Genomic DNA, 72,089 nt, shown 5'->3' with positions numbered 1-72,089 from the left:
GCCACTTTCTGCATTCAGCCACCGCGTGCCGAAGACTGGAGCACCACCAAACATTCCTGAACCTGCCCTGCCATCCTCTGAAGCAAGAGGTGGTAACGAGGTGGAATTCAACCCTCTATATGCTTCAGAGGATGGAGGAGCAGCAAAAGGCCATTCAAGCCTATACATCTACCCACGATATAGGCAAAGGAGGGGGAATGCACCTGACTCAAGCGCAGTGGAGAATGATTTCAACGTTGTGCAAGGTTCTGCAGTCCTTTGAACTTGCCACACGTGAAGTCAGTTCAGACACTGCCAGCCTGAGTCAGGTCATTCCCCTCATCAGGCTTTTGCAGAAGAAGCTGGAGACATTGAAGGAGGAGCTAAAACAGAGCGATTCCGCTAGGCATGTGGGACTTGTGGATGGAGCCCTTAATTCGCTTAACCAGGATTCAATCTGTTGAAATCAGAGCAATAAATTTTGGCCACCGTGCTCGATCCTAGATTTAAAACCTACATTGTATCTCTCTTTCCTGCAGACACAAGTCTGCAGAGGTTCAAAGACCTGCTGGTGAGAAAATTGTCAAGTCAAGCGGAACGTGACCCGTCAACAGCTCCTCCTTCACATTCTCCCGCAACTGGGGGTGCGAGGAAAAGGCTAAGAATTCCGAGCCCACCCGCTGGCGGTGATGCAGGGCAGTCTGGAGTGAGTGCTGACATCTGGTCCGGACTGAAGGACCTGGCAACGATTACTGACATGTCGTCTACTGTCACTGCATATGATTCTGTCACCTTTGAAAGAATGGTGGAGGATTATATGAGTGACCGCATCCAGGTAGGCACGTCAGACAGTCCGTATGTATACTGGCAGGAAAAAGAGGCAATTTGGAGGCCCTTGCACAAACTGGCTTTATTCTACCTAAGTTGCCCTCCCTCCAGTGTGTACTCCAAAAGAGTGTTTAGTGCAGCCGCTCACCTTGTCAGCAATCGGCGTACAAGGTTACTTCCAGAAAATGTGGAGAAGATGATGATCATCAAAATTAATTATAATCAATTCCTCCGTGGAGACATTCACCAGCAATTGCCTCCAGAAAGTACACAGGGATCTGAGATGGTGGATTCCAGTGGGGACGAATTAATAATCTGTGAGGAGGGCGATGTACACAGTGAAAGGGGTGAGGAATCGGAGGATGATGAGGTGGACATCTTGCCTCTGTAGAGCCAGTTTGTGCAAGGAGAGATTGATTGCTTCTTTTTTGGTGGGGGTCCAAACCAACCAGTCATTTCAGTCAGCCGTGTGGCAGACCCTTTTGCTGAAATGATGGGTTCGTCAATGTTTTTCTTTTCAATCTAAGCCCCTGCAGTTTTCTGTAAGAATCTGCTTCGCTATGATGATCAACAAGTCACAAGGGCAAACACTCAGGGCTGGAGGCGTAGATCTTAGGACCAGCTGCTACAAGCATGGCAAAGGTGTCACTATCATTGGTGACACCCAGAGAGGCAGCGAGGGAGATTGTAAAGCAGTGCGCGCAGATAAGCAGCGCAATGGTAAAATGGAGGCATGGTCTCATAGGTAGGGGTGTGGCCTGTTGGCCTGAATCTCCATTTTGTTGCTCCGGGTATCCCGGGGGTTGAGTGCTGCACCCGGGGACTAGTGTGTGAGTGGTGCTGGCTCCTGCACAGTGACAGAAACTGGGTGTTGCACGTAATGTCACAGTGAAACACCCATATTCTGTCACTGAAGAGGAGCCGGCACTTTGGTGTCACCCCCCTTGGCGGGTGACACTCGGGTGTGGGCCGCAACCCCGTTGTGATGCCACTGACCCATGGGAAGCTTTACGTGGCTTACCCATGTGTTAGTAGCCCCAAGCATCTTTTGTGTAAGTCCCTGAAGAAAAACTTAAAATATTTACAAATAAATTTTGTAATCAATGGGCCTAATTCAGTAAGGATTGCAAATTCTGCTAAGTAACAGAATTTGCAATCCTTTGGTTCGCATGCTGGGGCCACCCAGCATGCCGCCTCCCTTCTTGACCACGCTGAAATTGCAGTCGCAGTGCAGTTCAGCGTGATCATAAAAAATGGGTTAGCCTCCTGTTGGGTGCAGACTGTATGTGTGCGCAGGAAGCCGCCACCATTTTTGTGATCGCAGCTGCTGCATGTGATGTCATGCAACCGCTCTGACCACGCCTCCTGTTTCTCCGTTGCCGACCCCATTTTGAAGCCCTGCCCACGCACCGCTCCATCTCCGACTTGGAAATGGAGTGTTGCTGACCCCCCCCCAGCACCGATTGACAGTCAGAGGCGATCGCATTAACTGCGGGGTGCCGCAGAAAATGCAGGCGCATGCGTATGCTCTTAGCAATTTTTGCAGTTGGACTGCTTATTGCGATTGCAATCCAACCTGAATCAGGCTCTATTACCTATCACAATGCACTGCGGGTAGTACAAAATGGGGTTAATATAAGAGAAAACCCCCCAGAGCTGTGCTCCTTAACTGTCCCTGGTGGCTAGTGGAGCAGCTGCCCAGTAATCAGTGTCCACGCCAGTGCGCACATGGCCCGCCCCCTACAGCCACGCTGGATCACGGTATAGAGTGGGCACAGAAGTCCCTTACCTCCCTTTCATCAGCGGCCTCGTGATCCCGGAGGGCGGTGTGTGTGTGACTGACCTTAGGAAGAAACCGGAGCCTCCGCTGCAGTGACCCAGCAACCAGGGCGCGGGAGTATACTGCGCCGCTGGGAGTGATGGAGCTGCAGTAAAGATGTCTATTAGACCTAGCCTGCTGCAGCCCTTGTAGATTCTTATAAAAAAAAGTTCTTCTTTTCTTGTCAAAATTAATAGCTAAGAATAGGCTGCCTGAGGCAGCCCCCTCTTAAGTGGCCTGCTACTGAAGGCACCAACTACAAACTGAGCTCCCTGTTCATGGAAGCGAGGTTATAGAGGAGGGGGCGCTGAGCAGAGGCGTCACTAGGGTTGGTGTCACCCGGTGTGGTAACTCACGGTGTCACCCCCCATGCCACCCTCCCGTATCACAATACACGGAACCCTTAGTTATGTTTTTGTACTAGTTTTCACATTATAACACACAGAATGAGTCAAAAATCACATTATAGCACACTGCATGAGCCAAAATTCACATTTTAGCACACGGCATAAGCCGAAATTCACATTATAGCACACTGAATGAGCCGAAATTCACATTATAGCACACGGTATGAGCCGAAATTCACATTATAGCATACTGTATGAGCCGAAATTCACATTACAGTACACTGAATGAGCCGAAATTCACATTACAGCACACGGTTTAAGCCGAAATTCACATTATAGCACACTGTATGACACAAAATTCAGGGAGAGTGACAGCAGGGACAGGGACAGAGAGACAAGGAAAGTGACAGCAGGAGCAGGGAGAGTGACAGCAGGGACATAGGAACAGGGAGAGTGACAGATTGACTGGGAAAGTGACAACAGGGACAGGGAGAGTGACAGATGGACAGGGAAAGTGACAGCAGGGACATAGGGACAGAGAGAGGGACAGCAAGGGCACATAGTAGGGACTAGGGCGAGAGAAAGGCAGCAGGGTAAGATTACCTATTTAGCAGCGGCGGTGCTGAGGATGCTGTGGTCTGCGGGGCGGTGGATGAGATGGCTGTGATTGGCATGGTGCAGAGGAGGCGGAGGTGCAGAGAAGGACTGAGGGCAACGGTGGGGTGGCTGAGGGCAGCGCCGGTGTAGTGGAGGAGGAGGCAGAGGGCGGCGGCGGTGCAAGGAGGAGGAGGCTGTGGTCGGCAGCACTGCAGCTCCTATGACCGCGGCGCTACTATTTTGCGGACCGGCAGCCAATCAGGAGCGGCCGCGTGGCAAGAGCTCAATGTGGTGGCGGAGGTATTCAGACTCATACATACATATATATATATATATATATATATATACACACATATGTATATATATATATATATATATATATACACACACACACTCAAAACATTTTTTTTTATTCAAAACATTTTTTTTTACTCAAGTAATAATGGTTTATAATGTAATTGTAAACTGTAAAACATTGAATCAAACATACACACCCTCTCTCAGCTGAAACAGCTCACAGCCAGCCAGAGAAGAAGGCAATGAGGTGCGCACTTTAGTCCCTGCAGTACAGCTCCCTCTGGTAACGGCCGTCCTCCCTGCCCAGCAAAGTCTCCTCCCATTCTCCCTCCCAGCAAGGCATGCGGTGCAGGCGTGCGTATGACGTCACTCGTGACGTACAGCACCCGGCAACAGTTTATAGCTCATCACCATGGTGATAGTAGTACGGACCCGGTCACCGTGGCGCCGCGGCGGTGTACAGGCGGGCCGGTGTGTATATCACCGCTGTCCGGTGATGAAGTCGGCGGGGGTGCGGTGCTGGGGAGGAATAAGTGTGGGTGCAGCCGCAGACGTATCTGTGGATGGGTGTGCAGCTCTTTTTGGTGTCACCCCATTGAAGGGTGACACCTGGGTGCGGGCCGCACCCCCCGCACCCCCCTCATGACGCCTCTGGCGCTGAGCATCTTGGGAACAGTCAAAAGCTTTGAGCCTGTTGGTGCCTCAGATCAAGATCCTACTCTACACCCCAATGTGAATCCTTGTGGAGTCCAGTGTACCCCACAGAAGAAATGAATGTGTCACACCCATTGGCAGCAACATTAGAATAGCTGCTGATGGGCACAATTGAGAAAGGAAGGGGGGAAAACATTTGAATCCAGCACATATATGTAATTTGAATATGTAATTTGTACCTTCCTACTTTAAAATGTAATGGATGAACCTCACCCTGTGAGAACTATCTTCATGATCAAGAGATCTCATACGCAAGAAAAGCATGTGCTGGGATAGGGCTGTGGAGGGCGGCTGCTCGGGCACACACCCGTCAAGTTAAGGAGATTCAACTGAGGAAGCACAAGGGAACTGCAGGGAGACCACATATTTTCAGATGAACATGAGAGGGCGGAAGGCTGCCTAATACTGAAGCACCCTCAAACATCAAACCATATGCAACAACTAGTACAAGCATTCCTGGGGAAAGGTCTGCAGCAGACGGATTTGCATACGGTGATGTCATCCAAGCAATGGGCATAGTTGGCTGCAACCCTCGTCTGCATATGAAAAGAGAAAATGGTCACGCAGGGCATGGCGGCCTTTGTGGGGTTGCGCTTGGATGACCCCTAGATCGCTTTATACACCCCCATCAGTGTGGGGCTCATGTTGGCCATGCCCAAGCCCCTGAAGCATTCAAGCTGATTTCTTGCAGCAGCTGGACCCAGTAACAGCTCCAGAGTTGCTCTACAAGACAAGTAAAAGGGTGTGAGCCCTGCAGCACCACCTGTAGTTTGCATACACACATATATAGGACAGCATCTCTTATATGCCCCAGGGGCAATAAAATAGTAGCCTTATCTAGGGTATCCGTCCATGCCGCTACAGCACTACACACCCAGGCCGACGCAATTGCCGGTCTGAGTAAGGTACCTGAATGTGTATAAATGGACTTCAGGGTAATCTCCTGTTTGCGGTCAGCAGACTCTTTGAGGGTAGCCGTATCCTGGGACGGGAGGGCTACCTTCTTGGATAAGCGTGTTAATGCTTTGTCCACCCAAGGGGAGGATTCCCATCGTAACCTATCCGTTGATGGGAAAGGGGAATCCTTTTGGAAATCTGCAGGAGATTCCCAAGCTTTTTCACATAACTCGTTCAGCTCATGTGAGGGGGGAAAGGTTACCTCAGGCTTCTTTCCCTTGTACATATGTACCCTCTTGTCAGGGATAGGGGGCTCCTCTGTGATGTGCAAAACATCTTTTATTGCCATAATCATATATCAAATGTATTTTGCCAATTTTGGCTGTAACTTTGCATCATCGTAATCGACACTGGAGTCAGAATCCGTGTCGGTATCTGTGTCAACAATCTGGATAGTGGGCGCTTATGAGACCCTGACAGTCCCTGCGACATAGGATTAGGCATTGGTTGAGACCCTGACTGTCCCAAAGCTTCTGCCTTGTCTAATCTTTTGTGCAATGAGTTTACACTAGCATTTAAAACATTCCACATATCCATCCAATCAGGTGTCGGCGGAGACACCACGTTCATTTGCTCCCGCTCCTCTCTAATATAGCCTTCTTCCTCAGACATGTCGACACACGCGTACCGACACACCACACACACAGGGAATACTTTTACTGAAGACATTTCCCCCACAAGGCCCTTTGGAGAGACAGAGAGAGAGTATGCCAGCACATACCCCAGCGCTATATAACCCAGGAATAGCACAGTAACTTAATGTTTGAACAATCGGTGAGGGGGAACATCTTGAAACCCCAGTTTGTACCCTTGGGACACTATTTGTAAAACACACGAGTCCATGTCCGAATGAATCCAGAACTGACTGAAGAGTTTTAGACGTGCCCCCACTGGTGCGGGCTCCTGCAAGAGAGCCCCAGCGTCATGCAGTGGATTTGGCAGAAGCAGAGGATGATCTCTGCTCCTGCGATCTTGAAGAGGATGCAGACCTCTTCTCTCTTCTCCTTCCTCTACCTGCAAAGAAAGGGGAATCTTAACTTCTTGCATATCTATTGGGCCGAAATGACTGCATCAGATAATGATGCGTCTTCATCCGTTGGGAGGGAACATAGGGCAAGAAGGTTGACTTACCTGCGGGAGCTGCCGAGATCAAATTAACTAGGCAGTCACCAAACAAGGCTTCACCTTCATAGGGAAGAGACTCCCTTTCTTCTTGGAGTCAGCATCAGCATTATCTTGGTGAATCCACAATGCCCTCCTATCCGACACTGCCATGAAATTGGCCCGTGAACTCGAGTCCTATATCCCTTGCAGTCTCACGTAAGTATGCTGCAGTGTCCTTGATATGATACAACGTAAGGAGTATCCCATCTCTCCAGGGTATCTATATCGGATGACAAGGTATTCGACCAATTCTTGAATACTACTACTCACCCATGCACATGTAATGGCAGGTCTAAGTAATGTACCCATGGTTACATAACTAGAAATAATGTAGCATCCTGCATACGATCCGCTGGATTTGTGACAGGGCCCCGTGCAGAACAGGGGGTGACTCCCACTTTATTCTGTCCGCGGCGGGAAATGAATAAACAACCAGAATCCTTTTGGGGATTTGAAACCATCTTGTCGAGCTGGCCCAGACTTTCTCAAACAGAGATGGAGGAACGTTACATCAGCTTTCATTATATATCTATATATACATACTGTGACACTGTAGGGGTGCAAGGTGCCTTTTCCTGGGGAATATGGCAGCACGCAGCAGCTGAGGAACAACACAAGTCCAGTTTCTGGTACAACTGACCCCGGCCAGTTTTATTGAAACAGAAAATAAAACAAACCCCAAAATAAAAATACCTTGCCTGTCCGGCACTAACTAAACATAAGATGTTCCTAACTGTCACTAAACAAAACACAGAGTTCTTCAGTACATACTGTATAGCTTACTTGCATCAGAAAGCGTGTCTCTCACACACAGATCCTGCAGCCTTCCCAGGCAGTCTGCCCATACTAATCAGGTTAGAAGCACTATATCACTCTTACACAGCTGAAACCCTGATTAGCCCTCTGTGAGGCCAAAGACCCGAACTGGGCCCAATGTCTAGAACTCGCCTTATCTCTCTCTCAGAGCCTTTACCCAGCTTTTACAGCAAACTGAAAAGGTTCAGACAAAACAAAAAGCATTTTTCCTAGAAGTTAACATTTTCTAAAACATGTAAGACAAGAACCTGGGACAAATATACCTGCCCTCAAACACTATCCCAGTGTTCTTGTCACATATCCCCCTCCCCTGTTTCGACCTAGGGGCCGGAACAATTGTAGCCCCCAAACAGAAGATGCGAGACAATGCATCTGCGTTGGCCAATTGTGTTCCCGGTCTATGTTCGACAGTAAACTTAAAGTCCTGCAACGCTAGAAACCATCTAGTTACACGAGCATTCTTGCCTCTATTTACATACATCCATTTTAAAGGGGCATGGTCTGTCACTAGTCTGAATTGTCTACCCAAGAGGTAATATCTCAAGGTATCTAGTGCCCACTTAATGGCCAAAGCCTCCTTTTCCACAATGGCATACCTTTTTTCATGCTCATTGAGTTTCCTACTCAAATAAATGATAGGGTGTTCGTCCCCATCTCTGGTTTGGGACAGCACAGCACCTATCCCAACCTCTGAGGCATCTGTCTGTACCACAAATTCTTTTGAAAAATCTGGTGTTATCAACACCGGTTGTGAACACAAAGCCACTTTTAACGCTTGGAACGCCTTTTCTGCATCAGGGTTCCATTTCACCACATTTGACTGCTTCCCTTTGGTAAGGTCTGACAACGGCACCGCTGTTGTCGCAAAATTAGGAATAAACCGTCTATAGTACCCAGTAGTTCCCAAAAAAGCCCTTACCTGTTTTTTATTCACTGGACGAGGCCAGTTTTGAATAGCATCAACTTTATTCAATTGGGGCCTAATCAGACCTCTGCCTATGGTGAAGCCCAAGTATTTGACCTCCTCCATTGCGAGGCAGCACTTCTTTGGGTTAGCAGTTAACCCTGCCTCTCTGATTGAGTCCAGTACTGCTTGTACTTTAACCAAATGTGACCCCCAGTCTGTACTGTGAATTACCACATCATCCAAATAGGCAGCTGCATATTTTCTATGGGGCCTCAAAATTTTATCCATCGCCCGTTGAAAGGTTGCTGGAGCCCCATGCAACCCAAAGGGTAACATCTTATACTGGTACAGCCCCTCCGGAACCGAAAAGGCTGTTTTTTCTTTGGCGCTATCAGATAAAGGTATTTGCCAGTAACCTTTGGTCAGGTCCAATGTGGTGAGAAACCTGGCTGTTCCCAGCCTTTCTACAAGCTCATCCACACGGGGCATGGGGTATGCGTCAAACTTGGACACCTCATTTAACTTACGAAAGTCATTACAGAAGCGTATGCTACCGTCGGGCTTCGGGATGAGCACTATGGGACTGGACCACTCACTGTTAGACTCCTCTATGACTCCAAGTTCTAACATGGTTTTAACTTCCTTAGAAATAGCTTCTCGCTGAGCTTCAGGAATCCTATATGGCTTTAAATGAACCCTGACCCCTGGTTCTGTGACAATGTCATGTTTTATTATGGTCGTTCGGCCAGGCAGCTCTGAAAATACCTCCCTATTTTGGATGAGAAATTCTTTAACCTGATTGTTCTGATCAGCTGATAATGTCTCTGACACCTTCACTGCGGGAAGCAACTGGGGTGAAGACACCGAAGGGCAAGGCTCCGCTGACAGAGACAACCTATCTTTCCAGGGTTTGATTAAGTTAACATGGTAGATCTGTTCGGGTTTTCTCTTTCCCGGCTGGTATACTTTGTAATTAACCTCATTCACTTTTTCCCTAATCTCAAATGGACCCTGCCATTTAGCTAGGAATTTGCTTTCCACAGTGGGTACCAAAACAAGAACTCTATCTCCAGGAGCAAATTCCCGTATCTTGGCACTCCGGTTATAGACCCTCTGTTGAGCACTTTGGGCCTGTTCCATGTGCTCTCTGACAACAGGTACCACGGCTGCAATCCTATCCTGCATTTGTGTTACATGCTCAATAACGCTTCTATAAGGAGTGGGCTGTCCTTCCCATGTCTCTTTGGCAACATCCAACAGCCCTCTGGGGTGTCTACCATACAACAAATCAAATGGAGAAAACCCCGTAGAGGACTGAGGAACTTCTCTGATGGCCATTAACAAGTAGGGCAACAAACAATCCCAGTTTTTCCCATCTCTCTCAACAACCTTTTTTAACATACTTTTTAATGTTTTATTAAACCTTTCCACCAACCCGTCAGTTTGGGGATGGTAGATGGACGTCCTGAGGTGAGTGACCTTAAATAACTTGCACAATTCTTTCATGATCCTTGACATAAATGGAGTACCTTGGTCAGTCAAAATTTCTTTTGGTATTCCCACTCTACTAAATACCTGCACCAGCTCCCTAGCTATCGCCTTGGTTGTGATAGTGCGTAAAGGGACAGCCTCAGGATATCGAGTGGCATAGTCCATAATTACCAGGATATACTGATGGCCCCGAGCAGACTTTAACAAGGGCCCCACGAGATCCATGGCTATTCTGTCAAACGGGACCTCTATAATAGGCATGGGAACTAGTGGGCTCCTGAAATGGGGTCTAGGGGCATGATACTGGCATTCAGGACAGGAAGAACAATATTCAGACACTTCTTTATAAACCCCTGGCCAAAAGAACCTTTGTAAAACTCTTTCAGTGGTTTTTTCTGCCCCTAAATGTCCTGCGGTAACGTGACTATGAGCTAAATCTAGTACCGTTCTCCGATAAGGCTGGGGAACTACCAGCTGTTCCACCACATCCTCACCCCTTTTGACAATGTGGTACAAGAGCTCATTACAGATGGCCATGTGGGGATACGTAACCCTGTCACCTGGTACCACAGGTTCCCCATTAACAATCTTAACATTCTCTCTAGCCTTTATTAAGGTAGGATCCTTTAACTGTTCAGACGCAAACAGATCCTTCTTTACCTCCAGGTCAGGCACGCTTTCAGTTCTAACTACTATGTCTCTGTTCCCGGCAAGAGGGTCCTCACTGGACTCCCCATCTGTCACTTCCCCAGCCAAACTAGCAAAAGGCAAAGGGCCAGAAAGTTCCGAAGACCCACGTACATCCATAAAATCACCGGTATTATCAACTGGCTTTTTACTTCTCACATCTGTTGATAACCGTGATTCCCACAGTTTCCAAAAATGAGGAAAATCCCTCCCTATTATGGCCTCATGCACCAAGGTAGGGACCAGTCCCACTTTAACCATTGCTGACCCACAACAAGTTTCTATATTCACCTCAGCAGTGGCATAATATTGGGTATCCCCATGTATGCAAGTTACCCCAATAGGTATTTGCTGGACCTTTAAGGGGTTCACTAACCCAGCTTTCACGAGGGTAACTAAACTTCCTGAATCTAGCAAGGCCTCTACCCGGTTACCTTCTAAGAACACATCACACATTTGTTTTTCCAGCTCAGGTGAAGGTACCACAGTACAGGCTAACCTAGCAAAGAAAGACATTCTGCGACATTCAAAGGCAGCATCACATTGCATGGGTTCTTGCGTGACTGGGCAATTGGCAATAACATGACCTGGCATACCACACCTAAAACATTTAACCACACGATTATCAACCCATTTGGGCAGCATAGACCGTTCTAGCCCCATTGGCCTGTTTCCAGGGCCAGTGTTTACAGTCTCTCCAGCCTTGCGTTCTCTTAACCGCCCAGCAACGTTTTCCCACGGAACAGTCTTACCAGTCTTTACTGAAGGGCGCTGTCGAGGATCTATGGGTTGCTGGGTGGTCATCAGTAGTTCCTCTGCTGCCAAATACCTCTCTACCATGTCCACTAATTGGTCAGCAGTACCCGGGTTTCCATGGCTCACCCACTTGCGCAGGACCATGGGCAAAGATCTCAAGTAGCGGTCCATGACGACTCTTTCCACCATCTGGGGACCAGTTAATGTCTCTGGCTGCAGCCATTTTTTTGTTAGCTGAATAAGGTCGTGCATCTGGGAGCGCGGAGGCTTCTCCATGGCGTACAGCCAACGATGCACCCGTTGTGCTCGTACTGACAGCGTGACTCCCAGGCGGGTCAGGATCTCAGTCTTTAGTTTATCATAGTCCCGAGCCTCAGCAGGGCTTAAATCAAAGTAAGCTTTTTGGGGCTCACCTGACAGGAAAGGTGCCAGCAGACTGGCCCACTGTGCTTTCGGCCAGTTCTCACGTTCGGCAGTCCTTTCAAACGTGGTCAGATAGGCCTCCACATCATCAGCCTCTGTCATTTTCTGCAGGAAGTGACTGGCTCGTATAGAACTAGAGCTGGTTGGAGCACTGACGGCCACATCTCCAACCCGAGCTGCAAGTCTCTGCACCACTTCTGCTAAGGCCTCTCTATCCTGACGCTGTTGCCTGTAAAGTTCATCAACAACTGCCTGCTGTTGTCTCTTATTTTCCTCCATTGCCACCTGCTGCTGTCTGTTGGCCTCCTGCTGTAGTCTCCAATTTTCCTCCATTGCCACCTGCTGTTGTCTCCTATTTTCCTCCATTGCCACCTGCTGCTGTCGGTTGGCCTCCTGCTGAGCCGCTGTAGCTTGCAGCAAGGCTTTAAGCAGATCCTCCATGTCAACAGATTTTTCAGGCGGCTTTGCAGCTGCTTTCACCCAGGACATGTATCAAACCCTCAGGGGTGAGTCTCAGTAACTTCACACTGGGCTGTATCTGCATAAACCACCGTTTTCTGCAGGCCTCACAAAGCTGCTGCTTTCACTTATGCGCAGAACGGCCTGCCCGCATTCTCCACCAAGTTGTGACACTGTAGGGGTGCAAGGTGCCTTTTCCTGGGGAATATGGCAGCACGCAGCAGCTGAGGAACAACACAAGTCCAGTTTCTGGTACAACTGACCCCGGCCAGTTTTATTGAAACAGAAAATAAAACAAACCCCAAAATAAAAATACCTTGCCTGTCCGGCACTAACTAAACATAAGATGTTCCTAACTGTCACTAAACAAAACACAGAGTTCTTCAGTACATACTGTATAGCTTACTTGCATCAGAAAGCGTGTCTCTCACACACAGATCCTGCAGCCTTCCCAGGCAGTCTGCCCATACTAATCAGGTTAGAAGCACTATATCACTCTTACACAGCTGAAACCCTGATTAGCCCTCTGTGAGGCCAAAGACCCGAACTGGGCCCAATGTCTAGAACTCGCCTTATCTCTCTCTCAGAGCCTTTACCCAGCTTTTACAGCAAACTGAAAAGGTTCAGACAAAACAAAAAGCATTTTTCCTAGAAGTTAACATTTTCTAAAACATGTAAGACAAGAACCTGGGACAAATATACCTGCCCTCAAACACTATCCCAGTGTTCTTGTCACAATACATATAGACCCCTTTGTCAGGAACAGCAGGGTCTTCAGTGATTTTAATATGTCCTTAATATCCACAATCATGTACTGAATGCTCCTTGCCAATATTGGATCTAATCAGGAAACATTATGGTCGACATAAGTATCAGTATCCGTGTCAGTATCAGTGTGTAGTAACTGGGCAAAATAACATTTTTGCGACCCAGCGGGGCCTGAGGGAAAAGAAACATAGCCATGAATATCACATCTATTCTCTACGTCTGTGTCTGGGACACAGATTTATCCAACCTTACTCTGATATTACTGAAACATTTACCCAGTCAGTTATTGGTGGTGCCAACAGGGCCACCATCATATGTCTGCATTCCTAATATAGTTTCCTCTTGGGAAAAACATTCAGCCACCGACATGTTGACACACATATACCAAGTACCCACAGACACACCGGCTTATGGGGGACAGACCGTCAGTAAATCTGTCAGAGGGACACAGAGGATTTTTCAGCTCACAATCCAGCGCCAAAAGTACACAGTCTGGGAAATAATAAACTCTATAGTGATAGACTTGTAATGCTCTAAAGATGTTCTGGTGAGGTGAGGAAGAAGCCCCGCCGCTGTAATGGCGCGTATCTGTCCCGCTCAGAAATAATTAATTACGCTAGCGGGGTAAGGACAGTGCCCAGGCACTAATGTCCACTTTTTCCAGCCTTTTGTGAGGAATTTATGCTGCCCAGGGTGCCCCCCCCCCCCCGTGCCCTGCACCCTGCAGTGCCTGTGTTTGTGTGGGAGCATGGTGCGCAGCGTTCCGCTCGCTGCTCGGTACCTCAGAATGCCGTCACTGAAGAAGAAGTCTTCTGTTCTTCTGCTACTCACCTGTCTTCTGGCTCTGTAAGGGGGTGACGGCAGGCTGCGGGAGTGTGCATCTAGGCGTACCCAGCGATCAGCACCCTCAGGAGCTAATGGTGTCCTGTCAGCCTGAAGCAGAGCCATTGAACTCACTAGAAGTTGGTCATACTTCTCTCCCCTAAGTCCCACGAAGCAGGGAAACTGTTGCCAGCAGCCTCCCTGAAAATAAAAAAAACTAACAAGTCTTTTCAGAGAAACTCAGTAGAGCTCCCCTGTAGTGCATCCAGTATCACTGCGCACAATACTAAAACTGGAGTCTGGAGGAGGGGCATAGAGGGAGGAGACAGTTCACACCCTTTGAAAGTCTTAAAGTGCCCATGTCTCCTGCGGATCCCGTCTATACCCCATGGTTCTTAATGTGACCCCAGCATCCTCTAGGACGTATGAGAAAACAAATAACGCACACACGAGGAGGAGAGAACTAAGGAAGCTATAAGGAGAAGAGGGGAGGGAGGGGGGGTTGAAAGGTAAGGTAGTAAAGGCATATTGGATAAACTACAACCTTATACATATTCATTAATGTACCAGTAGTTAGAAGTAGAAGAGCTCTAACAGAAACCACAAAGCTTATCTAAAGCCACACCACACTGGATATGCCCAATCTCATTTGATTTTTGAAGCAAAGCAGTATTGGACTTTGTTAATACATGGATGGGAGACTGCTTGGTAGTATCAGATTCTTTAGGTGTTTTTAAACTACCAACACCATTTTCTTGGTACATTTAATTTTTACATGTATTCTTTTATGTACCAGAAGTTAGAAGTAGAAGAGCTGTAACAGAAACCACCAGCTCATCTACAGCCACAGCACACTGGATTTGCCCAATCTCTCCTGATCATGGAAGCTGAGCAGTGTTGGTCCTGGTTTTAGTACTTGGATGGGAGACCACAAGGAAATACCAGGAGCTGTGTGTATTTTTACAATACTAACACCGTTCTCTTGATGCATTCCATTTTGAAACATTGGGGCAGATCTATTAAGCCTGGTGAACTGATAAAGTGCAAGGTGATAAAGTACCAGCCAGTCAGCTCCTAACTGTCATTTTTCAAACCCAGCCTGTGACATGGCAATTAGGAGCTGATTGGCTGGTACTTTATCACCATGCAAATTATAATTTCACCAGGTTTAATAAATCGGCTGCTTACTCATTTATGTACGAGTAGTTAGAAGTAGAAGAACTCTAACAGAAACCACTAAGCTCATCTACAGCCACACCACACTGTATATGCCCAATATCACCTGATTTTTTAGGCCTGGTTTGTTCTTGGATGTGAGACCACCTGGGAATACCAGGTGCTGTAGGTAGTTTTATACTACCAACACCGTTCTCTTGATGCATTCCATTTTGAAACATTGGGGCAGATCTATTAAGCCTGGTGAACTGATAAAGTGCAAGGTGATAAAGTACCAGCCAGTCAGCTCCTAACTGTCATTTTTCAAACCCAGCCTGTGACATGGCAATTAGGAGCTGATTGGCTGGTACTTTATCACCATGCAAATTATCATTTCACCAGGTTTAATAAATCGGCTGCTTACTCATTTATGTACGAGTAGTTAGAAGTAGAAGAACTCTAACAGAAACCACTAAGCTCATCTACAGCCACACCACACTGTATATGCCCAATATCACCTGATTTTAGGCCTGGTTTGTTCTTGGATGTGAGACCACCTGGGAATACCAGGTGCTGTAGGTAGTTTTATACTACCAACACCGTTCTCTTGATGCATTATATTTTGAAACTTATTCATTGATGTACCAGTAGTTAGAAGTAGAAGTTAGAAACAGCAAAAATCATCTACAGCCGCATCACACTGGATATGTCCAATCTCATCTGATGTTGCAAGCTAAGCAGTGTTGTGCCTGGTTAGTTTTTGGATTTCAGGTCCTGCCTTCTGGTTTGGCCACGGCACCTCGGAAATTCACCAAGGTCATGGCCGTGATGACGACCCTTCACCATCGGTGGACCAGGGAGGAATCTCTCCTCCCGTTAAACATTCTGGAATTGCGGGCAGTGTTCAATTCATTGACACTGGCCCTGCCTCTAGTACAGAACAGACCTGTTCAAGTACAATCGGACAACGACACCACGGTAGTGTACACAAATCATCAAGGCGGCACTCGAAATTGCATGGCAAAGCTGGAAGTATCAAAAATCCTCAGTTGGGTAGAACGTCATCTGCCAGCAATATCGGCAGTGTTCATTCCCGGAGTCCTCAACTGGGAAGCGGATTTCCTCAGTCGTCAGTACGTTCACGCTGGAGAGTGGAGAGGCCGCAGCAGAAATGTCTGCACTGGTGTCAGTAGGTGACTGAGGCAGGGATGACTGGGAGATAGTGGGTGACTGAAGCATGTATGACTGGGAGATAGTGGGTGACTGAGGCCGGGGTGACTGGGAGATAGTCAGTGACTAAGGCAGGGGTGATAGGGATATAGTGGATGACTGTGGCAGGGGTGACAGGGACAGTAGGAGACTGAGGCAGGGGTGACAGGGATAGTGGGTGACTGAGGCAGGGGTGATAGGGTGACAGTGGGTGACTGAGGCAGAGGTGACAGGGATAGTGGGTGACTGAGGTAGGGATGATATGGAGATAGTGGTTGACTGAGGCAGGGGTGACAGAGATAGTGGGTGACTAAAGCAGGGGTGACTGGTATAGTGGGTGACTGAGGCAGGGGTCGCAGGTATAGTGGTTAACTGAGGCAGCGGTGACTGGGAGATAGTGGGTAACTGAGGCAGGGGTGACAGGGAAAGTGTGTGACTCAGGCAGGGGTGATAGGGAGATAGTGGGCAGCAGATCACTGCCTCGCTGACAGCAGCACATCCCTGCTTCACTGACAGCAGCACATCCCTGCCTCATTGACAGCAGCACATACCTGCCTCACTTATAGCAGCACATCCCTGCCTCACTGGCAGCAGCAGATCACTGCTTCACTGACAGCAGCACATCCCTGCCTCACTGGCAGCAGCAGATCCCTGCCTTACTGACAGCTGTATATAGGGCCTAATTCAGACCTGATCTCTGCTGTGCATATTCACACAACAGGAGATCAGGTCTGAAGTGTGTGTGTGTGTGCTGGTGCCGCAGTGCACCGGCACATGCCAGAGATGCGATCAGCATCTCTGCCCAGTGAGCGCCTCTGCCAACACATACTTATCTTGCATATGAGATCTCTTGATCATGAAGATAGTTCTCACAGGGTGAGGTTCATCCATTACATTTTAAAGTAGGAAGGTACAAATTACATATTCAAATTACATATATGTGCTGGATTCAAATGTTTTCCCCCCTTCCTTTCTCAATTGTGCCCATCAGCAGCTATTCTAATGTTGCTGCCAATGGGTGTGACACATTCATTTCTTCTGTGGGGTACACTGGACTCCACAAGGATTCACATTGGGGTGTAGAGTAGGATCTTGATCTGAGGCACCAACAGGCTCAAAGCTTTTGACTGTTCCCAAGATGCTCAGCGCCCCCTGCTCTATAACCTCGCTTCCATGAACAGGGAGCTCAGTTTGTAGTTGGTGCCTTCAGTAGCAGGACACTTAACAGGGGGCTGCCTCAGGCAGCCTATACTTAGCTATTAATTTTGACAAGAAAAGAAGAACTTTTTTTATAAGAATGTACAAGGGCTGCAGCAGGCTAGGTCTAATAGACATCTTTACTGCAGCTCCATCACTCCCAGCGGCGCAGTATACTCCTGTGCCCTGGTTGCTGGGTCACTGCAGCGGAGGCTCCGGTTTCTTCCTAAGGTCAGTCACACACACACCGCCCTCCGGGATCACGAGGCCGCTGATGAAAGGGAGGTAGGGGGCTTCTGTGCCCACACTATACCGTGATCCAGCGTGGCAGTAGGGGGCGGGCCGTGTGCGCACTGGCGTGGACACTGATTACTGGGCAGCCGCTCCACTAGCCACCAGGGACAGTTAAGGAGCACAGCTCTGGGGGTTTTTCTCCTATATTAACCCCATTTTGTACTACCTGCAGTGCATTGTGATAGGTAATAGAGCCTGATTCAGGTTGGATTGCAATCACAATAAGCAATCCAACTGCTAAAATTGCTAAGAGCATACGCATGCGCCTGCATTTTCTGTGACTGTCAATCGGTGCGGGGGGGGTCAGCAACACTCCATTTCAAAGTCGGAGATGGAGCGGTGTGGGGGCAGGGCTTCAACGGAGAAACAGGAGGCGTGGTCAGAGCGGCTGCATGACATCACATGCAGCCGTTGCGATCACAAAAATGGTGGCGGCTTCCTGCGCACACGTACAGTCTGCACCAACAGGAGGCTAACCCATTTTTTATGATCACGCTGAACTGCACTGAGACTGCAATTTCAGCGTGGTCAAGAAGGGAGGCGGCATGCTGGGTGGCCATGCCCTGTGATGGGTGGCCCCAGCATGCGAACCAAAGGATTGCAAATTCTGTTACTTAGCAGAATTTGCAATCCTTACTGAATTAGGCCATTGATTACAAAATTGTAAACAATATTTGAAGTTTTTCTTCAGGGACTAACACAAAAGATGCTTGGGGCTACTAACACATGGGTAAGCCACGTAAAGCTTCCCATGGGTCAGTGGCATCACAACGGGGTTGCGGCACACACCCGAGTGTCACCCGCCAAGTGGGGTGACACCAAAGTGCCGGCTCTTCTTCAGTGACAGAATATGGGTGTTTCACTGTGACATTACGTGCAACACCCAGTTTCTGTCACTGTGTAGGAGCCAGCACCACTCACACACTAGTCCCCGGGTACAGCCCCCAACCCCCGGGATACCCGCAGCAACAAAATGGTGATTCAGGAAACGCCCCTACCTATGAGACCATGCCTCCTTTTTACCATTGCGCTGCTTATCTGCGCGCACTGCATTACAATCTCCTTCGCCGCCTCTCTGGGTGTCATCAGTGATAGTGACACCTCTGCCATGCTTGTAGCAGCTGGTTCTAAGATCTACGCCTCCAGCCCTGAGTGTTTTCCCTTGTGACTTGTTGATCATCATAGCGAAGCAGATGCTTACAGAAAACTGCAGGGGCTTAGATTGAAAAGAAAAACATTGACGAACCCATCATTTCAGCGACAGGGTCTGCCACACGACTGACTGAAATGACTGGTTGGTTTGGGCCCCCACCAAAAAAAAATCAATCAATCTCTCCTTGCACAAACTGGCTCTACAGAGGCAAGATGTCCACCTCATCATCCTCCGATTCCTCACCCCTTTCACTGTGTACATCCCCCTCCTCACAGATTATTAATTCGTCCCCACTGGAATCCACCATCTCAGATCCCTGTTTACTTTCTGGAGGCAATTGCTGGTGAATGTCTCCACGGAGGAATTGATTATAATTAATTTTGATGATCATCATCTTCTCCACATTTTCTGGAAGTAACCTTGTACGCCGATTGCTGACAAGGTGAGCGGCCGCACTAAACACTCTTTCGGAGTACACACTGGAGGGAGGGCAATTTAGGTAGAATAAAGCCAGTTTGTGCAAGGGCCTCCAAATTGCCTCTTTTTCTCCACCATTCTTTCAAAGGTGACAGAATCATATGCAGTGACAGTAGACGACATGTCAGTAATCGTTGCCAGGTCCTTCAGTCTGGACCAGATGTCAGCACTCACTCCAGACTGCCCTGCATCACCGCCAGCGGGTGGGCTCGGAATTCTTAGCCTTTTCCTCGCACCCCCAGTTGCGGGAGAATGTGAAGGAGGAGCTGTTGACGGGTCACGTTCCGCTTGACTTGACAATTTTCTCACCAGCAGGTCTTTGAACCTCTGCAGACTTGTGTCTGCCGGAAAGAGAGATACAATGTAGGTTTTAAATCTAGGATCGAGCACGGCGGCCAAAATGTAGTGCTCTGATTTCAACAGATTGAATCCTGGTTAAGCAAATTAAGTGCTCCATCCACAAGTCCCACATGCCTAGTTGAATCGCTCTGTTTTAGCTCCTCCTTCAATGTCTCCAGCTTCTTCTGCAAAAGCCTGATGAGGGGAATGACCTGACTCAGGCTTGCAGTGTCTGAACTGACTTCACGTGTGGAAAGTTCAAAGGGTTGCAGAACCTTGCACAATGTTGAAATCATTCTCCACTGCGCTTGAGTCAGGTGCATTCCCCCTCCTTTGCCTATATCGTGGGCAGATGTATAGGCTTGAATGGCCTTTTGCTGCTCCTCCATCCTCTGAAGCATATAGAGGGTTGAATTCAACCTCGTTACCACCTCTTGCTTCAGATGATGGCAGGGCAGGTTCAGGAATGTTTGGTGGTGCTCCAGTCTTCGGCATGCGGTGGCTGAAGGCAGAAAGTGGCCCGCAATTCTTCGGGCCACCGACAGCATCTCTTGCACGCCCCTGTCGTTTTTTAAATAATTCTGCACCACCAAGTTCAATGTATGTGCAAAACATGGGACGTGCTGGAATTTGCCCAGATGTAATGCACGCACAATATTGGTGGCGTTGTCCGATGTCACAAATCCCCAGGAGAGTTCAATTGGGGTAAGCCATTCTGCGATGATGTTCCTCAGTTTCCGTAAGAGGTTGTCAGCTGTGTGCCTCTTATGGAAAGCGGTGATACAAAGCGTAGCCTGCCTAGGAACGAGTTGGCAATTGCGAGATGCTGCTACTGGTGCCGCCGCTGCTGTTCTTGCTGCGGGAGGCAATACATCTACCCAGTGGGCTGTCACAGTCATATAGTCCTGAGTCTGCCCTGCTCCACTTAACCACAGACAAGTGGACATTGGGTACAACTGCATTTTTTAGGACACTGGTGACTCTTTTTCTGAGGTCTGTGTACATTTTCGGTATCGCCTGCCTAGAGAAATGGAACCTAGAGGGTATTTGGTACCGGGGACACAGTACCTCAATCAAGTCTCTAGTTGCCTATAAATTAACGATGGATACCGGAACCACGTTTCTCACCACCCAGACCTGAGTTATCCGCTTTGCAGCAGGATGACTGCTGTGATATTTCATCTTCCTCGCAAAGGACTGTTGGACAGTCAATTGCTTACTGGAAGAAGTACAAGTGGTCTTCCGACTTCCCCTCTGGGATGACGATCGACTCCCAGCAGCAACAACAGCAGCGCCAGCAGCAGTAGGCGTTACACTCAAGGATGCATCGGAGGAATCCCAGGCAGGAGAGGACTCGTCAGACTTGCCAGTGACATGGCCTGCAGGACTATTGGCTCTCCTGTCTAAGGAGGAAATTGACACTGAGGGAGTTGGTGGTGTGGTTTGCAGGAGCTTGGTTACAAGAGGAAGGGATTTAGTGGTTAGTGGACTGCTTCCGCTGTCATCCAAAGTTTTTGAACTTGTCACTGACTTATGATGAATGCGCTGCAGGTGACGTATAAGGGAGGATGTTCCGAGGTGGTTAACATCCTTATCCCTACTTATTACAGCTTGACAAAGGCAACACACGGCTTGACACCTGTTGTCCGCATTTGTGTACAGGATGCATACCTTCATGTCCCCATTTATCCACCTCATCAGGCGTAACTCAGATTTGCGGTACAGGACTGTCATTGCCAATTTCAGACGTTGCTGTTTGGTCTCTCCATGGCACTGAGAATTTTCACCAAGGTAATGGCGGAAATGATGGTGCTCCTGTGCAAGCAAGGTGTCACAATTATCCCGTACTTGGGCGATCTCATAAAAGCGAGATCAAGAGAGCAGTTGCTGAACAGCGTATCACTTTCACTGAAAGTGTTACAGCAACACGGCTGGATTCTCAATATCCCGAAGTCGCAGTTGTTTCCTACTACTCGTCTGTCTTTCTTGGGCATGATTCTGGACACAGACCAGAAGAGGGTTTATCTCCTGATAGAAAAGGCCCAGGAACTCATGACTCTTGTCAGGAACCTATTGAAACCAAAACTTGTGTCAGTGCATCACTGCACTCGAGTCCTGGGAAAGATGGTGGCATCATACGAGGCCATTCCATTCGGCAGGTTCCATGCAAGGACTTTCCAATGGGACCTACTGGACAAGTGGTCCGGGTCACATTTACAGATGCATTGGTTGATCACCCTGTCCCCCAGGGTCAGGGTATCACTCTTGTGGTGGCTGCAGAGTGCTCACCTTCTCGAGGGACGCAGATTCAGCATTCAGGGCTGGATCCTGGTGACCACAGACGCAAGCCTCCAAGGTTGGGGAGCAGTCACACAGGGAAGAAATTTCCAAGGTCTTTGGTCAAGTCAAGAGACTTGTCTTCACATCAACATCCTGGAACTAAGGGCCATATACAATGCCCTACGTCAAGCGGAGACCTTACTTTGCGACCAACCGGTTCTGATCCAGTCAGACAACGTCACCGCAGTGGCTCATGTAAACCGCCAAGGCGGCACAAGAAGCAGAGTGGCGATGGCACAAGCCACCAGAATTCTTCGCTGGGTGGAGAATCACGCAAGCGCACTGTCAGCAGTGTTCATTCCGGGAGTGGACAACTGGGAAGCAGACATCCTCAGCAGACACGACCTACATCCGGGAGAGTGGGGACTTCATCAGGAAGTCTTTGCACAGATTACAAGTCGGTGGGAACTGCCACAGATAGACATGATGCCGTCCCGGCTCAACAAAAAGCTACAGAGGTATTGCGCAAGGTCAAGAGACCCTCAGGCAGTAGCTGTAGACGCCCTAGTGACACCGTGGGTGTTCCGGTCGGTCTATGTATTTCCTCCTCTTCCTCTCATACCCAAGGTGTTGAGGATAATAAGACAAAGAGGAGTGAGAACAATCCTCATTGTTCCAGATTGGCCACGGAGGACCTGGTATCCGGATCTGCAGGAAATGCTCACAGAAGATCTGTGGCCTCTCCCTCTAAGACAGGACCTGTTGCATCAGGGGCCCTGTCTGTTCCAAGACTTACCGCGGCTGCGTTTGACGGCATGGCGGTTGAATGCCGGATCCTAGCATTCCGGTTGAGGTCATCCCTACGCTGATAAAGGCTAGGAAGGATGTAACGTTAAAACATTACACTGTATATGGCGAAATTATGTTTCTTGGTGTGAGGCCAGGAATGCTCCTACGGAAGAATTCCATCTGGGCCGTTTCCTTCACTTCCTACAAACTGGAGTGAATTTGGGCCTAAAATTAGGCTCTATTAAGGTCCAGATTTCAGCCTTATCCATTTTCTTTCAAAAAGAATTGGCTTCTCTTCCAGAAAATCAGACTTTTGTAAAAGGAGTGCTGCATATTCAGCCTCCTTTTGTGCCTCCGGTGGCACCTTGGGACCTTAACGTGGTGTTAAGTTTTCTAAAATTACACTGGTTTGAACCACTTAAAACAGTGGAGTTAAAATATCTCACATGGAAGGTGGTCATGTTATTAGCCTTGGCTTCGGCTAGGCGAGTGTCGGAATTAGCGGCTTTGTCACATAAAAGCCCATATTTGGTATTCCATGTGGATAGAGCGGAATTGCAGACCCGTCCTCAATTCCTACCAAAAGTGGTCTCATCTTTTCATATGAACCAACCTATTGTGGTGCCTGTGGCTACGCGTGACTTGGAGGATTCCGAGTTACTTGATGTGGTTAGGGCTTTGAAAATTTACGTGGCCAGGACGGCTAGAGTCAGGAAAACTGAAGCGCTGTTTGTCCTGTATGCAACCAACAAGATTGGTGCCCCTGCTTCAAAGCAGGCTATTGCTCGCCGGATTTGTAACACGATTCAGCAAGCGCATTCTATGGCTGGATTGCAGTTACTGAAATCGGTCAAGGCCCATTCCACGAGGAAAGTGGGCTCTTCTTGGGCGGCTGCCCGAGGGGTCTTGGCACTACAGCTGTGTCAAGCTGCTACTTGGTCGGGTTCACACACCTTTGCAAAATACTATAAGTTTGATACCCTGGCTGAGGAGGAACTCATGTTTGCTCAATCGGTGCTGCAGAGTCATCCGCACTCTCCCGCCCGTTTTGGAGCATTGGTATAATCCCCATGGTCCTTACGGAGTCCCCAGCATCCTCTAGGACGTTAGAGAAAATAAGATTTTAAACCTACTGGTAAATCTTTTTCTCGTAGTCCGTAGAGGATGCTGGGCGCCCGTCCCAAGTGCGGACTACTTCTGCAATACTTGTATATAGTTATTGCTTCAATAAGGGTTATGTTATATTTGCATCGGTCCTGCACTGATGCTATGTTGTTTTTTCATACTGATAACTGGGTAGTTTATCACAAGTTATACGGTGTGATTGGTGTGGCTGGTATGAATCTTGCCCTGGATTAACAAAATCCTTTCCTCATACTGTCCGTCTCCTCTGGGCACAGTTTCTCTAACTGTGGCATAGAGGGAGGAGCCAGTGCACACCCAGAACTAAAGTCTTTCTTAAAGTGCCCATGTCTCCTGTGGAGCCCGTCTATCCCCATGGTCCTTACGGAGTCCCCAGCATCCTCTACGGACTACGAGAAAAAGATTTACCGGTAGGTTCAAAATCTTATTTTCTACTTTATTCTTTTCTATCCTAGTTTATTACGACCAACTCTCATCCAAGGAGTTTGATATTCTACTACCTGCATGCAATTTAAATTGCTTAAATTGTTTATATGGTTGATTTGTCCTTCACAATCCATAATCTGCAACTTGGATGTACTTGTGTCATTGAAAATCTTATAATAAAAATGTATATACAGATACTCAACCTGTATATTGAAAAAAAAAAAAGTTATAAGACATATGCATTCAATATTTGAAGAAACAAAATAAAATAAAGCTATCTATTGGGTTTCACAAACAAGCACATTGGAAGACTTGACTACTGTTAAAAGACATGCATTACATGGTATAGAGCCACAAACCACAATGTAGTAAAATAAAACCAAACTTACATGTGTATCAAACCTATGTGAGGCTTACATTGATAGTGCAAGATCAACACTCTATCAACTGTGCAAACTAGACTGCACATAAATGCCATAAAATTTATCTGAGATTTTAGTAAATCAGGCCCGTTGCTGTCCGGGTCACGCAGCCGTCACGGCCCGCCCCCATACGGTCCGGTCATGTCTGCGTTGTCCTGACTGTGCCCCCAAAATGGCGGCACAACGCCGCTGGCCCGACTCCTCCTGCCTAGTGACCGCCTCTGCCTGTCAATCAGGCAGAGGCGCTCACTGGGCAGAGATGCTGATCGCATCTCTGGCATGTGCCGGTGCACTGCGGCACCAGCACACACGCACTTCAGACCTGATCTCCTGTTGTGTGAATATGCACAGCAGGGATCAGGTCTGAATATACAGCTGTCAGTAAGGCAGGGATGTGCTGCTGCCAGTGAGGCAGGGATGTGCTGCTGCTAGTGAAGCAGTGATGTGCTGCTGTCAGCGAAGCAGTGCTGTGCTGCTGTCAGCGAGACAGGGATGTGCTGCTGTCAGCGAGGCAGGGATGTGCTGCTGTCAGCGAAGCAGGGATGTGCTGCTGTCAGCGAAGCAGGGATGTGCTGCTGTCAGCGAGGCAGGGATGTGCTGCTGTCAGCGAGGCAGGGATGTGCTGCTGTCAGCGAGGCAGGGATGTGCTGCTATAAGTGAGGTAGGGATGTGCTGCTGTCATTGAAGCAGGAATGTGCTGCTGCAGTGAGGCAGAGATATGCAGCCCACTATCTCCCTATCACCCCTGCCTGAGTCACACACTTTCCCTGTCACCCCTGCCTCAGTTACCCACTATCTCCCAGTCACCGCTGCCTCAGTCAACCACTATATCTGCGATCCCTGCCTCAGTCACCCACTATACCAGTCACCCCTGCTTTAGTCACCCACTGTCACCCTATCACCCCTGCTTCAGTCACCCACTATCCCTGTCAACCCTGCCTCAGTCACCCACTATTTCCCAGTCACCCCTGCCTCAGTCAGCCACTATCCCTGTCACCCCTGCCTCAGTCTCTTACTGTCCCTGTCACCCCTGCCACAGTCATCCACTATCTCCCTATCACCCCTGCCTTAGTCATTTATTATACCTGTCACCCACTTTCTTCCCATACTTACCCAACCCCTTCCTATCACCCCTCCCTCAGTAACCCACTATCTCCCTGTCACCCACTATCTCCCAGTCATCCCTGCCTCAGTCACCTACTGACACCAGTGCAGACATTTCTGCTGCGGCCTCTCCACTCTCCAGCGTGAACGTCCTGACGACTGAGGAAATCCGCTTCCTAGTTGAGGACTCCGGGAATGAACACTGCCGATATTGCTGTCAGATGACTTTCTACCCAACGGAGGATTTTTGATACTTCCAGCTTTGCCATGCAGTTTCGAGTGCCGCCTTGATGATTTGTGTACACTACCGTGGTGGCGTTGTCAGATTGTACTTGAACAGGCCTGTTCTGTACTAGAGGCAGGGCCAGTGTCAATTAATTGAACACTGCCTGCAATTCCAGAATGTATATCAGGAGGAGAGATTCCTCCCTGGTCCACTGACCCTGGAGAAAGTGTTGCTCCAACACCATGGCCCAGCCCAAAAGACTGGCATCCATTGTCAGGAGGACACAGTTGGAGATCCAGAAGGGATGGTCCCTGCTCAACTGTTGGACCTGTAGCCTCCAGCTCAGTGTCAGACGAACCTCCGGAGTCAAGGAGATCATTTGAGACATCATCCGATGAGGCAGGCCGTCCCACTTGGAGAGGATTAACCTCTGCAGAGGGCGGTAATGAAATTGAGCGTACTCTACCATATCGAAAGCCGACACCATGAGGTCTAGTACTTGCATCGCCGTGTGTATCAACACTCTTGGGCGAGAGAGGACGATACTGTCCTGAATTTTCAGGACTTTCTCTGGAGACAGAAACAATTGTTGGCTGTGTGTGTCCAGCAGTGCCCCTAGGTGCACAATGTTCCGAGCAGGGACCAGCGAGGACTTTTTTCAGTTGATGAGCCACCCGTGGACTTTTAGGAATTGGACCGCCAGTTCCAGATAACTGTGGAGAACCTCTTGGGAGTTCACCAGGATCAGCAAGTCGTCCAGATTTGGCAGGATCCTGATTCTCTGATGGTGAAGGGTCGTCATCACGGCCATGACCTTGGTGAATATCCGAGGTGCCGTGGCCAAACCAGAAGGCAGGACTTGAAATCCAAAAACAAACCAGGCACAACACTGCTTAGCTTCCATCATCAGATGAGATTGGACCAGTGGCGTAACTACTGCCCCCGCAGTCCTCGCGGTGGCATGGGGGCGAGGGGCTGCGGGGGCGCCACTGATTTACAGCAGACTGACATGCGGACGAGCGTCCGCATGTCAGTCTGCAGTCTCCTTCCCTCCGCCGCTTTTTGGAGGGACACGGAGGGCACACAGCGCGCCTCCCTGTGTCCCTCCTGCTGCATCATCTCCGACGGCCGCGGGTCTAATAGGGGGAAGTGCCGTCCGTGAGCTCTAATTGGCTCACGAACCGGCACTTCCCCCTATTAGACCCGCGGCCGCCGGAGATGATGCAGCAGGAGGGACACAGGAGAGACGAGCTGTGCCCTCCGTGTCCCTCCAAAAAGCGACGGCGGGGGGGGGGGGGTAAATATCTGGCACTGGGGGCATATATGGCACGGGGGGGGGGGGGAGGAATATCTGGCACTGGGGCATTTCTGGCACTAGGGGGAATATCTGGCACTGGGGGCATATCTGGCACTGGGGGGGATATCTGGCACTGGGGCATATATGGCACTGGGGGGGAATATCTGGCACTGGGGGCATATATGGCACTGGGGGGGGTATCTGGCACTGGGGGCATATATGGCACGGGGGGCATATATGGCACTGGGGGGAATATCTGGCACTGGGGGCATATATGGCACTGGGGGGGAATATCTGGCACTGGGGGCATATGTGTACCTGGCACATGGGGGGGACGACTATATTTGGCACTGGGGCATGTAAGTACCTGGCACCGTGGGGGAATATCTGGCACTGGGGACATATGTGGCACTGGGAGCACAGCCCTAGCAACAAGGACTACCTCCTAGCAACGAGCATGACACCCAGTGCATGAAACATCTGGCAACGAGCATGACACCCAGTGCATGAAACACCTGGCAACGAGCATGACACCCAGTGCATGAAACCCCTGGCAACGAGCATGACACCCTGAGCATGAAAACCCCTGGCACCGTGCATGGAACCAAGAGCATGAAACCCCTGGCAACGAGCATGACACCCAGTGCATGAAACCCCTGACAACGAGCAGGTAATTGAAAAGTAATTAGAAGCCTTACTGTAGGACTTAATGTGTAATGGGCATTACGGTGTGTGGCATAATGTATCACGGACATTGCGGTGTGTGTCATAATGTGTCGCAGGCATTACGGTGTATGGTATACTATATCGCGGGCATTGTGATATGTGGTATAATGTCTCAGGGTCATTGCAGTGTGTGGCATAATGTATCACGGACATTGCGGTGTGTGTCATAATGTGTCAGGCATTACGGTGTGTGGTATACTATATCACGGGCATTGTGGTATGTGGTATAATGTCTCAGGGTCATTGCAGTGTGGCATAATACATAACGGGCATTGCGATGTGTGGCATAGGGTATAACGGGCAGGGCATTGCGGTATGTGTCACAGGCATTACGGTGTATGGTATACTATATCACGGGCATTGTGGTATAATGTCTCAAGGTCATTGCAGTGTGTGGCATAATGTGTCACAGGCATTGTATGTGCTATAATGTATTGGGCATTGCAGTGTGTGGCATAATGTATCACGGACATTGCGGTGTGTGTCATAATGTGTCACAGACATTGTATGTGCTATAATGTATCAGGGGCATTGCAGTGTGTAGCATAATGTATAACGGGCATTGCGATTCCTGTCATAATGTGTCACAGGCATTACGGTGTGTGGCATAATGTGTCACAGACATTACGGTGTGTGGCATAATGTGTCGGGGGCATTACAGTGTGTGCATATTGTGTCGTGCATTATTGTGTGCGGCATAATGTCTAAGGGCCATTGCAGTATGTGGCATAATGTATACTGGGCATTACTATAAGGAGGAAAAATGACAAATAATGTAAGGGGCATGAATCAGGATTATTTTTCTTTCCTGTGGTGGCCAACGTATGGGCGTGCAGGTTGCAAAACTGGGGTATAAGGTAGTCTTTTCCTGCAATGCCACGCCCCTTTATGCGAAACCACGCCCACTCCAACAAAACCACGCCCCTTTTTTGACGCGCGCGCCTTAGGCGCACGCATATTTATCCCTTTCTTGCTCCCAATTATGGAGCATGAAGGGGGGGGGGGGGGGGGGCGCCGAAGAATTTTTTGGCTTGGGGGAGAAAAATTTCTAGTTACGCCACTGGATTGGACATATCCAGTGTGATGCGGCTGTAGATGATTTTTGCTGTTTCTAACTTCTACATCAATGAATAAGTTTCAAAATAGAATGCATCAAGAGAACGGTGTTGGTAGTATAAAACTACCTACAGCACCTGGTATTCCCAGGTGGTCTCACATCCAAGAACAAACCAGGCCTAAGATCAGGTGATATTGGGCATATACAGTGTGGTGTGGCTGTAGATGAGCTTAGTGGTTTCTGTTAGAGTTCTTCTACTTCTAACTACTCGTACATAAATGAATAAGCGGACGATTTATTAAACCTGGTGAAATGATAATTTGCATGGTGATAAAGTACCAGCCAATCAGCTCCTAATTGCCATGTCACAGGCTGGGTTTGAAAAATGACAGTTAGGAGCTGACTGGCTGGTACTTTATCACCTTGCACTTTATCAGTTCCCCAGGCTTAATAGATCTGCCCCAATGTTTCAAAATGGAATGCATCAAGAGAACGGTGTTGGTATTGTAAAAATACACACAGCTCCTGGTATTTCCTGGTGGTCTCCCATCCAAGTACTAAAACCAGGACCAACACTGCTCAGCTTCCATGATCAGGAGAGATTGGGCAAATCCAGTGTGCTGTGGCTGTAGATGAGCTGGTGGTTTCTGTTAGAGCTCTTCTACTTCTAACTTCTGGTACATAAAAGAATATGTGTAAAAATTAAATGTACAGTACCAAGAAAAGGGTGTTGGTAGTTTAAAAACACCTAAAGAATCTGATAATACATGGATGGGAGACTGCTTGGTAGTAACAAAGTCCAATACTGCTTTGCTTCAAAGATCAAATGAGATTGGGCATATCCAGTGTGGTGTGGCTTTAGATAAGCTTTGTGGTTTCTGTTAGAGCTCTTCTACTTCTAACTACTGGTACATTAATGAATATGTATAAGGTTGTAGTTTATCCAATATCCCTTTACTACCTTACCTCCCCCCCCCCTCCCCTCCCCTCCCCTCCCCTCCTTATAGCTTCCTTTGTTCTCTCCTCCTCGTGTGTGCGTTATTTGTTTTCTCATACGTCCTAGAGGATGCTGGGATCACATTAAGAACCATGGGGTATAGACGGGATCCGCAGGAGACATGGGCACTTTAAGACTTTCAAAGGGTGTGAACTGTCTCCTCCCTCTATACCCCTCCTCCAGACTCCAGTTTTAGAATTGTGCCCAGTGAGACTGGATGCACTACAGGGGAGCTCTACTGAGTTTCTCTGAAAAGACTTATGTTAGTTTTTCTTATTTTCAGGGAGGCTGCTGGCAACAGTCTCCCTGCTTCGTGGAACTTAGGGGAGAGAAGTATGACCAACTTCTAGTGAGTTCAATGGCTCTGCTTCTGGCTGACAGGACACCATTAGCTCCTGAGGGTGCTGATCGCTGGGTACGCCTAGATGCCCACTCCCGTAGCCTGCCATCACCCCCTTACAGAGCCAGAAGTCAGAAGACAGGCGAGTAGCAGAAGAACAGAAGACTTCTTCTCCAGTGATGGCATTCTGAGGTACCACGCAGCGAGCGGAATGCTGTGCGCCATGCTTCCACACAAACACAGGCACTGCAGGGTGCAGGGCATGTGGGTGGGTGGGGGGGGGGGGGGCACCCTGGGCAGCATAAATTCCTCACAAAAGGCTGGCAAAAGTGGACATTAGTGCCTGGGCACTGTCCTTACCCCGCCAGCGTAATTAATTATTTGTTTCTGAGCGGGACAGAAGCGTGCCATTACAGCGGCGGGGCTTCTTCCTCACCTCACCAGCACATCTATAGAGCGTTACAAGTCTATCACTATAGAGTTTATTATTTCCCAGACTGTGTACTTTTGGCGCTGGGTTGTGAGCTGAAAAATCCTCTCTGTCCCTCTGACAGATTTACTGTAGGTCTATCCCCCATAAGCCGATGTGTCTGTGGGTACTTGGTACATGTGTGTCAACATGTCGGTGGCTGAATGTTTTTCCCAAGAGGAAACTATATTAGGAATGCAGACATATGATGGTGGCCCTGTTGGCACCACCAATAACTGACTGGGTGAAAGTTTCAATAATATCAGAGTGAGGTTGGATAAATCTGTGTCCCAGACACAGACGTAGAGAATAGATGTGATGTTCATGGCTATGCTTCTTTTCCCTCAGGCCCGCAAAAATGTTACTACACACTGATACTGACTCGGATACTGATTCCTATGTCGACCATAATATTTCCTGATTAGATCCAATATTGGCAAGGAGCATTCAGTACATGATTGTGGATATTAAGGACATATTAACATCACTGAGGACCCTGCTGTTCCTGACAAAGGGGTCTATATGTATGTATATATAGATATATAATGAAAGCTGATGTAACGTTTCTCCATCTCTGTTTGAGAAAGTCTGGGCCAGCTCGACAAGATGGTTTCAAATCCCCAAAAGGTTTCCGATTGTTTATTCATTTCCTGCTGCGGACAGAATAAAGTGGGAGTCACCCCCTGTTCTGCACGGGGCCCTGTCACAAATCCAGCGGATCGTATGCAGGAAGCTACATTATTTCTAGTTATGTAACCACGGGTACATTACTTAGACCTGCCATTACCTGCGCATGGGTGAGTAGTAGTATTCAAGAATTGGTCGAATACCTTGTCTTCCGATATAGATATCTTGGAGAGATGGGATACTCCTTACGTTGGATCATATCAAGGACACTGCAGCATACTTACGACTGCAAGGGATATAGGACTCTTGAGTTCACGGGCCAATTTCATGGCAGTCTCGGATAGGAGGGCATTGTGGATTCACCAAGGGAATGCTGATGCTGACTCCAAGAAGAAAGGGAGTCTCTTCCCTATGAAGGTGAAGCCTTGTTTGGTGACTGCCTAGTTAATTTGATCTCGGCAGCTCCCGCAGGTAAGTCAACCTTCTTGCCCTATGTTCCCTCTCAACGGATGAAGACGCATCATTGTCTAACGCAGTCATTTTGTCCCAATAGATATGCAAGAAGTTAAGATTCCCTTTCTTTGCAGGTAGAGGAAGGAGAAGAGGGAAGAGGTCTGTAGCCTCTTCAAGATCGCAGGAGCAGAGATCGTCCTCTGCTTCTGCCAAATCCACTGCATGACGCTGGGGCTCTCTTGCAGGAGCCCACACCAGTGGGGGCACGTCTAAAACACTTCAGTCAGTTCTTGATTAATTTGGACCTGGACTCGTGGGTTTTACAAATAGTGTCACAAGGGTACAAACTGGGGTTTCAAGACGTTCCCCCTCACCGATTGTTCAAATCGGCCTTAGTCAGCAGGGAGAAGGTTTTTATTCAAGCCTCTTCGTGCTCCCGAAGCCGGACGGCTCAGTCAGACCAATCTTAAATCTGAAATCCCTCAATTTCTACCTAAAGAAATTCAATTTCAAGATGGAATCTCTCAGGGTAGGGATCTCCAGTCCGGAGGAAGGAGATTTCATGGTTTTGGTAGACATAAGGATGCCTAATTACATGTTCCCGTTTAGCCACTGCATCAAGCTACCTGAGGTTTGCAATTCAGGATTGTCATTACCAATTTCAGACGTTGCCGTTTGGTCTGTCCACGGCTCCGAGGATTTTCACCAGGGTGATGGTGGAAATGATGGTTCTCCTTCGCAAGCAAGGAGTCACAATTATGCCGTACTTGGATGATCTCCTGATAAAGGCGAGATCCAGGGACCAGTTGGTGCAAAACATCTACTCTCCCTGACAGTTCTTCAACAACATGGTTGGCTCCTAAACTTGCCAAAATCGCAGTTGGTCCCAATGACGCGGTTGTTGTTTTTGGGAGTCATACTGTTAGGCGCCGGGGTCCGCTTGATGGTCTGCGCGGCCCGGCGCCTAGCAACTAGAGACGCCGTGCACGTACAGCCGCCGGCTCCCTAGCAACGCTAGACGCCGGGCGCGCTGAGCCGCACGGACCCTAGCAACGGGGACGCCACTGGCGGACCGCGTTCCCCGTTGCTAGGCTTTAGGAAATTAAGATATTCACCTGCTCTCTGGCCGTGCAGCAAGGCAGCTGCACGGCATTTATTCTAATCAGCCTTTAGCAGCTGATTGGAGGACTCCTTGTTAAATACACTCCCAGGGCTTCTCACAGACGCCGGTAATAGCTTCCTGCATGCTGCCTTTGTTTGCTGAGAGTCTGTTTCCAGTCCTGCTGTATCCGGTCATTCCAGTCCGCAGAAGTCCGGTATTCGGGAGTTGTCATCTCATCCCAAGAGGTCGTTTGGTTCCCTGGAGTCCTGACTGATCACCGTTTTATATCCAGTGGTGTTCGTGAGTTGCGGCTCTGCCGTGTGTTGCAGCTCAGCCGCTTTACCTTTTATATTTTGTGTTTGGAGCATTTGCGGAGGGTTCCGCTTCCACAAGTCCTCTCTGGTACTTGGCGGTGCCGGGTAGGAGAATTGGACAAGTGGATATTTTGGTTGTCCTTTTTCCTGGCGGTTTCTCCGCACATATTATAGTTTTGAGTTTGCTTAGCCCCTGGCCTGGTTGTTTAGTTAGAGGGCCTCTTGTTATCACCCTGTCTCGGGTTTCCCTTTGTCTCTCATTAAGACCGGGGGGCATCGAAGTTGGGCAGACATAATCCGCCCTTCAAACGCGGCTGCCAAGGGCTCAAGAAACCATAGTCTCGCAGGGGATTTCTGACAACACGGGTAAGACAACAGAGTTAGGGCGCCAGGGGCTATTTTCCTGTCCTGCTCCCTTCCCCAGCATTCCGTTCCAGTGCTCCAGTCCTTGCCATAAGATCTTCTCTGACCAGAGTGCTGGAATCATAACATTATTACCGGCCATACCAAAACTTAAAATTAAACGGGGTTTAATTTTTTCTCATTCAGTTTTGTGAGAGTTTATCGGCCTCATGAATCCAACAGGTTTAGTGCCAAATCCTTGTCAGCTCTTAGTCAGCCAGATTCAAGAACTTACTCAGATGGTTCAGGATCTTTCTCTTCGGGTGAAGTCGCAGGAAGATCTTTTGCGAGCTTCCCCAAGGGTAGTCCCTGAACCAAAGATGCATTTGCCTGACCGTTTTTCTGGTGATAGAAAAGAGTTTTTTAATTTTAAAGAATCCTGTAAACTTTATTTTCGTTTAAGACCGACTTCCTCGGGTACTGAATCTCAGCGGGTCGGGTTTATTATTTCTTTGCTCCAGGGGGATCCTCAGACCTGGGCATTTGGTTTAAGAGCAGAGGATCCGGCATTGTTGTCAGTTGACGCTTTTTTTGAGTCTTTAGGGCTCTTGTATGATGACCCTGATAGAGAGGCGTCCGCTGAAAGTCAGTTGCGCGCTCTCAGACAGGGTAGAAATCCTGCAGAGGTTTATTGTACGGAGTTTCGCCGTTGGTCGAACGACTGTGGCTGGAATGACCCAGCCCTGCGCAGTCAGTTTCGCCTCGGCTTATCAGAGTCTATAAAAGACAGTCTCCTTCAGTACCCCGCTCCTGAGACTCTCGATAAACTCATGGAGCTTTCTATTAAGATTGATCGTCGTCTCAGAGAGCGGAGGGCTGAAAAAGGAGCACCTGTAAGGTCAAGTCCGTGTGTAAATTCCATTCCTGAAGACGTAGAGGAGACCATGCAGATGGGTCTCTCCCGGCTGTCTCCTGAAGAAAGAGCCAGAAGGCAAAATTCTGGTCTTTGTCTGTACTGTGGGGGTAAGGGACATTTTGCTCGTAATTGTCCGAACAAGTCGGGAAACGCTTTGACCAGGTGAATTGTGAGGGGGTTCACCTAGGTCTGCAGCTTATCTCCTCGAATAACTCCCTTTTAGTCCCAGTTAAAGTTTCCTTTGGCAGCCTCAGTTCTTCGGTGTCGGCTTTTGTTGACAGTGGAGCTGCAGGAAACTTTATGGATTTAACTTGGGCTAAGGCCTTAGGCATTCCTCAGTTACCTTTGGGTAGGTGTGTCACCATGCATGGCTTAGATGGGAGTCCGCTGTCTAATGGGATTATTTCTCTCCGTACACCCCCTGCACTACTTACAGTAGGAGCTCTACATTCCGAGAAAATCGAGTTCTTTCTTACACATTGCCCAGCAGTTCCAGTTGTTCTGGGTCACCCTTGGCTGGCCTTTCATAATCCCACCATTGATTGGCGGTCGGGGGAGATTTCACATTGGGGTACTTTTTGTGATAAGGAATGTATCACGTTTCCAGTCAGAGTAGCAGCTATCATTCCAGAACTCATTCCGGTGGAATACCAGGAGTTTGCTGATGTTTTCTCCAAAGGCAATGCGGACATTCTGCCTCCCCATCGGCCTTATGATTGTGCTATTGAGTTAATTCCTGGTGCCGCATTGCCAAAGGGAAGATTATATGCATTATCCGGGCCAGAAACTGCGGCTATGAATGATTATGTAAAGGAGAGCCTTGAGAAAGGATTTATTAGACCATCAAAATCTCCTTTAAGTGCAGGCTTCTTCTTTGTGGAGAAAAAGGATGGCTCGCTTAGACCTTGCATTGATTTTAGAGCCCTGAATAAGATCTCAGTTAAAAACACCTATCCTTTGCCGTTGATTTCTGTACTCTTTGATCAGTTACGTTCTGCTGTGATTTTTTCTAAAATTGACCTTAGAGGAGCGTACAACCTCATCCGAATTAAATCTGGAGATGAGTGGAAAACGGCCTTCAGTACTCAGTCGGGTCACTACGAATACCTGGTGATGCCGTTCGGCCTGTCCAATGCTCCGGCAGTTTTTCAAGACCTCATTAACGATGTGCTCCGTGACTTCCTAGGGAAATTCGTGGTCGTTTACTTAGACGACATCCTGATTTTTTCTAAATCAATGGAACAACATGTTACCCAGGTGCGTCTGGTTCTTCAAAAGTTATGTGAGAATCATTTATATGCCAAGCTGGAGAAGTGTGAGTTTCATGTCACGGAAGTATCTTTTTTAGGGTACATAATTTCCCCTCAGGGATTTTCCATGGAACCAAAGAAACTCCAGGCCATCCTTAGTTGGGCGCAACCCACCAATTTAAAAGCAATTAAGCGTTTTTTAGGGTTTGCGAATTATTATAGGAGGTTCATTCATTCTTTTTCTGACCTGGTTGCTCCCATTGTAGCTCTGACAAAGAAAGGAGCGGATCCTACCAACTGGTCGCGTGAAGCTGAGTTGTCCTTCCGGGCCTTGAAACAAGCCTTTGTCTCGGCTCCAGTCCTCAGACATCCTAATCCGGAATTGCCCTTTGTGGTGGAGGTTGATGCCTCGGAGGTTGGAGTGGGGGCTATCCTTTCTCAAAAGGATCCGGAGTCTCTGGAGTTACATCCTTGTGCCTTTATGTCCAGGAAATTCTCCTCCGCTGAATCCAACTATGACGTTGGTAATCGGGAGTTACTGGCGGTAAAATGGGCTTTCGAGGAGTGGAGGCATTGGCTGGAGGGAGCAAAACATACTATTTCGGTATTGACTGACCATAAGAACCTGCAATACATTGAATCGGCTAAGCGGCTTAATGCCCGGCAGGCACGTTGGGCATTATTTTTTACACGTTTCAAATTTATAATCACTTTCAGGCCTGGTTCCAAGAATACTAAGGCTGATGCCCTGTCACATAGCTTTCTTCCGGTTCACAATAACAATCCTGTTACCCCCATACTTCCATCTTCGGTCATCTGGGCGGGCCTCACACAAGATTTATTTACCCAGTTAAAACAGCTTCAACACCAAGCTCCTAGAATTACTCCTGCTGGTCGTCTTTACGTCCCTGAGTTTTTGAGAGTTACTGTTTTAACGGAATTCCATGATAACAAAGTTTCAGGGCATCCAGGAGTCTCTAAGACATTGGAGTTAGTCTCTCGCTCAGTATGGTGGCCTGGTCTTTCTAAAGACGTCAAGGAATTTGTTTATTCATGTCAGGTTTGTGCACAGCATAAGGTTCCCCGTTCCTTGCCCATCGGGCAACTTATGCCCTTAAATGTTCCTCTCACGCCATGGTCTCATATTTCTATGGATTTTGTGGTTGACCTTCCCCTTTCAGCCGGATTCCGAGTCATATGGGTGGTAGTGGACCGTTTTAGTAAAATGGCTCATTTTATTGCTCTTCCCCGATTGCCTTCTGCCCAAGGGTTGGCAGTTTTGTTTCTCCGCCATGTATTCAGGCTTCATGGGTTGCCTACTGATATTGTTTCTGATCGGGGTCCACAATTCATCGCACAATTCTGGAAATGTTTTTGTGCCTCATTGAAGATGAAATTGTCGTTAACATCCGGTTACCACCCACAATCCAACGGGCAAACCGAACGAGTTAACCAATCATTGAAACAATATTTGCACTTGTATTCAGCCAAACTCCAGAATGATTGGTCCGAGTTTCTTCCGTTGGCTGAATTTGCTTACAATAATTCTTGTCATTCCTCCACTAAAGAGTCTCCATTCTTTTCAGTTTTTGGTTTTCACCCCAGAGCTAATTCTTTTTTTCATCATTCCTCAGTCTCCTCGCTTACCTTAACCTCCCATCTCAGAGCCATTTGGAAAAAGGTGCACCTTGCTCTCAGAAAAGCGGCCTTTCGAGAGAAGAAATTTTCTGACAGGCTCCGACGTCCTTGCACTTTTAAGGTGGGAGATAGGGTGTGGTTGTCGACTCGCAACATCAGGCTTCGACAATCCTCAGCTAGACTGGGACCCAAATTTATTGGGCCATTTCTTATTATTAAAAGAGTCAACCCAGTTGCCTTTCGGTTACGTTTACCAAGATCTCTCAGGATTGGAAATACGTTTCATTGTTCCCTGTTGAAACAATACGTTTCTTCCAGTAGATTTCCTCGGAAGATCTCTCAGGGTAGATCTCCAGTAGATGTACAGGGACAACAGGAGTTCTTGGTAGAGAAGGTTCTCGATTCCAAATTGTCCCGGGATCGGCTGTATTTTCTGGTTCACTGGAAAGGCTATGGTCCGGAGGAAAGGTCTTGGGTCCTGGATAAGGATCTTCATGCCCCGAGGCTCAAGAGGGCATTTTTTCGGGAATTTCCTCAGAAACCTGGCTTTAGGGGTTCCTTGACCCCTCCTCAAGGGGGGGGGTACTGTTTGGCGCCGGGGTCCGCTTGATGGTCTGCGCGGCCCGGCGCCTAGCAACTAGAGATGCCGTGCACGTACAGCCGCCGGCTCCCTAGCAACGCTAGACGCCGGGCGCGCTGAGCCGCACGGACCCTAGCAACGGGGACGCCACTGGCGGACCGCGTTCCCCGTTGCTAGGCTTTAGGAAATTAAGATATTCACCTGCTCTCTGGCCGTGCAGCAAGGCAGCTGCACGGCATTTATTCTAATCAGCCATTAGCATTAGAGACCTGAGACAAAGAGATCTGAATTATATGAGAGCCGACCAGAGGAAACACAAATTATGCAGTCAAGTGTCCCACATTTGGGGAAATCGCAGATGCAGCACACCCAGAGTGCAATGGGTGAGCCTTGCCCTGGGAGAAGCACCTTCCTGATCATACCTGGCAGGTAAGTAGGAGTTGGGCAAGAGCTGAGGAGGGTCGCTGCTCGGGCACCCCCCTGTCAAGTGAAGGAGATCCAACTGAGGCAGCACAAGAGAAATCTCGAAAGAAGAACAAGGCTAGAGGAAGATCTGAGACACAGAAATCTGGCTTTTACCAGAGCTGACCAGAGGAAAGCACAAACACAGTCCCCCACTACCACAAATAATGCAGTCGAGTTTCCCACATTTGGGGAAATCACAGGGGTCAGCATACCCAGAATGCAATGAATGAACCTCACCCTGGGAGAACAATCTTCATGACCATGGTATCTCCTATGCAAAATAAGTATGATTTGGGATAGGGCTGGGGAGGGCCGCTGCTCAGGCACATCTCTGTCAAGTAAAGGAGATTCAACTGAGGCAGCACAAGGGAACTCTCATCTGCTTCAGGGGCTGGGGCATAGCCAACATGAGCCCCACACCGAAGGAGGGTGGAGATGTTTAATGCAAATTAGGGGTCATCCAAGCGCCACAAAAGGACGCCATGCCCTGCACATCCCTTTTTTCTTTTCATATGCAGACGAGGGTTGAAGCCAACTTTGACCCACTGCTTGGATGACATCACCATATGCAAATCCATCTGCTGCAGGCCTTCCCCCAGGAATGCTTGCACTAGTTGTTGCATTTGGTTTGTTGTTTGGGGGTGCTTCAGTATTAGGCAGCCTTCTGCCCTCCCATGTTCATCTGAAAATATGTGTTCTCCCTGCAGTTGTTGTCCCCAGATGAGAGTTCCCTTGTGCTGCCTCAGTTGAATCTCCTTTACTTGACAGAGATGTGCCTGAGCAGCGGCCCTCCCCAGCCCTATCCCAAATCATACTTATTTTGCATAGGAGATACCATGGTCATGAAGATTGTTCTCCCAGGGTGAGGTTCATTCATTGCATTCTGGGTATGCTGACCCCTGTGATTTCCCCAAATGTGGGAAACTCAACTGCATTATTTGTGGTAGTGGGGGACTGTGTTTGTGCTTTCTTCTGGTCAACTCTGGTAAAAATCAGATTTCTTTGTCTCAGATCTTCCTCTAGCCTTGTTCTTCTTTCGAGAGTTCCCTTGTGCTGCCTCAATTTTATCTCCTTCACTTGACAGGGGGGTACCCGAGCAGCGACCCTTCGCAGCTCTAGCCCAACTCCTACTTACCTGCCAGGTGAGATACTATGATCATGTAGGTGCTTCTCCCAGGGCAAGGCTCACCCATTGCACTCTGGGTGTGCTGCCCCTGTGATTTCCCCAAATGTGGGAAACTTGACTGCATAATTTGTGTTTCCCCTGGTCGGCTCTCGTATAATTCAGATCTCTTTGTCTCAGGTCTCTCTCCAGCCTAGTTTGCTGTCTGTTTCCACTTCTCTTTTCTTGAGCCGCTCCCTTCTATGCCCTTGCGCACTATCCTGACTTCTCCCGTCTGCTTACTTTGTGCCTTCCAACGCACAATGCGAACTACAGGTAGTGCTGCAGGGCCCACACCCTTTTAGTTGCCTTAAAGAGCAGCTCTGGAGCTGTTACAGTGCCCAGCTGCTGCAAGAAATCAGCTTGAATGTTCTTCGTTGATTGATGGAAGAAACATCTTACAAAAACTCTCCAGATTATTGACTTTTTAAAGTTTTTCTAGGAAACGTTCTAGATGAATGCTTATTAGCGTTTGTCAGAATGTACGTTTGCAAAGTGTCTCTGTGGCGCAATCAGTTAGCGTGTTCGGTTATTATCCAAAAGGTTGGTGGTTCAATCCCACCCAGGGACGTAATTTACCTTGTTATCAGATTTTGGTGATCTTTAAGTAGACAAGTCAAAATTTCAAACCCCCTCTTGTGGTGTAGGGTACTTGGCCTTCTCTGATGTAATCAGAGTTAGATTTGATTAAGTGATTTTATAAAAAAAAACAGCTAGGAAGCACAATTTAGCAGTGGGTTGCAGAGAAAAAGAAATATGCTGGCAAAAAAATCCAATTGAGTGATTAAACAGCTCTTCATTTTCTGGCTTTATTTTTATGCTAACAAATTTGTTCTCTGAAAAGTGTCCACAAAGCCAAGTATCTGATTAACACCTTTGTAGGGATGGTTTTTCACCTATTACTAAATTAAACTTGCTTCATTGGAAAGGCAGCAAGATGCATCGTCATTTCAATATCTACTGAAATAATACAGGTTGACACCAGGAAACATTAACGCCACTGCATCCTTGCTGCTTTCTCATGTGGAAGTCTGTTTAATGTGAAAACAAGGTGATATCTAATTAGCACACAGGTAAGGAATTAAGAAAATCTTTATTTAAGGGTGAAGATGTTTCTCACAAAATCGTTGCCCCAATGCATCATTGAAATTCAAGCTGGAAAGATGATTTTAATATATCACTTGTACATTTTGTATTGCTCTTCTGGTGACAATGTAGTTTGTTTTTGTCAATTACCATTTTAATAATAGGGTAAAGAAAATTAAGTGGATTTTTGAAAGAAAACAATACTGTCAATATACTATTAAAACAAATTAAAATGGTAAAAGTTATTGTACTTTAAGTAAAAATAAAAGAGCAAAAATATCAATCCCAGTTTTGGATTACTTTAATTAACAAAAAAAAAATGCATATAGCAAAGGATAGTTTCAATCTGCCTACCTCTGGGTTATGGGCCCAGCATGCTTCCATTGCAGTACTCTGCTGCACATGAAAGTGCAAGAGATCCTGGAGCACTCACTCATCATGGGAAAGTACCAATGTGTTTCTTCGTTGGTTGATGGAAGAAACATCTTTCAAAAACTCTCCAGATTATTGACTTTTTAAAGTTTTTCTAGGAAACGTTCTAGATGAATGCTTATTAGCCTTTGTCAGTATGTACTTTTGCAAAGTGTCTCTGTGGCGCAATTGGTTAGTGTGTAAGGCTATTAACCAAAAGGTTGGTGGTTCAATCCCACCCAGGAATGTAATTGACCTTGTGATCAGAATTTGGTGATCTTTAAGTAGACAAGTCAAAATTTCAAACCCCCTCTTAACCCCCAAATTCTATGATTTAAGCTGTTTTTTAGTGTTTTTGGAAAAAAACACCCGAATCCAAAACACACCCGAATCCGACAAAAATAATTCGGTGAGGTTTTGCCAAAACGCGTTCGAACCCAAAACACGGCCGCGGAACCGAACCCAAAACCAAAACACAAAACCCGAAAAATTTCAGGCGCTCATCTCTAATTATCACCACATATTGCGAAAATATGTTGCTTGGTGTGAGGACAGGAAGGCCCCAACGGAGGAATTTCAACTGGGTCGATTCCTGCACTTCCTACAGTCAGGGGTGAATATGGGCCTCAAATTGGGGTCCATTAAGGTCCAGATTTCGGCTCTGTCGATTTTCTTCCAAAAAGAACTGGCTTCCCTGCCGGAAGTTCAGACTTTTGTTAAAGGAGTGCTGCATATTCAGCCTCCTTTTGTGCCTCCAGTGGCACCTTGGGATCTCAACGTGGTGTTGGATTTCCTTAAATCACATTGGTTTGAGCCACTTAAAACCGTGGAGTTAAAATATCTCACGTCGAAAGTGGTCATGCTATTGGCCCTGGCTTCGGCCAGGCGTGTGTCAGAGTTGGCGGCTTTGTCATGCAAAAGCCCTTATGTGATTTTCCATATGGATAGGGCGGAATTGAGGGCTCATCCCCAATTTCTGCCTAAGGTGGTTTCAGCGTTTCATTTGAACCAACCTATTGTGGTGCCTGCGGCTACTCGGAACTTGGAGGATTCCAAGTTGCTGGATGTAGTCAGGGCCCTGAAAATTTATGTTTCCAGAATGGCTGGAGTCAGGAAAACTGACTCGCTGTTTATCCTCTACGCACCAAACAAGATGGGTGCTCCTGCTTCAAAGCAGACTATTGCTCGCTGGATATGTAGCACAATTCAGCTTGCACATTCTGCGGCGGGACTGCCGCATTCTAGATCAGTAAAAGCCCATTCCACGAGGAAGGTGGGCTCTTCTTGGGCGGCTGCCCGAGGGGTCTCTGCTTTACAACTTTGCCGAGCTGCTACTTGGTCGGGGTCAAACACATTTGCAAGATTTTACAAGTTTGACACCCTGGCTGAGGAGGACCTGGAGTTCGCTCATTCGGTGCTGCAGAGTCAACCGCACTCTCCCTCCCGTTTGGGAGCTTTGATATAATCCCCATGGTCCTTACGGAGTCCCAGCATCCACTTAGGACGTCAGAGAAAATAAGATTTTACTCACCGGTAAATCTATTTCTCGTAGTCCGTAGTGGATGCTGGGCGCCCATCCCAAGTACTTGTACATAGTTATTGTTAACAAAAGGGTTATTGTTGAGAGCCATCTGTGCAGAGGCTCCGTTGTTGTCATACTGTTAACTGGGTATAATATCACGAGTTGTACGGTGTGATTGGTGTGGCTGGTATGAGTCTTACCCGGGATTCAAAATCCTTCCTTAGTGTCAGCTCTTCCGGGCACAGTATCCTAACTGAGGTCTGGAGGAGGGTCATAGGGGGAGGAGCCAGTGCACACCAGGTAGTCCTAAAGCTCTCTTTAGTTGTGCCAAGTCTCCTGCGGAGCCGCTATTCCCCATGGTCCTTACGGAGTCCCAGCATCCACTACGGACTACGAGAAATAGATTTACCGGTGAGTAAAATCTTATTTTATATATATATATATATATATATATATATATATATATATATATATATGACTTGGGGTTTGTTTTATTAGATAGAGCATGTCCCTGTGAAGTGCCTTTTGGGGTTGTGGTTTTTCAGAAAGTTACAGGTTTTTTTTAATTAAGAGAAATATGCCCCATTATAGAGATCGGACATTTCAATTTGTTGCGCCTGCGCAGTGGCCGCCAGCAGGGGGTGTACTAGAGTGCCTTCTCTTGAGAGCCGCAATGTGGCCGCCTTCTCCCCGGTTATTCTGTAAATAGGAAAATAACCTCACAGGTTCACATAGGGCAGAGTTGCCACTACTAGTGCAGGGCTGTAACTTACAGTACTAAGGAAAAGCCATATACTAAAGCGGCACGGTGACCTCACCCCTCTCAGAGACACCAGGGCGCAGCACACTGGTACACACACCTGTTAGCTCAGGGCAGCACTATAGGACCCTCCTGTAATGCTGTGCTGGCGGCGTGTAGTGATCAGGGCACTGGGAGACTGGCTGGCTGGTCTCCGTCTCTGTTGCCTATAGAACTTCCACCTCTGTTATATATCAGGGCTGCTCTCCTGTTGTTATGATTCCAATACTCTGGTCTGGGGATATCTTATAGCAAGGACCTGAGTACTGGAACGTAATGCTTGGAAAGGGAGTGGGAACGGGAATAGCCCCTGGCGCCCTATCTCCGTTGTCTCGCCCGTGCTGTCAGAAATCTCTTGCGAGACTATGGTTGCTTGGGCCCATGGCAGCCGCGTTTGAAGGGCGGATTACGTCTGCCCAACTCCGATGCCCCCTCAGGTCTTAATGGGAGACAAAGAGAAATCCGAGACAGGGTGATAACAAGGGGCCCTCTACTAAACAACAAAGCCAGGGGCTCAAAACTAACTTTAAACTAGATGACAATGCTAAATTCCTTTGTCGTATAACAACCCTTATGAAGCTAAGAACACTGTACGCTGCTTACTTAAGAAATACCGTAATGATACGCTATCTGCGTAGCGATCGCTCAGCCGTAGGCGAGACGCTCAAGCGTCACGTTCGCTCACGGCCCAGTGATCACAGGACACGTTATTGGTTATGTCTAGGGGAAAGATTCGCTGTAACGTAGCGTACGCTAGAGACCACGAGGAGGTCACCAGCGATGCAGACGCTCACAACACTATACCTTTATGTTAAACCTTATACCGATGAAATACACTGAATACCTTAATGTGAGTACAGGGTGTAAGTGCAACCTTGTGGAACCTGACTATCTACAAAGCTGCATGAGCGTCACCGACGCTCAAATGAACACTTATCACTATAGGAAATACACAGATACTGGTTTAGGTTTCCAAGGCCTATTAACTGTATTATGTCTAATATACTTGTAAAAGGGGATAACAGTACATATGATACACTACAATATAACAGAGACTTCCTAACCACAGAACTAAACAATAAATACAAAAAGACAATACTACACTGACCTAAATGCAATACGATACAATACTATAATACTATAAGGTATTTAAGAGAAAAAGAGGAGAGAGAGAGATAGAGAGAGAGAGAGAGAGATTGGCTCGCAGAAAGACAATGATTATGGAGAGAACTTACGCACAAAGGGTATGATCGCCAGCGCCTCGATATCCAGCTCCCGATTATCAGCAGATAACCGTTGATGAGAGAGTGAGTGCTGGATGTGGTCGGTCTGCCTATTTATGCCCCACACACAATGCAATCTCCTAGTCCCTACAATCCTACAGTTTATTGGACACAGGAATTCGGCCCTGTACTGTAACCAAAGGTCATAGGTTGATTCATACAGGTGGGCTGTGCTGATTTCCAACAGCTCAGGTGGGTGGGGAACTGGGTTTCCCGCCGCATACCTGAGTATGTGTAAATCATAGAAATGGACATAAACTTCTTATGTCCATAACTATTCGCACGAGCGATTAATACGCTCCAAACCAACACCGGAATATTGCTAATTAAATACTCTTCCGATGGGTATCAAACACTGCTGTATGACTCCTGTTAGACCCTTCGTGCAATACAAAGAGGGATTCCTCCGCTCAGGGACATTCTATCTAAACCAAACTTACAGAAACTATTGAGGGGAACATGATCCATAAACTACATTAATTGTGAACTTTTGTAACGAATGAGTCGCACGCTACGATCACATAAACTCTACCGTAAATGCGCATACTGCGCGTGCGAGTGCACGCTATTGCGGGTATGCGCTTCCACGGGAGAGCGTACGCATGCGCAGCACGGACCAGTGTGCGGTGCAAATATGGCAGTGTGCACTAAGACATTTTTCTGACTTTGACAGTCCACCCTTTGGCAGTCAATAATAACTGCCACAAAATATTTAAGGAGAAAAATGTAAGTCAGGGGTTAATTGATTTCCATGGTGGGGAAAGGAAGAAGAATGGAGTAGGTGTGAAGAGAGTATGACCTAGTGAGAAAGTAGAAGCATGTGTGTATGAGTCCATGTTTGGAGGGTCATGTATCATCGTGCCGTACGTGTGGTAAATCAAGCTTCGAGGTATTGCGAAGTATACATTTGAATTCCTTCTTATCCTGTGGTACAGGTCTGTGGATGGGCTGTCAAACTCTACCGAGCTCATTTCGGCTGTGGTTGTAACACAATGGGGATGCACATTTTAGTTGATGATACATGAATTGGGGGGGTATGTGGTTGCTGCTATCTGTGCCTGTATTCCCTATCGACTATGTGTGTTATTACCTGAGGGTAGCAGAGATGAAGATAAAGAACACTTACGAAAAATGCAATGATATTCTATGTCAGGTTAATGTACGTTCGTCGATTGGGGTCTTGATTGGTGTCGGTTGATTGGAGTCTTCTTCTTTGTGCTTTTGCTCATAAATCGTGAGTAAAGCAAACAACGTCCATGGATTTACAAAAAATGTTGGGCTAGCGTGGTTTTAAAGTTCCTAGGGAAACTGGGGTACCCATGGCATTGTCCATCAAAATCTTGTTTATCAGGTCGTCTGCTCTTCTTCTTTCCATCTTTCCGTTGTCGGCCCCTTGGCTCATCAAATCCTTCGTCTACGTGGGTCTTTGTACCTCGGAGGAAAACATAGAAATGGGTGAAAGACGGACCGTATACTCATTACATCATTACGTCATGGTTTCTAGCATTGGGTCATAAATCAAATCCAGGTTAATTACAGTTTCCTCACTCCTCAAGCTCATCACTTTCGTACTTTGTTTACACCTTATTAAAGCCTGCCCGCATCTAAATATCAATCCAAACGATATAACGACACCCAAAATACATAGGAGAAACTTTCCAACATCCATTATGACTCCTTGAGCCCAGTCTCCTAAACCGGAGAACCAATTTCGCGGGTTCAACCATGACACCCAACCAGTCAGCTCATTACCTACAGCAGCAAGGGTGAGATTGTGTTTTCGACGAAATTCCCACTTTAATTGCAGAATATCGTCCATCTTTTGGTCTATGACCTCTACCGGATCCTCGGTGCTATTTGTGATATACGTGCAACACTTTATGCCGTACTGTGTTGCCAATGTAACACAATATCCGCCTGTTACTGCTGTAAGATAATTAAGAACCATCCTATGCTGAACTAGTTCTGTTTTGTAAGCTTGAAGTTCTCTTCCAGTGTATCTAAACGTGTCATCATACATTTCAGTGATATTATCTAACAAATTGGCGAGTGCGGAAATGTATCTATAATTCATCACACCTCGAGCGGTGCGAGTGAAATCTAACGCTACCAGAACCTGAATCCCGGTGGATTCATGGATAAGATCAGAGGCCGGATGCTCTAACCTTTCTGACAGTTGTCTTTTAACAAGGTGCTCGTAGTGAGTGTGAGTATAAGGAGTTTGGGCACCACGGTGTATGTCCTTCATTTTGTCATGTGTAACAGTCATTACTTCAGGCAATACTTTTCCAATATAACACAATCCTTCAGAGTTTGGGGCAAGCCACTTGTACGCCTTTCTCCCGCATATGAAATATGCATCATCGGGGAGAACATAAGGGACGGAGAAGGACATGACCATGTTACAAACCTTCCAGGTGAAATCTCCTGACCCTAATTCTTCCATCTGCCTAATGCACGTATCGGTTTGTACGATATGTGCACAGTATCCTGGTGATACCTCTCCAACTTTAGTAATCCTATTTCCTAAGGTATATCGATACCGGAAAGATTTTCCTCTACTGGCTATGTGGCGTACGAGTTCTGTATCTGTAGGCATTCTATCTGCTCTGTGTGAAAAGGTCATGGTAAGGTTGCTCCATGACACTTCCCAATTTCCCGGTTTTCTGGGATTGGAGATGTTAAAACATATGAGGGACCTATCCACATGGTATTGGTGGAGCTTCAAACTAGGAGGGCTGGAGATGTTAAACCTCCGGTCCACCGGTCTCCCACCACTTAGCTCAAGTACCTCCCCTAACGTTAAAGGAAATGGTACTAGCCCTGATTTACTGTGACCCTGAGGTACTTGAGAGCATACCCAACAATCTGTTTGGTTTAACACGTTACCCACTAAGGAGTGATAGTCACTCAATGGATGCCGGTCTATATGGATATTAAAACTGGATTGGCATTACTTTGTTACAGAGCCTACAGATACAACTTTCTTTTTGAACTAACATTCCTTCACAGTTGTTTACGAATAACATGGTTGTTAGATCTTGCCCGGTACTCGCCTTTGCTTGGTGATTGGGTTGCTATTGGAAATTTACACCTCCGTCTCAGTCATCAGGACCTTTCTGGATCCTTTCTCGACCTCACTGGTACTCTCACCGAAACAGACTGCTCTGGTCAACATCATGGTTAGCGGGAAAATCCATGTCACAGTCTCTTGGGGCAAGTCCATCTTACAGGAGGAGAAAAGAAGAAATTTGTAAAGGGGGTATAAGAAAATCAGTTTGAGGGGGAGAGAACTCGTTACGATAATAAGTTCTCTCGTTTTGTTGTTCTTTTTGTTCTGCTGTCCTCTCAAAGGTGTTGTCTCTCAGTCTTCAAAAACGATCATTCTGGTGATGCAATATTCCTTCCTAACCGACGATCTTTCTGTAAGGAGCAAAAATCTGGCATTACCATTGGTTAACACTTAGGGGTGACATACCATCTTTAAATCATGGAAACATGAGTGAGGAGAGAGAGAAAATAAAAAAAACAAAAGAGATAGAGAACAATTCATGTGCATATATACATCACATAACTCGACAATAACCACCAATAAGAGAAGAGAAACAAAGCATTTTTAAACGTTGTCAACATTAAGAAAACATTGTCAGACTATTAGGCTGTCGTATCTACGTGTCTAATGGTTTCCTTGAGCAGTCCCTCCCCACCAGCACTTGCATTATTCCACTGTCTGTATCTGGCCAGAATACATTGTGGTGGATAGGTCATGCTGGGGTTTGGTAGACTTCTGCAAGGACCAAGCGAATATGCAATGTTTGAATTCTTACCAATAATCGTCAGAGATGGGGATAGAGAGTGAGAAAAGGGAAAAACATTTTTCACAAATACATTTACAACGTTTAACCTGGTCATTCCCGTGTCTTCAGTGAATGACCTCCCACTTCATTAACCGTTACCTCAGGCTTGCCTCCATTCCTAACAATCACCTTTCCTGCCTATGTGATTCTTGATTATAATGGTGTGTGTTGTAATTTTGCTCATTTCTTGGTCTAGGGGGTCTAACTTTATGTGGGCTGTTGCAGTTGTGGGCATAATGCCCTTCTCTCCTACAATGGTAACAAATCCTGGGCTTCCTCCAAGTGTCAGTGAAATGGGGTCTTGGCTGATTTGATGCCTCCTCAAACGCTCGGATGCTCATCATCATCAATCGTTTCCCCTGTGCTTCCCTGGTTCCTTGGTTTTTATGATTATGGTGTGGTCTTTCTCGTGATCTACAATCTCTTGCAATGTGTCCCTTTCTATGACAATGGTAACAGACTACCATATCTGGATTTCTCGCAGGGGTGTGGGGCTTTTGTTGGGGTGGTCTTGTGGTTTGGGCCTGTATTTTTGCTGCCATTAACTTATCTCTTTGTGACTCTCTGTATCTGGTGATATTCTGATCCTGATTGATGACGGCCTCTCTTAGTGCAGTCACCGAGATATCTCTCCAGTTTGGGTTGGTGGTCTGTACCCTTGTTTTTAATTCATCTTTTAAACCATTCATTAATACCTTAACCGCTATTCTTCTATGTTGTGCATTTGTCTTGATGTCCGTGATCCCAGTGTTTCCAGCCATTATTTGCAGTGCTCGATTGAAATAATTAGAAACATTTTCCCTTTCGTTTTGTCTTATGGAGAAAATTTCATTCCACTTGACAGCAGCTGGGAAATATATTCCTAACTGTCGGTTAATCTGCCTAATACATTCCTGATTGTGTTCCTCCGTACAAGGTACCTCTGTGTTTAATTTACAATCAGCAATGAACTTTTCAGGGTCAACCCTGGAGGGCAAACATGCCCTCAGCACTGTCCGCCACTCTTTGTTGGTGGGTTCTGTGGCGTTTCCTAGTTCTTTTATAAACCTTTGACATTTGGCTAGATTTTTCCTAGGATCAGGAAATTCAGACACAATTGATCTCAATTCGGTCCGGGACAAGAGACAGCGCATTGCACTGTCCTTGACGGGAATGATTCCCTGATCGTCAGTCTTCCCATTGGGGACTGAGATCACCCTGGCCAGATTGAGCTCAGTTCCATCATCTTGTGTTGGCCTTACAATATGGGGTACATCTGTTTGTGCGTGATATGAAACATTGTACGTACCTGTGGACACGACCTCACCTGACCCTCCGTTAGGGGGTTCGATTATTGCCTTTACCCATTTGGTCGTGTCCACCTGGATGGCTTCTGTGGTGGTTGTTGGAAGAGGTGCTGACATCGTTCTGGGCTCACTGTCTTGTTTGTATTCCTGAGGGAGGTTTGACATGGGGTGCAACTGGCACAGGTTAATAGTTGTACATTCAACAGTATTACAATAATCATTGTTACATTTATTACACTTATTCTTATAATCTATATTACAGTTGCTAAGAGCGTTTTTATTGTTCCACCCTTGTGCTTTTCTCTCCGCAATCAACTCCTCTCCCGATGCCATGTCTCTCCTCTCAAGATAAGAGTCAGAAAAGTCAATAGACTCTCTTTGTAATTCACTTTCCTGTTGCCATAACTGTAAATATTCATAATGTTTATTTTGTCTCTTCGTTAGTTCAACGAGACTTATCCTCCTCCTTAAATTTTGTAACACCTCTGGACTGAAGCTACCTATTCTTGGGAACTTGTCCCTGTCTTGTACAGTCATTCTCTCCCATTCATCACAAAAAACTTCAGCGTGATTTCCATATTTCTTACACATCACATATCGTGCCGACCCGATGGATCGGTTCTCTGAATCAACCTGAACCTGGGTTGATCGCCCCCTACCTGAACAAATGGCCCCCATAATCTGCAGGCGTTGCTTATTCCTCCTTGAATATCAAGGCTTTCAGCGCACCCTTACAAACAAACCAAGATGTCCTTGGGCAGGCCGGCGGTGGTGGTTTATCAAGTACCCCACTTACTTCTCGCCCACGTTGGCCTATGCCGCAATCACTGTAAACCAGAGCTGTGGTACCCAACCCAGGGCCCCTGTGAACCTTTAGTTTACTGGAACATATGAGGGTTACCCGCAGGACACTTACTCTTTCCAGTAAAGTTGGGGTTGTTAGATAGTTCCTGAGTGACCAGCGAACTTCCCTTCCAAAAATAAAAAATTACACAAATCACGTCAGAATGTACAGATAGCGTTTGTGACCACTTTACTCTAATGGTATTTAGGTCAGATTACTAACTACTGCACACAATTACGTGTGGTCCAATCGTTCAGTACACGAGCACTATTTGTCATGTACTGAAAGACCAATGGAATCGATGTTTTCGGCTGCGATTCCTTCAACCAGAGCTTGTATGGCCTATATGGGTTCTGCACCAACACCCCAGGCGTTGTGCCACTGGACTTTTATAGCGGACCTCTTTGTCTATTTACCTGTTACCTTACGACCTCCTGGTCTGTTTACCTTATGACCTCCTGGTCTTGATACCTTATGGTCCGCTATACTCTAATGCTCAAATATTATTTTAACCAGGGATGCCTCCCTGGCCACCGTATATGTCACTTACACGTATGTTCCTTAACGAGTACCCGACTTTCCTTTTGGTTCCACCTTAAAGTTATATAAACTTTTGTATACAAAACACACTCACTCAACACATGTACACTTTGTTTCTATATCTATTTCTGCGCAGAAATTGTCTTCAGGCCAAGAGTGTTACCAATTAGGAGCAGGATCTGTTAAACTAAATTTCAGATTTTCCAAAAAATAGATTTGCGTTATTTACCGCGTCGCGTTATCTACCGCTGTGCGTTACTTATCGCTTTTGCGCTAATTATCGCTTTGCGCTAATTATCGCTTTTCGTGACTTGGGCTACGTGGGCGTAACCAGACGCTACGTTGCGTAATGAACGCTGCGTGCGTCTGCCTTTTGGATTGCGTGCGCTAGTCTTTGTTAGCGACACGTGTACGCAATGCAAAGGATCCACCGTAACACAATATATTTATTTATCAATGTAGATGATCCCTGATCATCTACCGCAATCCACACTGACTGCCTTGTATCTCAGACAAACCGTGTGTTTGTTCTATACTTTAACTATTACCTCTACTTTTAAATAACAGCAAATCTCTTTTTAGCACTTTCTATCAACTATAAAAAAAATTGGCAAACAGGAATAGTGATATACGAAATTTGAAAAAGAAATGCAGATAAATGTATGCGTACGCAAGACAAAAGAAAAATAAACAGTTTTAAAAGACACAAGCGTTTTGTTCTTACTTCCGGTTACCGGATTCCTTCAGCACTCTTTACCTAAGCGAAGCAGACGCTTATCCCGTCAGCAACTGCGAGACAACCTCCCACCCTTTTGCTGGGGGATAACGTCTGCTGATCTACCTAGTGCAGATGTGAAAAGGACCGGACGAGCCCGCAATTGACAATGCTAAATTCCTTTGTCGTATAACAACCCTTATGAAGCTAAGAACACTGTACGCTGCTTACTTAAGAAATACCGTAATGATACGCTATCTGCGTAGCGATCGCTCAGCCGTAGGCGAGACGCTCAAGCGTCACGTTCGCTCACGGCCCAGTGATCACAGGACACGTTATTGGTTATGTCTAGGGGAAAGATTCGCTGTAACGTAGCGTACGCTAGAGACCACGAGGAGGTCACCAGCGATGCAGACGCTCACAACACTATACCTTTATGTTAAACCTTATACCGATGAAATACACTGAATACCTTAATGTGAGTACAGGGTGTAAGTGCAACCTTGTGGAACCTGACTATCTACAAAGCTGCATGAGCGTCACCGACGCTCAAATGAACACTTATCACTATAGGAAATACACAGATACTGGTTTAGGTTTCCAAGGCCTATTAACTGTATTATGTCTAATATACTTGTAAAAGGGGATAACAGTACATATGATACACTACAATATAACAGAGACTTCCTAACCACAGAACTAAACAATAAATACAAAAAGACAATACTACACTGACCTAAATGCAATACGATACAATACTATAATACTATAAGGTATTTAAGAGAAAAAGAGGAGAGAGAGAGATAGAGAGAGAGAGAGATTGGCTCGCAGAAAGACAATGATTATGGAGAGAACTTACGCACAAAGGGTATGATCGCCAGCGCCTCGATATCCAGCTCCCGATTATCAGCAGATAACCGTTGATGAGAGAGTGAGTGCTGGATGTGGTCGGTCTGCCTATTTATGCCCCACACACAATGCAATCTCCTAGTCCCTACAATCCTACAGTTTATTGGACACAGGAATTCGGCCCTGTACTGTAACCAAAGGTCATAGGTTGATTCATACAGGTGGGCTGTGCTGATTTCCAACAGCTCAGGTGGGTGGGGAACTGGGTTTCCCGCCGCATACCTGAGTATGTGTAAATCATAGAAATGGACATAAACTTCTTATGTCCATAACTATTCGCACGAGCGATTAATACGCTCCAAACCAACACCGGAATATTGCTAATTAAATACTCTTCCGATGGGTATCAAACACTGCTGTATGACTCCTGTTAGACCCTTCGTGCAATACAAAGAGGGATTCCTCCGCTCAGGGACATTCTATCTAAACCAAACTTACAGAAACTATTGAGGGGAACATGATCCATAAACTACATTAATTGTGAACTTTTGTAACGAATGAGTCGCACGCTACGATCACATAAACTCTACCGTAAATGCGCATACTGCGCGTGCGAGTGCACGCTATTGCGGGTATGCGCTTCCACGGGAGAGCGTACGCATGCGCAGCACGGACCAGTGTGCGGTGCAAATATGGCAGTGTGCACTAAGACATTTTTCTGACTTTGACATAGAGTATGTGCGGAAAACCGCCAGGGAAAAGGACAACCAAAATACCCACTTGTCCACTCTTCTACCCGGCACCGGCGAGTTCCGGAGAGGAGTGTGGGAGCGTAAACCTCCGCAAATGCACCAACACAGAATACAAAATAAAGCGGCCTAGGCCGCAGCACGCGGCAGAGCCGCCACTCACGAAAACCACACGAGATCCTCTAGCGACTGTTGCGGGTAAATGAGGACTGGAAGACTCCTTGGGAAGAGATGACAACACTAAGATTCAGGAACTCTGAGGACAGGAATGACCGGACACAGCAGAACTGGAACAGACGTCAGCAAACCAAAGCAGCATGCAGGAAGCTATTACCGGCGTCTGTGTGAAGCACTGAGAAGGTATTTAGCAGGGAGTCCTTCAATCAGAAGTTCAGAGCCTGATTAGCACAATGCCGTGCAGCTGCCTTGCTGCACGACCAGAAGACAAGTGTGTGTGTGTAGTTCACTTGATTGACCCTGCAAGGGGAGCGCAGTCCGTCCGTGGCGTCCCCGTTGCTAGGGTCCAGGCGGCTCAGCGCGCCCGGCGTCCTAGCGTTGCTAGGGAGCCGGCGGCTAGCACGCTCGGCGTCCCTAGTTGCTAGGCGCCGGGCCGCGAGGACATCGCGGACCACGGCGCCTAACACCTGTGTGTTCTCTTCCTCTCCTACCTCACACTGGAACTGGCCGCCCAGAGAACGAGAGGGCAGCGGCTGACATCAGAGAGGGTGCAGCAATCTGTGTGGGCAGAGCCCCTCACAGCAAGGTGTCCTTATGCTGTGCCCCGTGTAATCACTGTGATCCATACAGACTCTCACCCTGGTATGCTCTCTATTATTTATTTTTTTACACTGCGGCATGCTCGAGGGAAGGGAGCAGGCACCACCCCACCGCCACTACTCCTCCGCCAGCATCACTGCCGAGCCGGTCAGTGTTCCGGCGGCAATGAGCAGTAGGCAGCCACCAGCAACAACAGTCAGGAAGCTGTTACTCCCGGCAGCAGTAGCGTCAAGCTGCAATTCAGCCAGCGGCACGATGATCCGGGAGACAGTGGCAGCACAGGGAAGCAGTACCCCCTCCAATCGCAGCACCAACTAGGAGACTGAGGCAGCAACCTGCCCCCAGCAGCAGCACCACCCTGATGATAGGTAAGATGCATTTTGGTGTCACAAGAAGGTGGCCGGAGTAGTGGCTGGCTGTGGTCACACCCCGGGGAAAAGTGATAGTGATTTCAGTGTTCCCTTGCGCGGGGATTGGATGTGTTGATGTATGGAGGCTATGTATGTATAGATGTGAGCGGCAGTGTGCGGATGTATGAGAGCGGCAGTGTGCGGATGTATGAGAGCGGCAATGTACGGCTGTATAACTGCGTCGGTGTGCGGCTGTATGAGTGCGATGGTGTGCGGCTGTATGCGTGCGGCGGTGTGCTGCTGTAAGAGTGCGGCAGTCTGCGGCTGTAAGAGTACGGATGTAAGAGTGCGGGGTTGTACGGATGTATGAGAGCGGGGTTGTACGGATGTATGAGAGCGGGGTTGTACGGATGTATGAGAGCGGGGTTGTACGGATGTATGAGAGCGGCAGTGTATGGATGTATGAGAGCAACAGTGTACAGTTGTGTGAGAGCGGCAGTGTGCGGATGTATGAGAGTGGCGGTGTACGGATGTATGAGAGCGGCAGTGTATGGATGGCAGCGTCATAGGGAGGGATGTCGGAATGCTGTTATAGGGTTCCTAATACAAAATGCCACGTTGGGCTTGATGGGCAGGTAGTGCGGCAAGCACACCCAAATTGGCATCTGACGTCGCCTGCAGTCCACACTGTTGTGAGGAGTCAGAGTTAATTTTGACTGTGTAGTGTACTCACAGAGGACCTACCGCCCGTCCCCTCCTCGCATCTGAGCAGCAGGTCAGGCTCTTATTTTCTTTTTAATCAGGAGAGGCCGAGTGAACTGTGAGCAGGGGGGCAGAGCTACATGGGACCCAGAGGGGCTGCTGTGCTGTCAGAGAGGGAGAGGAAGAGAGAGATGAAGCTACTGCAGATCCCCAGCTGATTGTGAGGTGCCGGGTTGAAGGGTGATGTGATCACCCTTCTCCCTCGCTGCCGCTGGGGACCGCATCTAGGCTTCCTCCATCGAGGGCATGCGGCGCAGCAGTGGGCAGCGTGTAATGAGTTTGTCTGACTCATTATACTGCTGCCTGTTGTGGACACCTCCGTCCGTACGGACTGGTGTACATGCCCAGCACAGAGGTGACAGTGTTGGTGGAAGTGCTGCCCAGTTCTGACCCTGCAGGCCTCCCTGATCTGACTGCGGCCGCTGCTACTGCTGCGGCCCGAAACCCCTGCCGGTCCCCTCCATAGACTTCTGCCTGTCCAGCGCTGAGGTACTAGGGGTATCCCAGCTGCGGGAAGGGTATGTCTCTGGCTTTCTCTCCGGCAGGGGAAGGTGACAGCGGCGGAGGAAGTGTTGCCCACCTCAGACACTGCAGGCCTCCCCGATCCAGCTGCGGCCACAGCTGATGCTGCCAGAACCCCCTGCTGGTCTCCTTTGTTGACTGCCGCATGGCCAGTGCTGAAGTACTGGGGGTAGGCCAGCTACGGGAAGAGTGTCTCTGCCTCGGGCTCTCTCTCTCTGTCAGGGGAAGGAAGGGCTGATTCTCTGGCACAACAGGGAGGGCTAGGCTGCAGGAACACAGCACTGGAAGAAACAGGAGGCCGAACTCATGACCAAAAAGTGAGCAGTGCAGTGATCAGCCCCCTAGTCTTTCCCTCTCTCTGGGTGCAGAGCTGTATTCTACAGAGAGAGCTGGGATGGGAAGAAGGGGAACGGCACCTGACACACACATACACGCGCGGCACCTGACACACACATACACGCGCAACACCTGACACACACACATACACGTGCGGCACCTGACACACACACACGTAGCATCAGACACAATAAAATAAACATGCAGCACCTGACCCACACATACACGCGCAACACCTGACACACACACATACACGTGCGGCACCTGACACACACACACGTAGCATCAGACACAATAAAATAAACATGCAGCACCTGACCCACACATACACGCGCAACACCTGACACACACACATATACACGTGCGGCACCTGACACACACACGTACCATCAGACACAATAAAATAAACATGCAGCACCTGACACATGCATATACACGCAGCACCTGACACATGCATATACACGCAGCACCTGACACATACATATACACGCACACCATCAGACACACACATACACACGCAGTGCCTTACTCACACACACATAGACACGTGCAGCACCTGACACAGACATACGTATTCATGCACAGCACCAGACATACACTTGTACACACGCGGAGCACCTGATACTCACACACATATACACCCGCAACACCTGACACACACACACACACACACACACACACGTGCGGCAGCTGACGCATACACACGCACCATCAGACACACTCATATATACACGCAGCACCTGACACACACATACACACAGGAGCTGACACACACATACACAGGCAGCACCTGACACACACACACACACATATACACGCGCAGCACCTGACACCACGCACTCACACGTACAAGCAATGCATTTCACGCCTACCTCCAGCCTCAGTTACAGGCTGCTGCCGCCTACCCCCCTCCCTGCATCAGCTGCAAAGGCAGCAAAATATTTTGACCAAAGTCTAAAGGCCCGTACACATTAAACGATGTCGCTCTGTGAGCGACATCGTCTAATGTTTCCCCTCCCGGGCCGGCCGGCGGCCGACTGTACACACTGAGCGATATGACCGCTCATATCGCTCAGTGACGTCACGCCCCCGCCAGCCCTGCATGAAGGTCGTGGACGACAGTCCACATCCTTCCTGCATGCCCTACCGACAGCGAAGATTGTTGCCGACCCGCGGGGCCGCGCATCGTTTGTCGCTGGCTGCATACACACTTAACGATAAAATGAGCGATGTCGCTCATTAAATCGTTAAGTGTGTACGGACCTTAAACAATTTGGTTTGGTTAATAAAATAATTTTGCACAGAACAGTGATGTTATACGAACATTTTCATTAAACATTTAAAAAATCAAATGTTTATTCTTACAGTGAAATTTTACATTTCTGAATAAAAAAAATAAATTTAAAAAAAGCGATGAAATTCCATAGACAAAAAACCTTATGGTTTCACATGTCCCATTAAGGCTTCTTAGACATGATCGAAATTTCAGAAACCTGTTGTAACTCTTCCACTCAAACTCCAAAAAGCAATGAAATTCCGATCATTAAGGCTGACGCCTTAATGGACGTGTTCCTTGCGCAATACAGATATGGTATGCCATCACAGCCTGTGGGTAAGTGCAGATTCAGCACTCTCACAGAGTGAGATTGCTGTCACTCACACAATGGTGGAGCTGCTAATTCACAGATGTGTGTGCTCATTGGAATACACACATGCAGTCTATGCAACTGAAGGTCTGAGCGGAAGACAAAGCTGCTCAGATGAGGTAAGAGTGTTGTTGATTGGAGGGAGGAGAGCGGTGTGGATGGGGGAACAGAAGTGTGTGGATAGAGGGAACACTAAGCAGCACTAATGGGGGGGACAGAGAAACACAGGGGGTAATTCAGACCGCAGCAGCAGCAGCGATTGCAGTCTGAATTAGTTTGTGAGGTGCGCACGTGCAATGGCCGCACTGCGCGTGCGTACCCCAGGAGCCCAGTGAGATGCTATCACCCTGCCTGATTGATAGGCAGAGGTGGTTGCGGGGAAGGAGGGGGGCGTGCAAACAGCGTTAGAATGCCAATGGCAGGGCATGGTCTGCACAACGGAGGCGTTTCCGGACAACTGGGGGGTGGGCTGTGGCGGTTATCCCCCTGCCAAGAGCGCAGGATCCACTAAATTTACCTTCAGGATGTCAGCTACATGAATAGGGTAAGAGTGGTGTGGATAGGGGGTAGATTAAGCAGCAAGTATGGGAAGGGAGACAGAGCGGTGCAGATGGGGGAAATGGTGCAGATGGGTTGAAAACACTGGCATGGATGGGTAGAAAACTGGTGCAGATGGGAGAGAAGACAGTGTGCCATGTACTGGAGGAGGCAGAGTGACGTTGAAGAAGGAAACACTGAGCAGCACAGAGAGAAGGAAACGGTGGTACAGACAATGCACAGGTGGGGAAAGACAGATGGTACAGATAAGTTAGTACAGACTAGCACAGATGGGAGAACACAGCAGTAGGGATTGGGGAAGACCGGGCAGCATGGGGGTGTATAGGGGAAGTAAGTGTAGATGCATAGACCGTAGATGGGGTATTATAGTTTAGCAATTAACCAAGATGTTTGAGGGAGCTAAATGTGTATACTAAGTGAGATGGATGTATGGAGTTAGAAGGATGTTGTAACAAGGTGGCTTTGTTGTGTTGACTGAATGGGATGGTTGTGGGCACTGCGTGGGATGGGAGCACCACAAAACTGCTCAGACCTTCAGTTGCATAGACTGCATGTGTGTATTCCAATGAGCACACAAATCTGTGAATTAGCAGCTCCACCATTGTGTGAGTGACAGCAATCTCACTCTGTGAGAGTGCTGAATCTGCACTTACCCACAGGCTGTGATGGCATACCATATCTGTATTGCGCAAGGAACACGTCCATTAAGGCGTCAGCCTTAATGATCGGAATTTCATTGCTTTTTGGAGTTTGAGTGGAAGAGTTACAACAGGTTTCTGAAATTTCGATCATGTCTAAGAAGCCTTAATGGGACATGTGAAACCGTAAGGTTTTTTGTCTATGGAATATATATATATATATCACAAACATATATGATTCATACATATATCACACACACATACATGATACATACATGAGAAAGACCTGGGATGGTGATGAGGCCAGGGCCCCCTGCTGATGTTGCATTGAGGAAGGCAGTGTTCCAGGGCGGATGCCAGTCGGGGAGAGCGCCGCGCAGCCCGGGAAAAATACTGCTGAGGAGCTACATCTGGAAGAGCCCCTGGGAGGGAGAGTGCCACATGCCCCATCCTGCGCGGCAGACTCTGCAGGCCTGCACATGGGAAGGGAGGTCTCTGGCCACACATACTCACCCTTCTGCTGAAGCCCCGCTGCTGTCCCCATCAGCGATCTCCAGCGGGGAGCGGGGCCAGGATGAACCTCACCCTGTGAGAACTATCTTCATGATCAAGAGATCTCATATGCAAGATAAGTATGTGTTGGGATAGGGCTGGGGAGGGCGGCTGCTCGGGCACACCCCCGTCAAGTTAAGGAGATTTAACTGAGGAAGCACAAGGGAACTCTCGTCTGGGGACAACAACTGCAGGGAGAACACATCTTTTCAGATGAACATGGGAGGGCGGAAGGCTGCCTAATACTGAAGCACCCTCAGACATTAAACCATATGCAACAACTATTGCAATCATTCCTGGGGGAAGGTCTGCAGCAGACGGATTTGCATACGGTGATGTCATCCAAGCAGTGGGCCAAAGTTGGCTGGAACCCTCATCTGTATATGAAAAGAGAAAAGGGGCATGCAGGGCATGGTGGCCTTTTGCGGCGCTTGTATAACCCCAAGTTTGCATTAAACACCCCCACCCTCCTTCGGTGTGGGGCTCATGTTGGCCATGCCCAAGCCCCTGAAGCATTCAAGCTGATTTCTTGCAGCAGCTGGGCACTGTAACAGCTTCAGAGCTGCTCTACAAGACAAGTAAAAGGGTGTGGGCCCTGCAGCACCACCTGTAGTTTGCATACACACATATATAGGACAGCATCTCTTATATGCCCCAGGGTCAATAAAATAGTATCCTTGTCTAGGCTATCCATCCCCTCAGATAAGGTATTTGTCCATGCCGCTACAGCACTACACACCCAGGCCGACGCAATTGCCGGTCTGAGTAAGGTACCTGAATGTGTATAAATGGACTTCAGGGTAATCTCCTGTTTGCGGTCAGCACACTCTTTGAGGGTAGCCGTATCCTGGGACGGGAGGGCTACCTTCTTGGATAAGCGTGTTAATGCTTTGTCCACCCTAGGGGAGGATTCCCATCGTAACCTATCCGTTGATGGGAAAGGATACGCCATAAGAATCCTTTTGGAAATCTGCAGTCTTTTATCTGGAGATTCCCAAGCTTTTTCACATAACTCGTTCAGCTCGTGTGAGGGGGGAAAGGTTACCTCAGGCTTCTTACCCTTGTACATATGTACCCTCTTGTCAGCGACAGGGGGTTCCTCTGTGATGTGCAAAACATCTTTTATTGCCATAATCATAAATCGAATGGATTTTGCCAATTTTGGCTGTAACTTTGCATCATCGTAATCGACACTGGAGTCAGAATCCGTGTCGGTATCTGTGTCAACAATCTGGGATAGTGGGCGCTTATGAGACCCTGACAGTCCCTGCAACATAGGATCAGGCATGGGTTTAAACCCTGACTGTCCCAAAGCTTCTGCCTTGTCTAATCTTTTGTGCAATGAGTTTACACTAGCATTTAAAACATTCCACATATCCATCCAATCAGCTGTCGGCGGAGACACCACATTCATTTGCTCCCGCTCCTCTCTAATATAGCCTTCTTCCTCAGACATGTCGACACACGTGTACCGACACACTACACACACAGGGAATGCTTTTTCTGAAGACAGTTTCCCCACAAGGCCCTTTGGAGAGACAGAGAGAGAGTATGCCAGCACACCCCCCAGCGCTATATAACCCAGGAATAAAACAGTAACTTAATGTTTGCCCAGTAGTGCTGCTGTATGTAATTTGCGAATTATGTGCCCCCCCCCCTCTTTTCAACCCTCTTGTCTAACGTGGTATAAGCAGGGTAGAGTCCGGGGAGCTTCCTCTCAGCGGTGCTGTGGAGAAAAAATGGCGCTGGTGAGTGCTGAGGGAGAAGCCCCGCCCCCTCGGAGGCGGGCTTCTGTCCCGCTTAAACTGTAAAATTGGTGGGGGCTTATACATATATAAAGTGCCCAGCTGTATATATGTTATATTTTTGCGAAAGAGGTTTATATTGCTGCCCAGGGCGCCCCCCCTGCGCCCTGCACCCTTACAGTGACCGGAGTATGTGAGGTGTATGGGAGCAAAGGCGCACAGCTGCAGTGCTGTGCGTTACCTCAGTGAAGATCATGAAGTCTTCTGCCGCCTCTGAAGTCTTCTTTTCTTCTCATACTCACCCGGCTTCTATCTTCCGGCTCTGCGAGGGGGACGGCGGCGCGGCTCTGGGACGGACGGCGAGGGTGAGATCCTGCGTACCAATCCCACTGGAGCTAATGGTGTCCAGTAGCCTAAGAAGCAGGACCTTGCAACTCAGAGAGTAGGGCTGCTTCTCTCCCCTCAGTCCCTCGATGAGGGAGTCTGTTGCCAGCAGTGCTCCCTGAAAATTAAAAACCTAACAAAATACTTTCTCTCAGAAAGCTCAGGAGAGCTCCTGAAAAGCACCCAGTCTCCACTGGGTACAGTATCAAACTGAGGTCTGGAGGAGGGGCATAGAGGGAGGAGCCAGTGCACACCCAGAACTAAAGTCTTTCTTAAAGTGCCCATGTCTCCTGCGGAGCCCGTCTATCCCCATGGTCCTTACGGAGTCCCCAGCATCCTCTAGGACGTTAGAGAAAATAGGATTTTAATACCTACCGGTAAATCCTTTTCTCTTAGTCCGTAGAGGATGCTGGGCACCCGTCCCAGTGCGTACTGTGTCTGCAGTTATTAAATGGCCCTTAACTCCAGAACATTTATGTGGAGATGAAAACATCCAAGGAAGACTTGACCATCTTCCTTGGATGTTTTCCCCCTGTGTGACTGCTCTCCAGCCTCGGAGGGTTGCATCCGTGGTCCCTAGGATCCCGTCCTGGATCCCGAACCATCGCCCCTCTAGGTGGTGAGAACTGTGCAGCCACCAATGGAGTGAGATTCTGGTCTTGGAAGACAGGATTATCCTCCGGTGCATGTGTAGGTGGGATCCGGACCACTTGTCCAACAGGTCCCACTGGAACACTCTGGCATGGAACCTGCCAAACTGAATGGCCTCGTAGGCCGCGACCATCTTCCCCAGCAACTGAATGCATTGATGGATTAACACTCTTGCTGGTTTCAGAATTTGTTTGACCAGACTCTGGATCTCCAGAGCCTTTCCACTAGAAGAAAACCTCTTCTGTGTCCAGTATCACTCCCAAAAACAACAACCGCGTCATTGGGACCAACTGCGATTTTGGCAAGTTTAGGAGCCAACCATGTTGTTGAAGAACTGTCAGGGAGAGTAGATGTTTTGCACCAACTGGTCCCTGGATCTCGCCTTTATCAGGAGATCATCCAAGTACGGGATAATTGTGACTCCTTGCTTGCGAAGGAGGACCATCATTTCCGCCATCACCCTGGTGAAAATCCTCGGAGCCGTGGACAGACCAAACGGTAACGTCTGAAATTGGTAATGACAATCCTGAATTGCAAACCTCAGGTAGCTTGATGCAGTGGCTAAATGGGAACATATAAGTAGGCATCCTTTATGTCTACCAAAACCATGAAATCTCCTTTATCCCCCGGACTGGAGATCACTACCCTGAGAGATTCCATCTTGAAATTGAATTTCTTTAGGTAGAAATTAAGGGCATTCAGATTTAAGATTGGTCTGACTGAGCCGTCCGGCTTCGGGACCACGAAGAGGCTTGAATAAAAACCTTCTCCCTGCTGACTAAGGCTGATTTGAACAATCGGTGAGGGGGAACGTCTTGAAACCCCAGTTTGTACCCTTGGGACACTATTTGTAAAACCCACGAGTCCAGGTCCGAATGAATCTAGAACTGACTGAAGAGTTTTAGACGTGCCCCCCACTGGTGCGGGCTCCTGCAAGAGAGCCCCAGCGTCATGCAGTGGATTTGGCAGAAGCAGAGGACGATCTCTGCTCCTGCGATCTTGAAGAGGCTACAGACCTCTTCCCTCTTTTCCTTCCTCTACCTGCAAAGAAAGGGGAATCTTAACTTCTTGCATATCTATTGGGCCGAAATGACTGCGTCAGATAATGATGCGTCTTCATCCGTTGAGAGGGAACATAGGGCAAGAAGGATGACTTACCTGCGGGAGCTGCCGAGATCAAATTAACTAGGCCGTCGCCAAACAAGGCTTCACCTTCATAGGGAAGAGACTCCCTTTCTTCTTGGAGTCAGCATCAGCATTCCCTTGGTGAATCCACAATGCCCTCCTATCCGAGACTGCCATGAAATTGGCCCGTGAGCACTTGTGCCCGGTGTAGGATTTTTAAATATGTGTAGTTTACTGTATGCAAGGGTTTAAAACCTTTTAGGAACTGAGATCTAAGGTGTATTACATGTAGTTTAAAAAAAACAAAAAAGGTTTATTTTATGGCAGTAGTTTCCAAACTGGGGTTCTTGCACTGGTAGCATAGTTTGGTGGTCCAGGACCAATTAAAATTATTTATACTTTATTAAAGTGGCAAAACCATTCCCTCACAACATAACTGAACCTGAGGATGACATGCTATAAACACAATTTACTTAATTTTATATTTTTTTCTGAATTTCTCAATAAAAAAAACTTTGGCCTAGGGGTGCCGTGAAACAAATTTTGATACTCTAGGGCAGGGGTGTCAAACCCATGGGCCGCATGCCGCCCCCAATGCATCCTTTTGTGGCCCACAGGCCGAGGTCCGACAGGGGTCCTTTTGTGGCCCGATCACCTTGCTTAGAGCGAGGGCAGGAGAGTGCAGCCAGAGTCTTTGCTTTCTATGTGCGGCACCATCTTCCCGAAGAGATCACCGGGAAGATAGTGCCCCTTCCACTGGCTACAGCACAGGTATACTGGGGTGGGGTAGCAAACTGGGGGCCCCAATGGGCCCCTCCAGCAGTCCCTCTACCAAAACACGTCTTTTGGTGGTTTTGCGGTGTTGTTATAACTACATGGTGACGATACTGTAGCACAGAGATTTTCAACCATTTACAACTCACGTCACACAGAACAAGATTTAAATATTGACAAGGCACACTGAAATATAATGGTGATGCATGGTGCAGTATCGTGTCCTAGGATGTCATGTCGCAGCTTCTCCATAGGTAACGCCTGAACAGGCCCGGTGACAGGGGGGACAAAGGGGACACTTGTTCAGGGCTCCAAGTATTAAGAACAGAAATAATGGGGCCACAGTGCCAATATTGCTTTTTAAAGTGTATCCACCAACTGCTCAATTTAAGCAGGAAAACAATTAACAGGCCAACTAAACCCTCCCCCCCTCCTTTTACCCCATCACTTTGTCCAGTCCCTGTGGTCCATACTGTATTGCCATTATTATGCATTTTGCTGTGCTGGCCCTTTTCTGAATGTCCCTGCCACCGCCACCGAAGAGCTGGATAGCCCAGTATGAAAACCACCTGCCGGCCTCACTGACGGTCCGAGTCAAAGGCTCCATTTTTTTTAAAGATCCCTCTGCCAAGTTAAGGGGGGGTTGAGGGGGCCCCAGAGATATCAGTGTACTGGGCCCCGAGATTTCTGTTGCTGGCCCTGACCCTCAGGGGCGTATCTACCCCTTGGCCAGGATGGCACTTGCCAGGGGCACCATCCAGCTGTGCCAACCGTGGCTAAGGGATAGAGTTCTGCAGTCTCGAAAGGGCGCCATGGCAATCAGCGTGGGACTGACCAATTAGACGGTGAGGGAAGGATACTGAAATTGTCCCAACCCTGTTACAGTTTGAAACGCCCCTCAACTGCTGTCCACTGCTTCACTCCTAGCTCTGCCCCTTTGAAATTATTAATCCCTACCCCCCGGTAGGCGGAGTTCTCCAGGCCCATACTCAGGAGTCACCACTGCTGTACATTATGTGCCGGTTGTAGAGGCAGAGCGGGGAACATCAGAGAACGCCACAAATTACACAGTGGGCAAGGAGATGGCTGGAGACAGCTGCACAGCCATGCCTTGCAAGTTCGAGAGAGCTGTTGAATTTCAGCACTTCAAGTCAGAGCCTGCCCCCTGCTGCCCAAGCAGTCCGTGACAGTTAGTGTCGAGGAGGGGGGGATTTGTGCATGTGTGCTATCAGTGTGTGTGTGGGGGGGGTGGGGGGGTGGAGGATGTGTGTGACTGTGAGGGAGCTGTCAGTGTCAGTGGGGAGAGGAGCAGGAGGGAGTTGTCAGTGTGTGGAAGTGATGAGAGTTGTCAGTACTGGGGAAATGTGTGTGTGTGTGTACTAGATTTAGGAGTGTGTGTTTGTGAGAGGTTTCAGTTGGGGAATTAGAGTTCATACAGTAATTAGAGATGAGCGCCTGAAATTTTTCGGGTTTTGTGTTTTGGTTTTGGGTTCGGTTCCGCGGCCGTGTTTTGGGTTCGAACGCGTTTTGGCAAAACCTCACCAAATTTTTTTTGTCGGATTCGGGTGTGTTTTGGATTCGGGTGTTTTTTTCCAAAAACACTAAAAAACAGCTTAAATCATAGAATTTGGGGGTCATTTTGATCCCAAAGTATTATTAACCTCAAAAACCATAATTTCCACTCATTTTCAGTCTATTCTGAATACCTCACACCTCACAATATTATTTTTAGTCCTAAAATTTGCACCGAGGTCGCTGTGTGAGTAAGATAAGCGACCCTAGTGGCCGACACAAACACCGGGCCCATCTAGGAGTGGCACTGCAGTGTCACGCAGGATGTCCCTTCCAAAAAACCCTCCCCAAACAGCACATGACGCAAAGAAAAAAAGAGGCGCAATGAGGTAGCTGTGTGAGTAAGATTAGCGACCCTAGTGGCCGACACAAACACCGGGCCCATCTAGGAGTGGCACTGCAGTGTCACGCAGGATGGCCCTTCCAAAAAACCCTCCCCAAACAGCACATGACGCAAAGAAAAAAAGAGGCGCAATGAGGTAGCTGTGTGAGTAAGATTAGCGACCCTAGTGGCCGACACAAACACCGGGCCCATCTAGGAGTGGCACTGCAGTGTCACGCAGGATGGCCCTTCCAAAAAACCCTCCCCAAACAGCACATGACGCAAAGAAAAAAATTGGCGCAATGAGGTAGCTGACTGTGTGAGTAAGATTAGCGACCCTAGTGGCCGACACAAACACCGGGCCCATCTAGGAGTGGCACTGCAGTGTCACGCAGGATGTCCCTTCCAAAAAACCCTCCCCAAACAGCACATGACGCAAATAAAAAAAGAGGCGCAATGAGGTAGCTGTGTGAGTAAGATTAGCGACCCTAGTGGCCGACACAAACACCGGGCCCATCTAGGAGTGGCACTGCAGTGTCACGCAGGATGTCCCTTCCAAAAAACCCTCCCCAAACAGCACATGACGCAAAGAAAAAAAGAGGCGCAATGAGGTAGCTGTGTGAGTAAGATTAGCGACCCTAGTGGCCGACACAAACACCGGGCCCATCTAGGAGTGGCACTGCAGTGTCACGCAGGATGTCCCTTCCAAAAAACCCTCCCCAATCAGCACATGATGCAAAGAAAAAGAAAAGAAAAAAGAGGTGCAAGATGGAATTGTCCTTGGGCCCTCCCACCCACCCTTATGTTGTATAAACAAAACAGGACATGCACACTTTAACCAACCCATCATTTCAGTGACAGGGTCTGCCACACGACTGTGACTGATATGACGGGTTGGTTTGGACCCCCCCCAAAAAAGAAGCAATTAATCTCTCCTTGCACAAACTGGCTCTACAGAGGCAAGATGTCCACCTCATCTTCACCCTCCGATATATCACCGTGTACATCCCCCTCCTCACAGATTATCAATTCGTCCCCACTGGAATCCACCATCTCAGCTCCCTGTGTACTTTGTGGAGGCAATTGCTGCTGGTCAATGTCTCCGCGGAAGAATTGATTATAATTCATTTTAATGAACATCATCTTCTCCACATTTTCTGGATGTAACCTCGTACGCCGATTGCTGACAAGGTGAGCGGCGGCACTAAACACTCTTTCGGAGTACACACTTGTGGGAGGGCAACTTAGGTAGAATAAAGCCAGTTTGTGCAAGGGCCTCCAAATTGCCTCTTTTTCCTGCCAGTATAAGTACGGACTGTGTGACGTGCCTACTTGGATGCGGTCACTCATATAATCCTCCACCATTCTATCAATGTTGAGAGAATCATATGCAGTGACAGTAGACGACATGTCCGTAATCGTTGTCAGGTCCTTCAGTCCGGACCAGATGTCAGCATCAGCAGTCGCTCCAGACTGCCCTGCATCACCGCCAGCGGGTGGGCTCGGAATTCTGAGCCTTTTCCTCGCACCCCCAGTTGCGGGAGAATGTGAAGGAGGAGATGTTGACAGGTCGCGTTCCGCTTGACTTGACAATTTTGTCACCAGCAGGTCTTTCAACCCCAGCAGACCTGTGTCTGCCGGAAAGAGAGATCCAAGGTAGGCTTTAAATCTAGGATCGAGCACGGTGGCCACAATGTAGTGCTCTGATTTCAACAGATTGACCACCCGTGAATCCTTGTTAAGCGAATTAAGGGCTGCATCCACAAGTCCCACATGCCTAGCGGAATCGCTCCGTGTTAGCTCCTCCTTCAATGCCTCCAGCTTCTTCTGCAAAAGCCTGATGAGGGGAATGACCTGACTCAGGCTGGCAGTGTCTGAACTGACTTCACGTGTGGCAAGTTCAAAGGGCATCAGAACCTTGCACAACGTTGAAATCATTCTCCACTGCACTTGAGACAGGTGCATTCCACCTACTATATCGTGCTCAATTGTATAGGCTTGAATGGCCTTTTGCTGCTCCTCCAACCTCTGAAGCATATAGAGGGTTGAATTCCACCTCGTTACCACTTCTTGCTTCAGATGATGGCAGGGCAGGTTCAGTAGTTTTTGGTGGTGCTCCAGTTTTCTGTACGTGGTGCCTGTACGCCGAAAGTGTCCCGCAATTCTTCTGGCCACCGACAGCATCTCTTGCACGCCCCTGTCGTTTTTTAAAAAATTCTGCACCACCAAATTCAAGGTATGTGCAAAACATGGGACGTGCTGGAATTGGCCCAGATTTAATGCACACACAATATTGCTGGCGTTGTCCGATGCCACAAATCCACAGGAGAGTCCAATTGGGGTAAGCCATTCCGCGATGATCTTCCTCAGTTGCCGTAAGAGGTTTTCAGCTGTGTGCGTATTCTGGAAAGCGGTGATACAAAGCGTAGCCTGCCTAGGAAAGAGTTGGCATTTGCGAGATGCTGCTACTGGTGCCGCCGCTGCTGTTCTTGCGGCGGGAGTCCATACATCTACCCAGTGGGCTGTCACAGTCATATAGTCCTGACCCTGCCCTGCTCCACTTGTCCACATGTCCGTGGTTAAGTGGACATTGGGTACAGCTGCATTTTTTAGGACACTGGTGACTCTTTTTCTGAGGTCTGTGTACATTTTCGGTATCGCCTGCCTAGAGAAATGGAACCTAGATGGTATTTGGTACCGGGGACACAGTACCTCCAACAAGTCTCTAGTTGGCTCTGCAGTAATGATGGATACCGGAACCACGTTTCTCACCACCCAGGATGCCAAGGCCTCAGTTATCCGCTTTGCAGTAGGATGACTGCTGTGATATTTCATCTTCCTCGCAAAGGACTGTTGAACAGTCAATTGCTTACTGGAAGTAGTACAAGTGGGCTTACGACTTCCCCTCTGGGATGACCATCGACTCCCAGCGGCAACAACAGCAGCGCCAGCAGCAGTAGGCGTTACACGCAAGGATGCATCGGAGGAATCCCAGGCAGGAGAGGACTCGTCAGAATTGCCAGTGACATGGCCTGCAGGACTATTGGCATTCCTGGGGAAGGAGGAAATTGACACTGAGGGAGTTGGTGGGGTGGTTTGCGTGAGCTTGGTTACAAGAGGAAGGGATTTACTGGTCAGTGGACTGCTTCCGCTGTCACCCAAAGTTTTTGAACTTGTCACTGACTTATTATGAATGCGCTGCAGGTGACGTATAAGGGAGGATGTTCCGAGGTGGTTAACGTCCTTACCCCTACTTATTACAGCTTGACAAAGGGAACACACGGCTTGACACCTGTTGTCCGCATTTCTGGTGAAATACCTCCACACCGAAGAGCTGATTTTTTTGGTATTTTCACCTGGCATGTCAACGGCCATATTCCTCCCACGGACAACAGGTGTCTCCCCGGGTGCCTGACTTAAACAAACCACCTCACCATCACAATCCTCCTGGTCAATTTCCTCCCCAGCGCCAGCAACACCCATATCCTCCTCATCCTGGTGTACTTCAACACTGACATCTTCAATCTGACTATCAGGAACTGGACTGCGGGTGCTCCTTCCAGCACTTGCAGGGGGCGTGCAAATGGTGGAAGGCGCATGCTCTTCACGTCCAGTGTTGGGAAGGTCAGGCATCGCAACCGACACAATTGGACTCTCCTTGTGGATTTGGGATTTCGAAGAATGCACAGTTCTTTGCTGTGCTGCTTTTGCCAGCTTGAGTCTTTTCATTTTTCTAGCGAGAGGCTGAGTGCTTCCATCCTCATGTGAAGCTGAACCACTAGCCATGAACATAGGCCAGGGCCTCAGCCGTTCCTTGCCACTCCGTGTGGTAAATGGCATATTGGCAAGTTTACGCTTCTCCTCCGACAATTTTATTTTAGGTTTTGGAGTCCTTTTTTTACTGATATTTGGTGTTTTGGATTTGACATGCTCTGTACTATGACATTGGGCATCGGCCTTGGCAGACGACGTTGCTGGCATTTCATCGTCTCGGCCATGACTAGTGGCAGCAGCTTCAGCACGAGGTGGAAGTGGATCTTGATCTTTCCCTAATTTTGGAACCTCAACATTTTTGTTCTCCATATTTTAATAGGCACAACTAAAAGGCACCTCAGGTAAACAATGGAGATGGATGGATTGGATACTAGTATACAATTATGGACGGGCTGCCGAGTGCCGACACAGAGGTAGCCACAGCCGTGAACTACCGCACTGTACTGTGTCTGCTGCTAATATATAGACTGGTTGATAAAGAGATAGTATACTCGTAACTAGTATGTATGTATAAAGAAAGAAAAAAAAACCACGGTTAGGTGGTATATACAATTATGGACGGGCTGCCGAGTGCCGACACAGAGGTAGCCACAGCCGTGAACTACCGCACTGTACTGTGTCTGCTGCTAATATAGACTGGTTGATAAAGAGATAGTATACTCGTAACTAGTATGTATGTATAAAGAAAGAAAAAAAAACCACGGTTAGGTGGTATATACAATTATGGACGGGCTGCCGAGTGCCGACACAGAGGTAGCCACAGCCGTGAACTACCGCACTGTACTGTGTCTGCTGCTAATATAGACTGGTTGATAAAGAGATAGTATACTCGTAACTAGTATGTATGTATAAAGAAAGAAAAAAAACCACGGTTAGGTGGTATATACAATTATGGACGGGCTGCCGAGTGCCGACACAGAGGTAGCCACAGCCGTGAACTACCGCACTGTACTGTGTCTGCTGCTAATATATAGACTGGTTGATAAAGAGATAGTATACTCGTAACTAGTATGTATGTATAAATAAAGAAAAAAAAACCACGGTTAGGTGGTATATACAATTATGGACGGGCTGCCGAGTGCCGACACAGAGGTAGCCACAGCCGTGAACTACCGCACTGTACTGTGTCTGCTGCTAATATATAGACTGGTTGATAAAGAGATAGTATACTCGTAACTAGTATGTATGTATAAAGAAAGAAAAAAAAAACACGGTTAGGTGGTATATACAATTATGGACGGGCTGCCGAGTGCCGACACAGAGGTAGCCACAGCCGTGAACTACCGCACTGTACTGTGTCTGCTGCTAATATAGACTGGTTGATAAAGAGATAGTATACTACTAATATTATATATACTGGTGGTCAGGTCACTGGTCACTAGTCACACTGGCAGTGGCACTCCTGCAGCAAAAGTGTGCACTGTTTAATTTTAATATAATATTATGTACTCCTGGCTCCTGCTATAACCTATAACTGGCACTGCAGTAGTGCTCCCCAGTCTCCCCCACAATTATAAGCTGTGTGAGCTGAGCAGTCAGACAGATATATAATATATATAGATGATGCAGCACACTGGCCTGAGCCTGAGCAGTGCACACAGATATGGTATGTGACTGACTGAGTCACTGTGTGTATCGCTTTTTTCAGGCAGAGAACGGATATATTAAATAAACTGCACTGTGTGTCTGGTGGTCACTCACTATATAATATATTATGTACTCCTGGCTCCTGCTATAACCTATAACTGGCACTGCAGTAGTGCTCCCCAGTCTCCCCCACAATTATAAGCTGTGTGAGCTGAGCAGTCAGACAGATATATATAATATTATATATAGATAATAGATGATGCAGCACACTGGCCTGAGCCTGAGCAGTGCAC

General features: G+C 47.9%; 3 non-coding genes and 1 pseudogene across 3 annotated transcripts; 2 read left to right on the top strand and 2 right to left on the bottom strand.

The window, feature by feature from the left end:
- Positions 1–38,435: 38,435 nt before the first annotated feature.
- On the bottom strand, positions 38,436–38,590 carry LOC135011102 (U1 spliceosomal RNA; annotated as a pseudogene).
- A 152-nt stretch (positions 38,591–38,742) lies between these two features.
- LOC135011094 (U1 spliceosomal RNA) lies at positions 38,743–38,906 on the bottom strand. The gene has a single exon (XR_010210250.1). It is a non-coding gene; the product is annotated as a U1 spliceosomal RNA (small nuclear RNA).
- Positions 38,907–39,429: 523 nt separating this feature from the next.
- On the top strand, positions 39,430–39,593 carry LOC135011096 (U1 spliceosomal RNA). Its single transcript, XR_010210252.1, has one exon. It is a non-coding gene; the product is annotated as a U1 spliceosomal RNA (small nuclear RNA).
- Positions 39,594–39,745: 152 nt separating this feature from the next.
- Positions 39,746–39,908, top strand: LOC135011099 (U1 spliceosomal RNA). Its single transcript, XR_010210255.1, has one exon. It is a non-coding gene; the product is annotated as a U1 spliceosomal RNA (small nuclear RNA).
- Positions 39,909–72,089: the final 32,181 nt, after the last annotated feature.

Source organism: Pseudophryne corroboree, unplaced genomic scaffold (assembly GCF_028390025.1).
Source record: "Pseudophryne corroboree isolate aPseCor3 unplaced genomic scaffold, aPseCor3.hap2 scaffold_239, whole genome shotgun sequence".
Taxonomy (NCBI): domain Eukaryota; kingdom Metazoa; phylum Chordata; class Amphibia; order Anura; family Myobatrachidae; genus Pseudophryne; species Pseudophryne corroboree.
This window is presented reverse-complemented; position numbering and strand designations above follow the sequence as displayed.